The 72,089-nt window shown below is 34.8% G+C and overlaps 1 protein-coding gene across 2 annotated transcripts; it reads right to left on the reverse strand.

The window, feature by feature from the left end:
* Positions 1–13,622: 13,622 nt before the first annotated feature.
* LOC141504152 (ankyrin repeat domain-containing protein 26-like) lies at positions 13,623–40,783 on the reverse strand. 2 transcript variants are annotated; one of them, XM_074208974.1, is made up of 9 exons: positions 40,666–40,783; positions 40,249–40,282; positions 39,568–39,695; positions 31,572–31,764; positions 31,025–31,089; positions 29,235–29,385; positions 27,223–27,357; positions 17,635–17,946; positions 13,623–13,800 (listed from the first exon to the last, which is right to left on the reverse strand). In XM_074208974.1, exons 5-8 carry the CDS (start codon positions 31,036–31,038, stop codon positions 17,779–17,781), a joined length of 468 nt encoding a protein of 155 aa, XP_074065075.1. In that variant the 5' UTR covers positions 31,039–31,089; positions 31,572–31,764; positions 39,568–39,695; positions 40,249–40,282; positions 40,666–40,783; the 3' UTR covers positions 13,623–13,800; positions 17,635–17,778. The 2 variants fall into 2 exon arrangements, 1 of the variants encoding a protein (XP_074065075.1); XR_012473228.1 differs by lacking the exons at positions 13,623–13,800; positions 17,635–17,946; positions 31,025–31,089 and having other exon boundaries at positions 27,094–27,357; positions 40,666–40,779.
* Positions 40,784–72,089: the final 31,306 nt, after the last annotated feature.

A 72,089-nucleotide genomic window follows, 5' to 3' on the forward strand; every position in this document is an offset into this window, starting at 1 on the left:
ATCAAGCAGTCAATTGGTCAGTCTTTGAGAATGATACTTCTATAAGGACAGATTAAAGGAGTATATATTGTTTTTTATTTCTTTTAGGTTTTTGCAAGGCAAATGGGGTTAAGTTGCTTGCCCAAGGCCACGCAGCTAGGTAATTATTAAGTGTCTGAGACCCAATTTGAGCCCAGGTACTCCTGACTCCAGGGCCGGTGCTTTATCCACTGTGCCACCTAGCCTCCCCTAAAGGAGTATATTTTGACAAAGGTATTATAGATACAACACAGAGTTAAAACAATGAAGATTAGAAATACCTTATTAGGAGAAGGAAGGGAATTAGGTGATAAATTACACCAGGTGAAGAGGCCCAAAGATCTATTATAGTAGAGGGAAAGAAGAGAGGGTGGGAACACTGAGTAAATCCTACTCTCAACATATTTGGTCTGGAGAGAGAAAAACAAAAAATTCCCAATAAATTTAAAAATCGAACCTACCCTACAGGGAAATACGGGGAAAGAAAGGGGAAGAAGGGATTTATAAAAGGGAAGGCAAAGGTAAAATTAAAAGTAAAGTAAGAGTTAAAATTTAAAAGAAAAGTTATAAGGTAAGAAGGAATAAGTGAAAAGGAAAGAGAAAAGTATAAATGGGCAAAGATATTTTGGAGGGGAAATACAGAAGTAGTCATATTAAATGTGAATGGGATGAATTCTCCATAAAACAGAGGTGGATCACAGAATAAAAAACCAGAATCCTACAATATGTTGTTTACAAGAAACACATTTAAACAGAGAGAAACACACATTTGTTAAAGGTAAAAGGCTGGAGCAAAATACATTATGTTTCATGGGTAACAATTCTGATCTCAGACAAAGCCAAAGCAAAAATAGATCATACTAAAAGAAACCATAGGCAATAAAGATATTATTATTATTATTATTGTTATTATTATTATTATTATTATTATTATTATTATTATTATTAAACAAATATGCACCAAGTTGTATAGTATCAAAATTCTTAGAGGAGCTGAATGAATTACAAAGAGATACAATAGCAAAAATCTAATAGTGTGGAATCATCCTATCTCTCTTAGAATTAGATAAATCTAAACACAATATAAACAAGAAGATAAGAAGTTTAAAATCTTAGAAAATTTAGATAAATCTCTGGAGAAAACTGAATGGAGATAGAATAGATTATATATTTTTCTCTGCATGGCACCATGGCACCAAACCAAAATTGATTATGTAATAGGGTATACAAACCTTAGAATCAAATGCAGAAAGGCATAAATAATAAATGCATGCTTTTCAGAAAAAAAGATACAATAGAAATTACATAGAATATAAGGTCAATGAAAGAGAAATCAAAAATTAATTGGAAACCAAATAACCTAATTTTAAAGAATGAGTAGATCAAACAACAAATCATAGAAATAATTTACTGTTCCATCTAAGAAAATGAAAACAGTGAGACAGCAGACCAATTTATGGGATATAGGCAAAGGAATTTTAGGGGAAAATTTATAGCTTTCTAAATTCACATATAAATAGAATAGAGAGAGAAGAGATCACTGAATTGAACATGCAACTACAAAAGCTAGAAAAAGAAGAAATTAATGATCCCTAATTGAGTACCAAATTAGAAATTTTGAAAAGCAAAGAAGAAAGTAATAAAATTGACTGTAAGAACAACACTAACCTAATAAATAAATAAATATATAGGTAGATGAATAGATAAATAAATAAATAAAATAAAACCAGGAGTTTTTTAGGAAAAAAAATAGAATTTTTTTTTGGTTAACCTGATTAAAAAAAGAATACAACCAAATTATCGGTTTCAAAAATGAAAAGAGTAAACTCATAAATGATGAGGAGGAAATTAGAGTTGTTAGAACTATTTTTCCCAACTGTATGCCAATAAATGATGGATGATTATTTACCAAAATATAAACTACCCATTCACATTTAAAATTAGGATTACTAAGCCTGTATTTACCTCTATGCTATCTTTTCCCCTCTATACTTTTCTCTTTCCTTTTCTCTTATTTCCCCTCACCATATTATACCAAAAGTTTCTGTGAAACAAAGGAAATGTAGTGAAGGTGAACTGATTCTCAAAGAGAACAAGTAAACACAAAGCTTGTATCTATTCAGGTAAAACAAAATGGTCAACTCAGAGTCAATAAAGAGACTTTTACATGGAATACTTTCCTCAAAATTGCAAAACAATGCTTTTAAAATGAACAATTTAATTAAATGCTTCATAGGAAAACATTTATCAACTAACATTCATATCATATCAATATCATATGTGTAGCACTCAGATGCTTACATGATATAGACCCATAAAGGGTAATTCTTTCATCTTTATTGTCTGATTGATTCCTTCATATGTATTATAAGGGCATTTTGGTATTGTCAAAAAACTACACATTTGCTGAACTTAATGTTGTCTACATTACAATTGTGTCAGGCTATGATATTCTTATAAAAGATGTCAGAGTTATATAGTACCTCTTAAGTCTATATACCAAGTCTAAGAATTCTTTATGCATTATAAACAAATAAACTAAGTTAGGAAATAATTGTTCAAATGACATGAGATTACTTTGCAAAAGTTATCTTGGATACTCTAAAAAAGGAGTGTGTGTTTATATGTGTGTTGATTTTTTTTGTGTATTATTTTAAGCTATATGTGTGTTTTGTTGAAGAAATTCTGAAAAAGAAACAGAAAGAAAAATCTTTTAAGTGTTAAGATGGCATTAGCAAGGGAAAATAAATCTGAGGAAAGAAAGCTTCTAAGTATAGGTTGATGAGAATATAGTATTCACTTTAAAGAATCCTTATATGGATGTCACTTTGTTAAGGTTATAGAAATTGTGTAAAATCTGGTATGTTTATATCTGAGAAGTTAACAGGCTGGTACATATAAGTCATGGATCTAAGAAACATTTTTAAAAATTTAAAAATTTAACTAACATTTTTAATAATTATTAGGTAAAAGAGGACCATCTTCATTTTTAGACCACAAAAATCAGATGCGTTCAAAAATTCATAAGCAGAAAATTAACTTCACATGAATATTATACATTATATATTTAACATGAAGGAAGAAAAAACATTCTAAATGATTTACCTTTAAAAATAACCCTCCATTCAGCTTTTTGAAGACGCTGTCTTTTCAGTAGAATATCCTAAATTTTCTCTCAGAAAATGACTCCTATTGAAAGTTACCTCACAATTAAGATTCTCAACATGAAATGGCTCTCGAATCAGATATGTAGTAAAACCAGTTGAAGTATGTATTTTTTCATTCTTTGGTATTTCATAGTGGAGTGTGGCATTCTCTGAAGCTAGTCATTCAATAGTTCTGTGACTATTTCAAAGCACATAAATGGTGAGTATTTTTCTTAAATTGTTGGTATTTAAAATTAAAGTTAATTAAATTATTTATGCTATAATAATTTTGACTTTTCCCTGAGAAGGTATTTAGTTCTGTAAACACATATCATAGGTAAATTTATTAAAGTTTTCCCACGTTAGCTACTTTTATTAAGACCTTTTCCAAATAAATGATATAAAAATATTGAGTGAAGGGTATTTGGAATGTCCTGGGAAAATTTAAAATAAAACAAACCACAAAAGATACTTGTGTAGTTCCTTACCAGTCTAATCTTTAAGGAAGTCATTAAAAGTACTTGTGTTCTACAAATTTATATCAGAAATTGCTAGAGATGTTTTAAGGATATCAAATTTGGGTGATAATCCCAGGCAGTGCTTTAACTTTCTTTCCCTTAGGACCTAGGAAATACCCAAATGACTCAGGGATGCAGTAGATGATTCAATTTTTGATCTAAAAAATTCCTGAGGCTCTTAAATGTATAACTTGTTTATTATACCTACTTACCATTGTCACCAACATACACATTCTTTTTTCATTAACAATAGCACCTTTTGGCTATCCAAGACTCTAACTCAACCCTTATGTAATATTTCCTTTCCTTTTTTCCCCCCAATAGTTTCCTCAAGGAGCTTTCACCTGTATAGAAAACTGAAGGGCTGGGATTTGAGGGGCATAATTTGAATAACTAGGTAATGGTAATTACTGTAGGATGGCTCTGAGGCCTACAGTCCCATTGTCACCTTTAGAAGATTATTTAAAATGTGTCATATATTGCTATAATCATGTTACCATTTACTTCTTAAGGACATGTAGACATTTTTGCATTGTCATTTGGTGAAATGATAATGTTATTCTAATTTTCCTTTTTAAATTTAAATATTTCATTCATTTGTTTTTCCAACTACATACAATAGTAGTTTTTAACCAACCATTTTTGCAAGGCTTAGTAGTTTACATTTTTCTCTTTCACACCCTTCCCTACTCTGCTTGACAGAAAACAATATGATATAGACTCTAGATTTATAACCAGCTTAAAAACAAAGATCCATATTGAACATGTTGTGAAAGAAAAATCAAATCCAAACAGAAGGGAAAAAAATAGGATATAGGCTAAGTTTTACAAATTGAAGATAGTAAACTTTGGTCTTTATTTAAACTCCACTCTTCTTTCTCTGGATGTGGATAGTACTTTTCATCACAAGTCTTTTAGAATTGTCTTTGATTATTGGACTGCTGAAATGAAAAACTTCATCAAAGCAGATCATCACTGCATGTTGCTGTTGGTGTGTTTATAAAGTTCTTCTGATTTTGCTCTCTCACTCAGTATCAATTCATACCAGTCTTTCCAGGTTTCTCCAAAGTTGCCTCCTGCATGATTTCTTATAGAACAGTAATGTTTCACCACATTCATATACCACAATTTTTTCATTCTCCAATCGATGGCCCCCTCAGTTTCTAAGTTTTTGCTACTACAGAGTTGCTATGAATGTTTTTAGATATGTAGAATGTTTACCTTTTGCATGATCTCTTCAGGAAACAGACCCAATAGGGGTTTTGCTGGATCAAAGGGTATACAGAGTTTTAATGCATTTTGGTCATAATTCAAAATTGCTCTCTAGAAAGGTTGGATGAGTTTACAACTCTACCAACAAGGCATTAGGGGCCCTGTTTTCCCACAGCCCTTGCAATATTGATCATTTTCCTTTTCAGAAATATTGGCCAATTTTAATTTGCATTTCTCTAATCAATAATGATTTAGAGTAATATTTCATGTGACTGTGGGTACGCAGGCTATTCTAACAGCCATGACACAAATCATCTCCAAGTAAACCGCCACCTGGACAAACTCAGGAGCTGGCAAGCTGCCCTTAGAGATAAAGGTGTGCTGGAGTCTTTGGGAGCTGAAGTCCTTGGGAGATGGACATTCCGCCCCACTGACCAAGGGCACTAGACAGAGCTGTGCCTTATCGCCTCCTCCCTAACGTACCCCCTATCCTGTAATGCAAAAGGAAGCTTTTACACCCTTCTTGCACCCTCCAATTACCTCATTATTCTTTGTTCTACCCCAGAAGACCTAACAGTATATATGTAATAGCTAAGCAGTAATAAAATTGAGCTGGAGGCATAAGGCAGTAGTGGCTTGACTCCTTATTCTCAGCTCGCCTCTGGGAGGGAGGTCGCCACTGTGGGCCCCAAGGAAGCAAGCCGCAACATATGACTATAGATAACTTTTTTCCTTCAGTGAGAATTGCCTTTAGATACCCTTTTAAAATTTATCAATTGGGGAATGAAGTGTTTTCGTATAAATTTGACTCAGTTCTCTATGTTTCAGAAATGAGTCCTTTGTCAGAAGCATTAGTTGTATTGTTTCCCAACCTACTGCATTCCTTTTAATCTTGGTTGCAATGGTTTAATTTGTGTAAACTCTTCTGAATTTAATGCAATCAAACTTATCCAGTTTGTCTTTTATAATGTTCTCTATCTCTTCCTTGGTCATAAACTGCTACACTTTCCAAAGATCTGGCACATAAACTATTCCTTGTTCTCCCCAATGGCTTATCATCTGTCACCTTTTATGTCTAAATCTTGTACTCATTTCAAGCTTTTCTCGGTATAGGGTGTGAGATGTTGGTCTCTGACTAGTTTCTGTCATACTGTCTTTCAGTTTTCCTAGCAGTTTCTATCAGAGTGAGTTTTTATCCCAGAAGCTGGAATCTTTTGGTTTATCACACAGTTGATTACTATAATCACTTACCATTATTTCATCTGCACCTAGTCTACTGCACTAACCCACCACTTAATTTCTTAGTCAGGACCAAAAAGTTTTGATGACTGATGTTTTGTAGTCTAATATTAGATCCAGTATGGATAGCCCAAATTCCTTTGCATTTTTCTTCATTAATTACCTTGATATAGTTTTGATCTTTTGAGCCACAAAAGGAATTAAATTACTAGGTTTTCTAGCTCACTAAAATAGGTTTTTGGACGTTTGATTGGAATGATATTGAGTAAGTAAATTAATCTGGGCAGAATTGTCATTTTCATTATATTAGCTCAGTCAACCCAAGAGTAATTGCACAGTTATTTAGATCTGATTTTATTTGTGTGAAAAATGTTGGTTTCATATGGTTTCCTGAGTCAGGTAGACTTCCAAGTGTTACTTTAAATGGGATTTCTCTTTCTATCTCTTGCTGTCTTGTTAGTAATATACAGAAATAGTGAAGGTTTATTTGAGTTTATTTTATACTCTGCAACTCTTTTAAAGTTTCTAATGGTTTCAAGTAATTTTTAGATGATTTTCCAAGCTACTCCAAATATATCATCATATCATTTGCAAAGAGTAAGAGTGTTGGAATTCTGGGGCAGAGTCAAGATGGTGGTGTGAAACTAGCATGCTCCCTCTCCCTGACCTTTTCCCTACACAGAGTTAAATGAAGCCTCTGCACAGACATTAAAGTTACAGATCCCACCAAAAGAGACAAGATTCAAAGAAATTTTCAACTGGAGACTACATGGAGAATCTTCAGTGAAAGTTTTGTTTATTTGGAGGAAAAGGGGAAGTAAAGCCCATCTAGTCTGATGGGAGATTTTTAGTCACAGTGCAGGATAGGTTGCGACAGCTTGACAACAACCTAGGTCCTGATAGCTAGGTAGCAAGCCAATAGGGAGGGTCCCAACCCCAAATAAAGTCTGAACCCTGGGAACCTTGGGCAAAAGACAACACCGGAGTGAGAAAAAACCACTGCATAGGTAGAACACAGTCATAAAGGAGAAAACAAATATTTACAAAGTTAAGGCCTGAACTATGTGGGCAACATCTTGGCCAACAGTAAGGCAGGGGTCAGATCCTAGCCTCAGCATAAAATAGCTTGGGTTTATACTCCCTATAAGCCAGGATTTCAGTTCAGAAAGTCAATATGAGCAAAATAGCCAAAAGAGTGCTCAATTTAGAAAGCTATTATGCAAATAAAGATGATAACAATGCCACCTTCAAAGAAGACAGAAAAATTACCTGTGGGGAAAGTCTCAAAAAAATCTATGAATTAAAGTCATTCCTAAAAGCTCACAGAAGAGTTTAAAATAGTATTTAAAGAACAAAGAAGAGAGGTAGAAGAAAATGGGGGGAAATAAAGAAATGTGAGTCATATGAGAAAATTCTGAAAAAGTAACCAAAGAAATCAATTCCCCTAAAAGTAAAAATAACCAAATGGAAAAACAATGAATTCTTCAAAAATGGAATACAACTCATCAAAAACTCAAATCAAACAATTGAAAAGGAATGCAGTTCAGTAAAGAGTAAATAAACCAAATGGAAAAAAGGGAGACAGAAAAGCTAATTGTAGGAAATTAGAGCGCTAAAAATTAGAATTGGAGAAATAGAAACCAATTAATCTAGGATACTACAAGATTCCATCAAACAAAGTAAAAAGGCTGAAAAAACTGAAGAACATGTAAAGTACCATTTAGGAAAAACAAACGACCTGAAAAATAGAACCAGGAAAGGTAATTCATCATTTTTTGGACTACTACAAAGCCTAGTTGAAAAAGAGAAACAGAAAAATATCTTACAGGAAATTATCAGGGAAAATTTTCCAAACTGCTAGAGCAAGAAGATGAAATAGCCATTGAAAGAATACATAGAACTCCTACTGAAAGAGACATCCCCCCCACACCCTCCACCAAGATAAAAACTCCAAGGGCTATCAGAGTCAAATTATAGAATTCTCAAATAAAGGGGAAAATACTGCAAGCAGTTCAAAAGAAGCAATTTAAAGACAAAGGAAGCACAATCAGACTTACACAATATTTATGAGCCTCAACACTGAAGGAATGGAGGACCCAGAATATTATATTTCAGGGGGCAAAGACACATGGATTACAGACAATTTACTACCCTGCAAAATTCAGCATATTCTGTCAGGGAAAAGATGGATTTTCAACAATATAGAGGATTGCCAAAATTTCCTGATAAAAAAAGCCAAAACTGAACATAGAATACAAAACTCAAGAGATGCATAAAAGGGTAAACCTTTAGAGTTATGATAATTAAAGGGGTGAATATAATTGAAGAAATTGAGTTTAGAGGATATGGATATAGTTGGTTCTTGTCTTTCCAATGCTGTCACTAAGTTTGAGACAAATAGATGCTGAGATTTGTTCCCTTTGATGTATTTTAGAGCTTAGCACTTTCTCTGATGAGGGCATCTTATGCTAGGTTGTCCTAAGCCCTCTCCTGTACCTTACAATCAATTGTAAAGTTCTCTTAGACCTTGATTTGGCTTTGCATGATGGTTTGGTACATGAGGCTTGTGTGTCCATGGAGGCCCTCTGAAATGGGGCCAAAATATAAAGTGATTATAATCTGATGTGATTCATGACTAGAGAAATGTATTTCTAAAGAGGCAGAAGATGGGAGGACTATGTGGCAATATAAGTGACTGTGAGGCAATGTCCATTATCAATCTATCAAACAATCAATCAACCAACCTGCGATTGTACTTTGATAGTACTTTGAGCTCATCAAGCAATTAATCAATATTTGATTGAAGGTACCTTGTTGATAGTACTTGACTCATAATACTTCTATCAATAAATAACACCAAATGAAGAGGTACAAAGATCTACTATAGTAGAGAGAAAGAAGTGAGAATATGAACAGTGAGTAAAACCTGTTCAATAGATTTGGCCCAGAGAGGGAATAAGATATGCTCCCACTTGGGTTGAAAATTTTATCCTACTCTAAAAGGAATAGGGAGGAGAGGGCAAAGGAAAAGAAAAGGTATAAATGAAAATAAACTGAAAGTGAATCTCCCAAGTGGCAGAGTGGCTCACATCCCACCCCAGATACCCAGTCATGTGGCTCCAAGTAGCCCCCCCAACCCCCCCCACCCTACACGCCCATCCTGAAAGAAGTAAAAAACAAAACCTGCATTGTATTTGACTACCCTCTCCCACAATCTAGGCCCTCCTCTATCTTCCACCTTCCCCCTCCTTCCCCAGCCCCTTTTACCCATTCCTTTCTTTATGCTATTAAGTGTGTATGTTGTTTCCCCTCTGAGCCATTTCTGATGTGAATGAAGGTAGACTCAAATTTTCCCTCACAACCTCCCTTTCAATCTATTTCAAAAATTTTCCCTAACTCTTTTCCATAAATTATCTTAGCCCATTCTAACTCTCCTTTCCCTTTCTCCCAGTAAATTTCCTTTTTGCCCTTTGATTCCATCTTTTACAATATATTATACCTTCATATTCAGCTCCCTCCTGTGCCTTTTCTAAATAAGCTCCTTCTAATTGCTCTATTAAATGGGGAAGAGTATTATCAGTATCATCTCCCCATGTAGGAGTATACACAGTTTGACATCATTAAATATCTCATAATTTGCCCTTCCCATCCACACTCTCTGCTTAAATCCAAGCCCTGTACTTGAACATCAAACTATCTGATCAGCTCTGAACTTTTTAATAGGAAGGTTTGAAAGTCCCCCTCTTTGATGAATGTCCATCTCTTTCCCTGAAAAAGGATATTCAGTTTTGCTGAGTAGCTGTGTCTCTGTAACATTCCACATTCTTTTGTTTTCCAGAATATTATATTTAAACCCTACAAGCCCTTAATGTGAATGCTGCTAAATACTCTTTAATCCTGATTGTAATACCATGATATTTGAATTGTTTATTTCTGGCTGCAACTAATATTTTCTCTTTGACTTGGGAGTTCTGGAATTTGGCTATAATACTCTTGGGAGCTATTCTTTTGCATCTCTTCAGGAGGAAATTGATGTATTCTCACAATTATCCTGTAGAAATTCTTTTTTTAAGGTTTTGGCAAGGCAAATGGGGTTAAGTAGCTTGCCCAAGGCCACATAGCTAGGTAATTATTAAGTGTCTGAGGCTGGATTTGAACTCAGGTACTCCTGACTCCGGGGCCAGTACTCTATCCACTGTGCCATCTAACTGCCCCTAGAAATTCTTTAAAAATGAAGTCAAGGCTCTTTTCCTGATCATGACTCTCAGGTAGCCCAATAAATTTCAGATTGTCTCTCCTGGACCTGTTCTCCAGGTCAGTTGTTCTTTCAGTGAGGTATTTCTTCTAGTTTTTCATTCTTTTGTTATTGTTGTATTGTTTCTTGATTCCTAACAAAGTAATCAGCTTGTTTTTAAAACCATTCTACATTTGAAGGAGTTGTTTTCTTCAGATCTCCTTTTCCATGTGGCTGATTCTGCTATTTAAAGTATTTTTCTCACTAACTTTTTGGATTGCTTTTGATATTTGACCTAAACTGGTTTTTAACATGTTGTTTTCTTTGACTTTTTTCCTATCTCTCCTTGACTAAGCTGCTGTCTTGGTTTTTATGGTTTTCCTGCATTTCTCTCATTTCTTTTTCCAGTTTTTCCTCTACCTCCCTTATGTGATTTTTCAAAATCTTTTTTGAACTTTGCCATAGCCTGAGCACAATTCCTACTTTTCTTGAAGGTTTTGGATACAGAAGTTGGACTTTTTCATCTTCTTAGTGTGTGTGTTTTGATTTTTTCTGTTTACTCATTTCCCCAACCTTTTGAGGTTCTTCCCAAGCTTCTGAATTGCTATTGGGACACTCCTGCAAGGACCTCAGTTCCTTCAATGTCTTATCAGAGACTCTGACTGTTCTCCTGGCCTGTGATCTAATCTGTCGATAACCACAAGCACACCCCTTCCCTCTGCCTTCAAGCTGTGCAGAGGACCCCTGCTGTATGGCAATGGGGCAGCCCAATCTGCAACCAGGTTCTGAATATGGTCGAGGTACAAGAGTCTTATTCTGGGTACAGAGGAGAGACCTTGAGAGCTTTCCCCCCAAACCCTTATCTGCCATAGTCTGAGCACTCTGGGAGCAACTGCCAGGGGGCTTCCTGCTGGGTGGCTCCGTGGGCTTGCTTCCATTTCCTGGGATCTGAGTTGCACTGAGGGCCATGGTTTTGCTGAGGCCTGGGCTCCATGCTCCTGCTGGCAGTGGTTTTTCTTCTGATCTTCCAAGTCATTCTTTGTGTTCCCTGGGATGGGATGTCTAGAAACTGCTTCTGCTTCCACGAGCTGCTCTGCCAACTCCCTGAGGACCCAGGCAACCCACAGATAAGCCAGGAAGGCTGGAACTCATTTGTTCCACCATCTTTGTGTGGTGATCATGGCTGCACTGCTGTCCCCTCCAACCCTAGGGAACAGAGCCTTCCTAGATCCTTCCAGGTTAAGTTGGACTGCAGAATTGCCTCTCTAGGTTTTTTGTGGTTCCTGTCTCTCGAAAATTTAGTCAAGAGTCAAAATTTTAAGGTTTTTTGGAATATTTTGGAAGCTCTTGGGAATTCCTCTCCTCATGCCACCATCTTGGCTCTACCTCATTCCTAATATTTTATTTAAAATTTTTGCATCTGTGCTCTTTAGGTTAAACTGGACTATATTTCTTTCTCTGTTTTGACTCTTCCTGGACTAGGTATCAATACCATATTGTTGTCATAGAAGGAATTTGGCACCATTCCTTATTCACCTACTAAAAAATAGTTTTTATAGAATTGGAATTAATTGTTCCTTGAATGTTTGATGGAATTCACTTATGAATCCATCTAGCCCTGGAAATTTTTTCTTAGGGGGTTCATTGATGGCTTTTTCAATTTCTTTTTCAGAGATAGGGTTACTTAAGTAACTTTCTCTTTTTTTAACTTGGACAGTTTTTTTGTAAATATTCATCACTTAAAATGTCAATTTTTTGGCATAAATTGGGCAAATTAGATTTAATTTACCTTATATTATACTTATTTTCAAAATATCTAACTGAATTTTTTAAGGACTGACCTGTAGCAGCTAGGAAAAAGAAAATATATAACATATATATATATATGTATGTATATACACACACACGCATATATATATATATGCGTGTGTGTGTATGTTTGGGTGTGTGTGTGTGTGTGTACATGACACATTTAAAAATAAATAATCTTCATAGGTTCATCAATTGATAACAGAAAAGGATCTCAGAAATCTCCTAATTAGACATCTTCATTTTAAAGGTAAGGAATTGGATATCCATTAGGTTAAGAGATTTGCCCAAGGTTATACAGTAGTGCCATCAGAGGAGAAACTTGAAAACAGGTCCTCTTAGTCTACAAATCAGAGTATCACCTTTCCACTCTACCATACTGCAATTCTTTTGTACATAGCTAACATTTTAAAAAACATTTGGTTTATCAATGTTTGTGAAGCTATAATCTTAACACAATCTCCATTTCATAATGAAGTCCTAGATTTGTCTATATGAATTTGTGAAATTCAAAATGGAATATGTAAAAGCAATCTGATAAATTTAAGCATTATTTTCTCAGTGCCTCTATTTGGGCTTACCTGTTCAATTTATCTGATATGTGAAACTCTCTGAGTCTCTCTGTTGCGTCCTGAGGTTCCTGAAGTGAGTTTTTCATATTGGATAGTTTCAGTTTCAGATCTCTAAATTGAAACTCCTGGTTTATCATAAAAGCACTGTGATTTTCTCTTAATTGGTCTAAGTTCTCTTGGTATGTTGCTTGCCTCTAAATCATATGGAAAACAAAGAACGAAGTTAACAAAAAAAATGCTCAACATCAAATTATAAGATGTTTATAAAGAAATTTTGTTAGCTTTCATTTTAATTTCAGTCAGTGATTTAGAGAAAAATTCTGAATTTCTAAGAATAGATTCTTATTTTGAAAAAACTCATTGAAATTAAAAATTATTTTGATTTGATTTTACTTCATTGGTTCTTATCCTACTGCTCAAATTAGATCATTAAAAAATAATATGTATAATAATACAACAATTTTAACTCCAGAATCTTACAGAATGTTTTATTACAATTAAAATATTTTGCAATAAAAACTCAGTCTTAAATTTTTTGGATTATGCCAATTTAAAAGCTCAGTTGTATATGTGGTTATTTTAACTTATTTCAAAATCTATTAATTTTTATTATGATATCAAGCTTATGTAGAACCTTAGAAAAGAACACAGAGTTAGAAAAAAAATTTTTTAAATGTATTTTGGACTTCTATCAGGGAAAAATATCCTAAAACATCATTTTCATAGAAATACAATAAAAGCATAGTAGTGATAAATAATAGAACCTGTAAGAATAGGTTGATTGGTTATAGATTTTCTAAAATCTTCTTCCGACTTGTTTGTTCTTTAAGCTCACGTTTATATTCTTCGAGTTGACTGGCTATTACCTTATACATTTCTATTTGTTGCTTCAGATTAATTACTTCTTTCAATTCTCTTCTTCTCTTTTTCAATTTGTCATTTTTCTCTTGTGCATTTTTATTGGAAATCAGCACTTCTTGATGATTTTGACTTTTTTTTGATTCTAACTGTTTACATTTTGAAACTACTACTTTCAAAGGTAGATATTTAATCTGTATAAAATATAAGATTAGCAAATTACACAAATAGAACAAAGGTTTTTCAACTCCAATATTAACTTAAAATTACTAAGATATGTGAGAACACAGGCTAATCCAGCAGCCATGACACAAATCATTTCCAAGTAAACTGCCACCTGGACAGTCTCAGAAGCTGGCACGCCGCCCCGAAAGATAAGGTACACCGAAGTCCTTGGGAGCTGCACATTCCACCCCACAGACCAAGGGCACTAGACATAGCTGTGTTTCACCACCTCCTCCCTAATGTGCCCCCTCATCCTGTAACACAAGATGCTGCAAGTACCCTGCTTGTGTATCCCTCCATTTACCTCATTATTCTTTGTTCTACCCTGGAAGACCTAACAGTATATATGTAATAGCTAAGCAGTAATAAAATTGAGGTGGAGGCATAAGGCAGTGGTGGCTTGGTCCTTATTCTCAGCCCCACACCGGGAGGTAGGTCATTGCTGTGGTCCCTAAGGTGAAGCAAGGCACAACAAATGGTTCCAAAATCTGGGATCCCCCATTCTGAAGGATGCTTCATGAATCACACTCATCTTTCCTGGCCAAGGTAAATGCCCCATATTGACCGGTCTCTGATGGTCCCCTCGCCCCAGAGACCCCACGGATTCTAGAGCCCCATGTAGTCCCTTAACATAATGGGGAATCTTCCACTCTTCTTCTCAAGATACCCAAGTATGGGTTGGTAAACAACTCCTAAGTTCCCATTGTCTGAAATGCTCTGAAAAAAATGTAAGATAACACTCCAGGTGGTTTTGGCTTTGCCCCCTGGATTGAAGCTGGTCACATCCTGGACCCTGATATTTGGGGGCATGTTTTGACCCTTGCCCACAGAGCTGAAGTCGGTGGTGACTTTTCTCCCCCGCTGCCCTTCTATCCTATTGTCACTGCAATACATGCCTGCCTTTCAGGGAGAGAGGAAAAAACCTCAAGATATTTTACAGGCAGCTTTAGATGCAGAAAAGGCCAGGGCAGATAGCCTGTGCCACTTCACTGAGGTCTGTGATGAGGGCACTCAAACTGATGAGAAATCCATTCACCCCCCTCCTCCTAAGCCCTCCCTGGATCCGCTGCCAGACAACCCCCCAAAGCCTCCTCGTCTTTACCCTGAGTTGCCTCAGGAAGATGACTGGATCCAGCCTCCCTGAAACATCAAGATGCTCCCCAGCCCCCTCAGTAGCAACTAATGAGTTCATGGATGCCTGTCAGATGAAAGATTTTTGCTGGATCTATTGATAACCATTACCCACCCTCCACTCTCCTCAAGGAGATTTCAGCACACCCTGTCAGCACGCCCCCCTTCTCCTTTCCTTACCCTCAACCCATTCCACAGGCTTATGTAGCCTTTACAGATGCAGACAGAAAGCACCTGGACTATGTAATCTACAGTAATGGATCTGTTTTATTCACTCACAGGAGCTCCTACACCCAGTCTGGAAGGCAAGGTGAGCCAGAGTCCTTGGGAGCTGGACATTCTGCCCCAAAGACCAAGGGCACTAGACACAGCTGTGTTTTACCACTTCCTCCCTAATGTACTCCCTTATCCTCTAATGCAAGATGCTGCACAATCCCCCCCCCCCAATAACCTCATTATTCTTTGTTCTACCCTGGACGACCTAACAATATATATGTAATAGCTAAGCAGTAATAAAATTGAGCTGGAAGCATAAGGCAGTGGTGGCTTGACTCCTTATTCTCAGCTCCCCTCTGGGAGGGAGGTTGCCGCTGTGAGCCCCAAGGAAGCAAGCCACAACAAAGATAGAATTCTTTTTAAAACTTCTAGTGAAATGTAGCATTATCCTTACTTCCTTACTTTAGTGCAACTACAAATTGCATTTCTTAAAATGTTTTTAGATAAATTTTTAAGTCTGAAAAACACCATGAAATTAAATCACTAGCTCACATAGTCTGTACAATCCACATTTATTACTTGATTTCATACTGTCTGCTATATTCTCTAATTTTTCAAGGTTTTTTCTACCCAATTTTTAGAACAGTGAATAGATATTATCAAAAAATACAGAGTAAATGGATATCAACAAATTCTTCTGATATCATACTAGGTTTAAAGCAATAGTAAAAGTTTCTTAAAAGGGCTATGGGGGAGGAGCCAAAATGCCTGCGTTGCAGGAATTCCAGAAACTCATTTCCCCCAAAAGTCCAAAAGCCATGAAATTATGAATCTAGCCAAAATCTAGAGGGGCAGAACCCACATAAAGACTGAGTGATACAATTTCCCAGTAAAATTTAGAAGATCTCTGGGACAGGTCTGTACCACAAGAACAGGGTGGTTGGAAAATGCAGCAGTGCAGCTGCAGCCGAGGCACAGCACAGCTTGGCTGCTGCCTGGATCCATGACAGAGGGGGTAGTTTAATCATTAGGGACAGCTGGAAGGGGTGGTGAGAGAACTCTGCCACACCAGAGTGTAGAGCGGAGCTCTGGCCTCAGGGCAGCCCCGTGGTGAGAACCTGCTGCAGGACTTGCCAGAGTCACCCAGCACATCCAGAGCTCTTAGCTGATAGATTGTAAGGGCTTCCAGGAAGCTGCAGAGATTTCTCTGCTCTTCCTGGGGCAGGATTGAGCAGTTTGCCCACACTCATATCCAGGTTGCAGTTTGGACTCCCACACTAACATAGCTGAGCAGGGACCATTCTCATAGCTCTAGGGCAGAGGCCGGGGCCTGAAGACAAGCAAGAAAGCAGTCAAAGTCTCTCATAAGACATTGCAGGAATTAAAGGTCACTGTGGGTTGTCTACGGAAGTGTGGTAAATCAGTTGTAGGCTGAGGAAATGAGCAAATAATGGAAAAAGAAAAAAAGAGCATAGAAAATTACTTTGATCCCAGGGAGGATCAAGGTGCATATTCAAATGATGAAAAAATCGAAGGTTCTGTATCCAAAACACCTCCAAGAGGAGGTTTCTTACTTATTAGATTAGATAAGGTATATTGCAAAAATAAATTTAACTGATCTAGCAAACTTTTTTAAAGTAACATAAAGTAAGAGAAGTCAGAGTAAAACTGTTAAAGGAAAAAGCTGGAATAATTAATTTAACTAGTACAAATAAACTACATTTCAGTATGAAATGTCAATTCAAACACATGACTGTATATACTAAGAATAAAATCAAAAATTTTTTCTGTCAATGTGTTATCCAGTACAATATGTGGTAGTTTTACCATCTACAGTGTATATGAGAAAATCACTGTCTGTGGAAAGTATCTATCTTCAACAAAGGAAAACATTTGGAAATTAAATATTAGTTAAACAATGACAAAATATAGTGATAAATAATAACTATGTAGTGGAACATTTTTTATATGATTCTATTATCAGGCCAAAAATTAATTCTTGACCTAAATTTTAAAGGAAAGTAGTTGGTAATCTTTGGAATTTCATTAAAACTAAATCTAGTGTTTGATATTTTGAAATTAATTCAAAGCAGTTTGAATTAAAACTAGTCAGATTGAAAAACATGTTGAGTTAAAAAGAGAGTAATATAATACCCCACCGTATCTCAATTCAAATGTCTGATTATAATTGTAACATTATTACTAGCATATTTTTTTTAAAATTTAAGCATTTCAAATGGTTCATTTCATAGCAATATTAAATATAATCTTCTGCCTTTTAAAATGTCAAGAGCTGATTATCAGGATGTTTTTATCATATTATTATTTCCTCACTGTTATAACATCCGCTTGCCAAAAATTCAAATTTCTAATTTAGCTGCATCAAATTTCTTTAAATGTCACTTCAAAAAGTTAAATACTAATCAAATTCATTTAAATTTAATTTAAAGGCTTACCTCTCTTTTTCCTGTTTCATGTCCATCTTTACACGTTAACTCCTCCGTAAAGGAGATAAGTTCATTAAATAACTTCTGATAACTCTTTTGTAACTTAAGTTGTTTTTCACTACTTTCATTAAGTTGATTAATGAGATGATTAAACTACAGAATGAAATCACTTTGTAATACTTTGCCTTGGTTTTGGACATTTTCTCTTTGTTTCTCTTTAAATTTGTCTCCTTCTAGTTCTACTTGGATTGCAGCAACTTCTTCATTTAGACCACAAATGTCATCTAGTAAATAATTTTTGTTTTCACAACTCACAGCAACCTAAATACAGCAAATGGGAAAAAATGCAAGTGATAATAAAATTATGCAATCTGATTTTTAATTAAAAATTAAATATAAATCACAAGGTATCAAGAATAATATTTGAAGAAAAAGTAAATTGAAGAGTTTCATCTATTTCATATTTCTATAAGACTCATCTTCCCCTGGGCAACTAGATGGCACAGTGGATAGAGCACAGGCCCTGGATTAAGGAGGACCTGAGTTCAAATCTTATCTCAGACACTTAATAATTAAATAGCTGTGAGATCTTGAGCAAGTCACTTAACCACTGAGCCCTGAAAAATTATAAAAAAGACTCAATTTTCCTAACTTCTGGCCTTAAAATACTACATCAATAAGAAGAATACTTAGGATATTCAGTCTCTAAAACAGATGGACATTTCTGTCTATGATTTAAAGTATCTTTTACAGACCTTGTCTTTCTTTCAGTATATTTTTCTTCCTTTTCTATATCCATTCTATCCCACACCTGTTTTTCACAGGAATATAATAAAAACACCAATACCAAATATTTATAGTCTTTTTAAACTTTACTAGGTACTTTTCCTGCATTATTTTATTTAAGCCTTGAGGGTAATCTAGTCATGCTATTATCCTCACTTTACAGATGGGGACATAAGTCAGAAGTTGTTAAATAATGTGTCCATTATTAGAAGCAATATCTAATTTCAGGTCTCTTCAGACTTAGTCTTTTAAAATAACTCATTTCTTCTTAGGTGTTGAAGATGTGCAGTTACACTACATTTAGCTACACTGTCCTGGTAAAATTATCTTAGCTGCAGACTAATAAAGTTACAGTAGTCTTAAAACTTCTTAGTATACATGTAGAGATCAGTCTGGTCTCTGATAGATCTGAAGCATTGTCATATAGCATCAGTTATTTAGACCTTTTAGTTGTCAAGTCCCACTTCTTATTTTAGGGATGGGAAAGGTGAGGTCCAGAGTGCCAGTCAAGGAGATGGTAGCCTAACCCCAACCATCATTTTTGGTAGTCATTTTATTTTAAAAAATTCTTCATTATTTCATTTTATTTTCCCAATTACATTCAAAAATAGTTTTCAACATTCATTCCTTAGCTAGTGTTTCACATTTTCCTATCATCCTCTCTTCTCTCCTCAGACCCTAAGGCAGCAAACAAATCTGGTGGGATTTGTACTTGTACAATTGTTTTTAAAATATTTCCATATTAGTCATGTTGTGATGTGAGGGGGGTATCATGCGAAAGAAAGAAAAAAAAACAAAAAAATTAAAAACCTTAAAGACTAAGTCTGAAGAGACCAAATATGCTTTGCTCTGCATTCAGACTGCAAAGTTTTTCTCTGGATGTGGATGCCATTTTCCATAACAGGTGTCTAAGGATTCTCCTTGCTCAATCAACTACTGAGAAGAATTGCATCCAACATAGCTAATCATCTGATGTTGCTAATCTGTACAATGTTCTCTTGACTCTGCTCACTTGACTCAGCATCACTTTATTCAACTCTTATCATGCTTCTCAAAGTTTGGATGCTCATGATTTCTTAAAGAACAATAGGACTCCATAAGGTTAACACGTAATTTGTTCAACCTTTCCCCAACTGATGGGCATCCTCTCAATATCCAATTCTTTTCCACTACAAAAAGACATGCTTCAAATATTTTTGAACATGGGGGACACTTTTCATTTTTTGTGAACTCTGTGAATATGGAGGTAGTAGTGCTCTTATAGGGATCAAGGGTTTTTAGAGTTTTATTGTCCTATGGGCACAGTTCCAAATTGTTCTTCACAATGATTGGATCAGTTCACAACTCCACCAACAGTACATTGGTGTCATGTTTGTCAATCAATAGATGTGAGGTTATACCTCAGAGTTGTTTTAATTTGCTTTTCTCTAATCAATAATGATTTGGAGCATTTTTATATGACTATGCATAACTTTAATTTCTTCATCTGAAAACTGTCAGTTCATATCCTTTGATCATTTTTAAATTGGAGAAGAACTTGTAATATTAACTTGTAAATTTGATTCTAGTCTCTATATTTTAGAAATGGGTCTTTTATCCCAAACACTAGTTGTGAAAAACTCCCCCAGCTTTCTTCATTCCTTCCAATCTTGGCTGTATTGTTTTATTTGTGCAAAAGCTTTTCGGTTCAATTCAACGTCATCAAAATCATCCATTTTGCAATTTGTAATGTTCTCAATATCTTGTTTGGTAGTAAACTTCTTTCCTCCCCATAGATCAGAAAGATTATTTATTATTTTCTTGATAGCCATGATATCAGCCTTGTTGTCTAAATCTTGTATGCACTTCAGTCTTCTTTTGGTATATATCTTTGGTTCTCTGCCTAGATTTTCCCTTAATGTTTTCTAGCTTTCCCGGTAGTTTTTGTAAAATAGCAAATCTTCATCCCAGAAGCTAGTGTCTTTGGCTTTATCACAGAGAAAATTACTACAGGCATTTATTAGTAATTACATTGCCAGATTATCCTTCATTCCCACTCCTATAAATAAAATGAAAGCTATTATCTGTAACACATATTTGTGACTATTTATTAATAATACTTCTCAATAACTTGCTTCTGGAACATAATGGTTAGAATCAAGAAGACCTGAATTTGAAATCATCACTGGGCTCTTAGTTGGATGTATAAACCTGGATAAATCACATAACTCCCCGTAGCCTGTTTCTTCATTTGTAAAATAATATTCTGTGGTGCTTAGTCCACAAAATTGTTGTCAAGTTACCATCAGATAATGTATATAAAGTTTTGTGAAAACCTTAAAGCTTTACGTAAATGTTAGCCACTGTTACTCTATTTTTTAGTGTTAAATAAAATACCTCTGTATAAGCAAGAATATATTCCTGAAGTCATAATAGAGTAGAAGTGACTTTGGAGGTTCTGAGAGAGTAAGGCAATGGTTCTACTGCTGGGGAAGAGTCAAAATGATGGTGTGAAGTTGGAAATTCTGGGAGTTTTTCCTGATACTATTTTAAATGAAGCCTTTACACATAGAATAAAGCTTCAGATCCCCCCAAAAGTGAACCAGGTTCTCAACTCACAGTTTAACGGAGGAACCTTGGTAAAGGTCTGCCTGGGAGTATTGCCCAGAGTAGGTGAAAGATCTAGAAAACCAAAAGGAGACTCTTAGCCTCCTTAGTGGAGCTTAGGTCAAGTTTCAGCAAGTCAGCTTTACAGTAGGCCAGCAGTGAGCGTCCCAACACCAGCTCAGGACACAAAGTTGGGGCCCTAGGAATGCTGGTTCAACAGAAGGAACTGAGTTGGTCTACCCTAAACAAGAAACAAACTACTACATAGACAATGCCATAGGCAAGTGATAAACAAGGGATAAGATCCCAACCCAAGTGTAAATACACTCACTGTGCCCCAGGAAGAAAGCTCAACTATCAAAATGAGCAAAACCACCCCAAAAGGGCCCTAACAATAGAAAGCAATTACTCTGCTAGGGAACAATAAAAATGTTATTTCAGAACAGGACATCAGTGACCAAAATGTCTATATATGAAGACTCAAATGAGTTTATAAATTAGCCTCAACTCCACAAAGAACATTTGGAAGAAGTCTAAAAGGATTTTAAAGAACAAAAAAGAAAGGAAACAATGGAGAAAAGAAATGTGAGCTATGCAGAAGAAATTTTGAAAAAGTGACTTTAAAAGTAGAAATGTTTAACTGGACAAAAAGAAAAGGAAAACACAAAAGCTAACTGAATAAAATAAAATCCTAAAAAGTAGAATTGGACAAATGGAAACTAATGACTCTATGAGACACCAAGATTCCATCAAACAAAACCAGAAGCCAAAAAAATAGAATATTTAAAAAACAGGAAAAACAACTTAATTGGAAAAATAGATCCAGAAGAGATATGAATTATTGGTCTACCTGACAGCCCTGATCTAAAAAAAGCCTAGAAAATATCTTGTGGGAAATTATCATGGATAACTTCTGTAAAATCCTTGAATAAGAAGACAAAACAGTTCTTAAAAGAATCCACTGATGAACCCCAGAAAGACATCCCAGAATAAAAACTCTATGGAATATTTTAGCTAAAGTTCAGAATTCTCAGTTAAGAAAAAAAGTCCAAGACACCAAAAAGAATTATTTTAATTATCAGGTAGCTACAGTCAGAGTTTCACTGGACTTGGTAACTGCAACGTTAAAAGAATCAGAGGGACTGGAATATCATATATTGGAAGGCAAAGAAGCTTGCATTACCAGCAAGATACAACGATGCTAAAAAAGCCAATATTTTCTCTCTGGAATATCAGATTTCAAAATTCTAATAAAAATTCCAGAACTGAACAGATAATTTGATCTTGAAATACAAGATTCAAAAGATGCATAAAAATGTAAATGGAAAGGGGAAAACATGTTAATCAATAACATTATGCTATGATCATATATCCCTGATTGGGAAGAAAATACTTTTAATTGTTGAAAAATATTTTTCTCTTAAGATAGTTAATAGTATACTTACATGATATGGGTAAATATTGAACATGGAAATGATCCTTCAGCTGAAACTTTTGCTCAGTAGGATTGAATATAGTAGGAGAGAGCCTACTTAGAGGGTATGATATAAATGTATCATGAAGTGATTTTGCTTTGCAACAAGTTTTAGCTCATGAGGAATGCATTTCTATAGAGGGTACTTGGAAAAGGGTGTGGTATAAATAAATTAAAATTTGATGGTGCTTATGGTTCTTGAGAATTGTATTTCTAAGGGGATAGTTGAGAGGAGTATAATTGGATAGAGGTTGTGACTATGTAGTAATTATGAGCTAATGATGCTTATAAATCAATCAATCAATCATTCATTTAACCCTTGAGAACTGTACTTCTATCAGGTCAGATGAAAGGAGTATATCTTAAAGGAGGTTGAGCTTACAAGGTTTAAACCAATTAAGACATAACAAAGATTATACCAGGAGAAGGAGAAGCATTAGAGAATAAATAAGAACACATGAGGCTCAAGAAGAAAAAAGGTGAGAGTGAGCACAGAGCAACCAATTTGGCCCAAATGACTTAAAAAATTTATCCTACAAGGAAGGGGAAAGAAAGGGGAAGAAGGGACCCATAAAAGGGAAGTCAAAAGTAAATGTAAAGGTAAAATTATAAAGAAAAGGGGAAAAGGGTTATAGAAAGAAGGGTTAATCGAGAAGCAGCAATCTAAACCAAATCCCATTAGTGAGGAGGGATAAAGGGAAAGGAAGGAAATAGAAAGGGGAAGCTAGGATGGAGGGAAATACATTGTTAAATAACTGGGAAAGGGATGAACTCTCCCAGAAAATGGGCAGTGGACAGCAAAGTGGATTAAAAACCAGAATCTTACAATATAAGCCATTTACAACAAACACATTAGAAGCAGGGGAGATTGGCTGGTCCTTGTCTTTTTATCGTAGAAGATCAAATTGAGATCACTATGTTTGAGACAAATGACATGTGTTTGACTGGCTAATCAGACCAATACAAATTGGGAATGTTCCACCACAGGTTGGGCCCAAATAGTTCATGTGAATAATTGGAGTCCTTACTTTAAACTTAAGTCCTGTTTCATTTGAGCCGCTTCAAGTGTGCCTTCCTCAGACAGATCGGCACCCTCTCTGACGAGGACACACCATGCTGGGTGTTCCTGTGCCAGTGTCTCCCATGCTGTACAATCAATTCTAAATTTCTTAAGAGAGACCCTCAGTGTCTTAGTTTCCTCAGACCCCTTTGTTAGTGCTTGCCCAATGTGAGTTCTCCATAAAATAATCTTTGGCAAGCATATTTCTGTCTTTCTAACAGCGTGTTTGGCCCATTCCAGTTGCACACTCTGTAGAATTGTTGGAATGGTAGCTCAAGAAAGGACCCGGCGTCTGGTATCTTCTCCTGCTATGTTATCTTCAGAATCTTCCTAAGAAAATTTAAGTGGAAGCAATTAGTTTTACTGACATAGTACTGATAGACTGTCCAGGTTTCACAGGCATACAACAGTGAGGTCATCAGAACAGTTCTATAGATCTTCACTTTGATAGTTAGTCTAATACATCTTCTTTCCCCACACTTTCTTTTGGAACCACCCAAATCCTGAGCTAGCTCTGGAAATGCATGTCTCAACTTCATTGTCAATGAGGTACATCCCTGTAAACGACACTGCCAACATAAATGAACTTGTCCTCGGAACTCAGAACTTCTCCATTTGCTGTAATTGATGGCTCCATGCTGGCTGATGGAGCTCCTGTGTTTCTTTATTGTTAATTGTTATGCCAAAATTAGCACAATCAATCTATACTTTGTTGCTTCTCAACTTCAGAGGCTGCACTGAGTGCACAATCATCTGAAAACAGGATTATACACCAACACTCCCTCCACTTTGTTTTTGGATTGTAGCCTTTTCAAGTTGATGAATTTGCCATTATTGCATAGGTGATCTTGAGGCCATGTTCATCCTCAGTGTAGGCCTTTGATAATGTGGTTGAAAATATTTTACTAAAAGGAAAGGAAGCAAGGACACATCCTTGTTTTACTTCACTGGTGACCGGGAAAGAGTGAGAGCATCGGCCACTATCTAGAACCCAGGCATGCACACATGAAATTGACATATAATACTGATGAACTTCTCTGGGCAGCCAAATAAACCCTAATGTCTTGATGGAATCAAAAGCTTTGGTCAGATCTACAAATGTTGCTTACAGAAATATGTTATGCTCCTGGCATTTTTTCTTGGAGTTACTGGGCAGCAAAGACCCTATGGACCATTTGAATTGTTCCTCAACACGTTCTGAAGCCACACTGGTTCTCGGAGAGGTGACCATCTTCCAAGTGAATTATAAGCCTATTGAAAAGGACTGTACTAAGAGTCTTACCAGCAATGACTGAAAGAGAAATAACCTTATAGAGGGACAATGGCATCCTTGAATATTTGGGGAATAAACTTTTCATGCCATATAAGCTGGAAAATTTTAGTAAACTTTTGAATGAGCAGTGCCCCCCCCACCTTGTAGATCTCAGCTGGAATAGAATCAACAGCAGGTGCATTGCCATGTGAAAGCAATCTAAAGGCATCAAAACCTCTTCTTCAGTTGGACATAAGCTAGGAACTGATTTACTTCAACTTGAGATAAATAGTCAATGACTTCTGCAATGTTTGATAATGCTGTTAAGACTACTATGGAAATGTTCAGCCCATCTCTCTAGAATCATGTCCCCATCACTCCTCAATGTAGCTCAATCAGTACTGAGTATCTGAGAAGCACCACAGGTCTTTGGCCCATAAATAACCTTCAGGGCATCATAAAATCAATTTGGGTTATTACTATCTGCATAAACTCAATTTCATCTGACTTCTTGCTGAGCCAAGAGTCCTGCATCCCTCTAAGCTTTGCCTGTACTTTACTTTTTATGGAATTAAATGCTGCCTTCTTAGAAACAAACCCTGCTAGTAAACCCTGTGGAGTTCTTGTTTTTCATTTAGCAGCTTCTGTATTTCCCCATCACTTTCTTCAAACCGTTCTTGATGTTTGTGAATGTTCTGAACCAGATGAGTAAATGTAGTGCTATACATCAGATCTCTGAAAGCTACCTACACCTTTTCTGATCTGGTTGGCTCAGTTGTTCTCCATCTTACCAGCAAACTGTTCCTGGTCAGAGAGACACTCTAATTTCTCAACATTAATTCTTCTGGTAGTCACTGAAGCAGAGATAACCTCACAGGGAAAAAGGAAAAGGCTACAATAGAATATATTGTGATTCAAATGAAGTTTAAAAAAAAGCAAGGAGAGCAATCCTGATCACAGACAAAGCAAAAGCCAAGTCAGATCTCATTAAAAGGGATATGAAAGCAAATTATATCTTCTTAAAAGATGCTATAGGTAATGAAGTAGCAATATGTTTTTTTTTTTTGGCTTTTGCAAGGCAATGGGGTTAGTGACTGGCTGCAGGTCACACAGCTAGGTAATTATTAAGTGTCTGAGGATGGATTTGAACTCAGGTCGTTCTCACCCCAGGACTGGTGCTTTAAGATCAGTGTTTAACATATATACATCAAGTTGTATAACATCTAAATTCTTAGAGGTGAAACTAAACAAATTACTGAAAGGCAAATAGCAAAACTGCTAGTAGGGGAACCTAACCCTTCCTCTCTCAGAATTACATATATCTAGCCATAAAAAAACAAAAATAAAGTTAAGAAGGTGAATAGAATTTTACAAAATTTAGATTCAATAGATCTCTAGAGAAAACTGAGTGGGAGTTGCGATAGGAATATTTCTTTTTCTGTGCAGTTAATGGCATCTATAAAAAAACTGATTATATAATAATGTATTAGAAAGCTTTCCATCTAATGCAGAATGGCAGAAATAGTAAAAGCATCCTTTTTAGATCTATCCAACAAATTTTAAAAGAATAATAAAAGTATCATGCAGAACAAAGCATAAAAAGTTGATGTTGTACTCCCATTATAACAAAACAGGAACATGAGTATTTGGTTCCATTAAGGGCTGGAGGAGGAAACAAAAGCTTAATAGCCCTTCTAAAAACCAGGATGGTATGACCAATGAGCAGCAGAGTTAAAAGAATCTCTTCAGTCTCCAGACATCAAAAAATTATTAATGACTAACAATGTGCTGTTTTCTTTCAAAATCGTTTTTGAAAATAAAATGATAATTGAAATTTTGGCATTTGATGAACTTGTGATTTTTATCATATTGAGTAATGACAAATGTGAATGAATGAATCCTTGTAATGTATCGAGCCTTATTTTAGAAATCTAACTGAAATTATATATTTTTGTAAATGCCTTTATTACTTCTCTTCCATGAAATAGGAGTTAGACAACAAGGTGAAAGATCAAATTATTATCATATGTTTTTCAATCCTTAGTCTCTGCCCTGGAAAGAAAATCAGATGAAATCACTTAAGTAAGGAAGAAAAGTAGTTTGTATCTGAGATATTACCTACTACCTGATTGCACTGCTTTCTCCCCTTAGGGGTAGGTTGCTCCCTTGGTACAAAAAGGGCAGAGGCATTAATTAGAAACAGGGCTTTTGTTCAGTATGAGTATATGTGTTTCTCAAGAGGGATCATTTAATTTAAGGTAAAGAAGCCATAAAGTCAATCAAGCCACTTGCGTTGATTTTGGTCCACATTTGGATCACTGCTTATCTGTTGCAGTCAAATGGAAGTGTCTGAGGATGACAATTTGATCCAAAAATGAAGAACAAAAATCCTGATAATTTAAATATGCAATTAGTTTTGAAAATGACCAAAGTGAATACCATTAAATCCTGCATCATTTTAGAAGCAGCTGCTTCTTTTTCTTTCCTAACATTATGCAGATTTCTCTCTTGCAAAGCTCTGGTACGCTTCTCCTGAGAAAGTTGTCTCTGAGCATCATTTCTTTCTCCTTCAACCTTGAAAATAATTTCATAAAACTTTAATAATATTTTTCATCAAAAATCAACAAAAATATTTCATTATTAAGTGAAAGGCAGCATTTGAAAGAAAAGGTAAATATTTAAAAGAATCTAGGAAAAGTAGGCTATTGAAAATTAAAAACAACTAGGATAGAATTTCTAAATTGTAAAGGAACATTAAGAACTATTCAATTCAATACATATCCGCTTAGACTTTATTCACACTAAACTTGATGTCTTTCCTCTTGGGAAGGCTACTATCTCCATTTATGAATGGTAACACTAAAGATGTACATTTTTGAAATTTCTATCTGCTACCCTTTGTTGGAAGCAGAACAAACTTCATCTTTCTTCCACATGACTGTCCCCTTCAAAAACATGAAAAGAGTTATTGTGGCTCCCTCTCTTTTCTCAAGGATAAACATATTCTGATCCTTTAACTGATCCTCATATTTCATCGATTCAAGGCTCTTCTTCCTGTTTGACATCCTATTTACTAGCCACTATAATTCTGTGATTGATTGATTATTCTTTGTAATTAAAGATGACCATGTCAACAAGACAATAATGGTGTGACAAGCAAATTACATTGATTAAAGGTGGTGCACTGTTGTGCAGGATAGTGTGTGTGGAGTAGTTCTTTCTCAGTGCCCCTTCTGGATCCATCCTAATCCAGTGACCTGCTAGATTAGGAAACAGGACTTCAGGTGATGTCTGGACATATTGGGAGAACTTAGTCTGTTAGATATTGGTATTTCCCATGAAAACAAAGGGCCATGGCATTACAGCAATGCCAGGCATTTCATCAGTATGCTGTTTTTATGAGTACAAATTTAGGAAAGTGTGGTAATCCTAATCTGTTTCTCAATGGTGTAATCATCAGTAGGGTGATTCTGTGGTAACTACAAATGAGCAAAACAGTACAGGTGATAAATACAGGTGAGGTCTGTTAAGGTCAGAGTAGAGAGTTATTTTTACTTCCTCCATTTTGGAAGCTATGTTTTTCTTAAAGTAATCCAAAATTAAAGGCCTGACTCAATTTAAGTTTAGGCTCACTAGAACTCCTAAATCAGTTCAGATAAAATATTATCAAATCATATTTCTTCCAACTATTACTTGTGAAATTAATTTTTATATAATTAAAAAACTTTACATTCATTCTTATTAAAATTCACCTTATAATTAGATCAGATTTAGTAAGATTTTTCCTTTTAACCATTAAAAATGGGCTTTAAATAATTTTAATTTTGTAAGAGCTAAAGATGTTAGAGAATAATAAACTTTTCTGAAAACCTGAAGGACGTGTGGTAAAGTGGAATATAAAAAAACAGAGAAAGGCAATTTCATTGGCCTAAAGAAATCTCAAGTTAGGAAACTACCTCTCCTAATGTAACCTGACACCTTTTCTGGAACTTATACTCATGGAGAGTTGTTTAGAGCAGTGATGTCAAATGGATCCCCCAGTACTGAGTTTTGTGGGCAGTCTTTGGAGAATTAAGACACCTCTTGCCTGGAGTCAGGTGAAATGATTTGCCCAGGAGCCCACAGTCAAGATGTGTCAGTGGAAACACTTGAATTCAAGTCTTCTTGGATCTGAAGCCAGTTCTAGCCACTATACAAGCTTTATGCACTGGTTTTCTTCTGTGAGATTATATACTTTTTAAAATACCAGCTCTGTCTACCTTTTTAGATGTCTATTTAGCCTGCAATTTCACATTTAAATGCATTATAATTTATGAATACATGTTTATAAATGAATCCACTTACTAAACCTATATATAAATACTGTATCCCTTCTTTAGGATTCAAAAACAACCGTTACAATATTCACCTCCCAAATCTCAGGGAAAGACTGATTTTAAATTCCTATTTACCTGTTTCAAATAGCTTTTCATTTTTGTTAATTCTAGCTGTTTTAGCTCCTCTTCTTTATATTGTTCTTTGGTTGTTCTTAATTGTTTCTTTATTTCTTTAAATTGTATTTCTCTCCTCAATAGACTTTCTTCCTCTTCTCTTACTGTAAACCTAGATTAAATTTCTCATTTTAAAATCATAACTCAATAGAAACAAGGACTTTAATGATACACTCTGGAGGAGAAAGTCAGGCTGGGTGATTTAGCACAGTATCCCTCACTCAAATTCAATCCATGTGCTTGTTATGGTATTACCCTGATGTCATGATCTTTTTTGAGAATGTGAAGGACAAACATCAAGCTCTAAATCATTATTAGAGAAATTATGAGGCACTACTCAAACCTATTAGCATTGGCTAAAATGACAAAAAAGAAAATTATCCATATTGGAAAGGATGTGAGAAAATTTGGACACTATGCACTATTAGTAGAGATTAGAACACCTCCAACCATTCTGCAGAGAAATTAAGAATGAGGTAAATGAAATTGTTCATAACATTTAATTCAGCAATATTGCTAGTGGTTTATATCCCAAAAAACATCATAAGTGGGGGGGGGAGCCTCGCATACACAAATTTTTCTAGCACTTGTTTTGGGAGTAGCAAAGAACTGAAAATTCAGGGGATGCCCGACAATTGGGTAGTGGCTGAGCAAACTGTGGTAAATAAAAGTGATGGAGTATTGTTGTTTTTTAAGAAATCATAAGAGGATAGACTTCAGAAAAGCCTGGAAAGACTAGCATGTGTTAATACTGAGTAAAGCGAGAAGAATCACGCCAACACTGTATAAATCAACAGAACCAATGAGTGATAAATGGCTCCTCTCAGCAATTCAGTGATCAAGGACAATTCTAACATACTTGTATGGAATGGAAGTAATGGAAGATACCATCCATATCTAAGGGGGAAAACTATGGAATCTGAATACAGAAGAAAGTTTACTATTTTCACTTTTCAAAACTTGTTACGTTCTTTTCTTTCTCATATTTTCCCCCTTTAGCTCTTATTCTTCTTTCACAACATGACTAAAATGTTATTAAGTTAGCTATAACTGTACCTGTATAACCTATATCAGCTTACTTGCTGGAATGTGATGGGAGAAGGGAAAGGAGTGTGGTAGGAAAAAGAGTATTGAAAACTATCTTTGTTCACTGGGTGTTTTAGATTTTTGTGTTCAGTGGACAAAAATTCCATAAATTTGATGCTTATATCCACTTCCCTCCTTCCATGCTTGCCTTCTGGGTTTTACATTCTTTGCTGAACAACTGAATAATTCAGTTCTGAACAAGAAAGAGAATTAGAGGAAATGACTTTTAAAAATTCTTGACCTCTACTACATCTGAATGATGCTGGAAAAATGTACAGAAGGGGGGGTGTTGCTAAAATTCAGGATGAAAATTAGGTGTGGGAAATTTCAACATTTTCCCTTTATTCTTGCTTATTGAATTGGTGCGTTACTTCATTTTTGGGGGAAAAACAACTACTTCAAGAAATTGTGATAATTTTGAAAATTCACTAAAATTGTAAAATATTCAAGAGGAAATGGTGCAGTAAGCTTGGTGAGATTGAGATTGAAAATTTAATTTTCAAGATACTTTTTTTTTACCTTTTAAGTTACCTAGCAGTTCCTAGTCCAACACTAGTCTAAGTGTCTGCCCATAGGGCAGCCCTGAGATCAGAGGGAACTGAGTTCAAATGTGGCCTCAGACATTTACTACCTGTGTGACCTTGCGAAAGTTGTTTAACACTTACTGCCTTGCATCCATGACTGTCTCCAGTCATCCTGATTCATAGCTGGTCACTGAACCCAGATGACTCTGGAGAAGAAAGTGAGGCTGGTAACTTGGCAGAGCAACCCTTCACTCAAATTCAATTCCCCTGCTTGGCATGGCATCCCCCCCCCCCCCCCCCCGATGTCAAGATCTTCTTTGAAAATAAAGGACAAAAAAATTTCCTACATGGAGGTGCCTGAGGAGTCAGGGGATCCTGTCCATACTATTAAGATTCAAGACAGCTCTCTGGAGAGGCAATCACAATTTGAAGTGACTGACAGCAAAAACATGGGCCTTTTGTTAGAGACTTTGTTTGGTTTATTATTTTCAGTACTTCATTAATAGTGGGCATGCACTGGAAATAATTCCCAACAGGAAGATGATCAAGCTCCATGGAGAGAAAAGGATTACATAGGATTTTTACATATCATTTTTTTTTTGCCTACATAACCTCAAATCTTCTATCACGATGCTTCAATGTAAGTGAAATGTTCTGGTCTTTTTATTCAAACTCTTGAATTCCATACCTGAGACTCCAGAGTTCTCTCTTCCATTCAACTTTTCATTTCTCGAGCTGGGAGTTCATTCCTTTGATTTCAAATAATTCTTCCCGCAGACTCATAGCCTTCTTTTCTAAACTCGTATATTGTCCTTTCTGAAGTTCTATTGACTGCTCATATTTATGAATTATATCCTGAATTTTCAAAAGGTTGATGGATTCTGTAAAGATACATATCCAAGGAAATTAAAATATTAGTATTTTAAAATCTGCAGAATACTAGCAATATTCTTAGAATTTAGAAACACTGGTATCGATAAAATAAGATCCACAAATACCTCCAAAAGTTATACACCAAAATATTTTTGTGCCAATAGATATTCATTAAATTTGAAAATAACCTATTTGCCTTTGGACGTTGTGGATACTTTAACAATCTCTCATATATAACTTTATTTTTTTTTTAAAAATCATTTTCTTTGTATTATTTTATATTATTTTTTCCAGTTATATACAAAGAATATTCAACATTCATCCTTTTGCAAACTTTTGGGTTTTGTATTTTTCTACCACCCTCCTTCCCTCCTGCTTTCCCATGACAACAAAAACTCCAATATAGAGTACATATGTACAATTATTTTTAATGTGTTAGTCTTGTTGTGAAAGGGTGGGGGGAAACCAAGAGAAAGATAGGAAAAACATAAAAGAAGAAATAAACAATTGACTAGAATATCTGATGTGCATTCAGAATCCATAGTGTTTTACTCTGGATGTGGATGGCATTTTCCATAAACAAGTCTCTTAAAATTGTCATTGAAATGAGGAGAGGAGCTACATCCATCATAGTTGATCATCTCACAATATTGTTGTTAGTATATATAGTGTTCTCTTCGTTCTTCTCACTTCATCCAACATATTTTCTTTCATACAAATCTTTTTAGGCTTTTCTGAAGTCAAGTCACTCATGACATTTATCATAATGGGTTCATTCATTACACAATCTATGGGTATCCCCTCAATTTCCAATTCTTTCCCACTACAAAAAATGGGTGCAATAAATATTTTTTGCACATGTGAATCTTTATCCCTTTTTTATGATTTCTTTGGGCTACAGAATGGTATTACTGGATCAAAGGGCATGCATAGTTTTATTGCTCTTTAGACTTAATTCTAAATTGCACTTGAGAGGAGTTGGATCAATTCACAGCTCCACCAACCACTGTGTCCCAAGTTTTATTTTCCACATGCTCTCCAACATTCATCATTTTCCTCTTTTTTCCATTTTGTCACACTTATAAGTGTCAGAGAGCACCTCCAAGATATTTTAATTTGCATTTCTCTAATCAATAATTATTTAATGCACTTTTCCAAATGACTATGGATAGTTTTAAGTTCTTCATCTCAAAATGCCTATTCATATTCTTTTAGCATTTATCAAGAGAATGACTTATATTCTTAAAAATTTGAATCCATGGGGTGGCTAGGTGGTGCAGTGGATAAAGCACCAGCCCTGGAGTCAGGAGTACCTGAATTCAAATCCAGCCTCAGACACTGAATAATTACCTAGCTGTGTGGCCTTGGGCAAGCCATTTAACCCCACCACCTTGGGAAAAAACCCTAAAAAAATTTTACTCCATTCTCTCTGAATTTTATCAGAAACACTCGTTTTGAAAATCATTTCCCAACTTTCTACAGTCATCCTAATCTTGGTAGCATTGCTTTTATTTGTGTAAAAGATTTTTAATGTAGTTAAAGATTTCCATTTCACAATTTATTATTATTATTATTATTATCTCTTCTTTTGGTCAGAAACATCATTTCGTAGATCTGAAATATGACTACTCTCCTAAGTGTTATGGTATCACCCTTTATTTCTAAGTCCTGTCCCCATTTCAAATTTATCTTGGTGTAAGATATGAGATGTTTGTCTCTGCCTAATTTGTACCATACTACTTTCCAGTTTTCCCAGAAGTTTTTGACAGACAGTCAAATTTGGGCAACGAGGTGGCACAGTTCATAGATCACTGGCCCAGAGTCAAGTTCAAATCTGGCCTCAGTCACTTAATTACTCAGCTGTGTGACACTGGGCAAGATGGTTAAACCCACTGCCTCACAAAAAAAAAAAAACAACAAACCAAAAAAACCCACAGTGGATTACATGATCGTCATTTACTGCCACTTTGTTTTTACCTATTTGGCTGCTCCACTTTTCTAATTTTTAGCTATTTTCAGAGAGTTTTTTATGACTATCATTTTATAATACAGTTTAACATCTGGTACATCTAGGTCACCTTCCTTTGCATTTTTTTTCATCAATTTCCTTAATGTTTCTGACCTTTTGTTGTTCCAGATGAATTTTGTTACCATTTTTTTCTAGCCCCATAAATACTTTTTTGGTAGTTTGGTATTGGCACTGAGTATTTAATTTGCCTAGAATTGTCATTTTTATATTAGCTCAGCCTAACCATGAGGAATAGACACTTGCCCTTAGTTCTGATTTTACTTGTGTGAAAACTGTTTTGTAATTATGTTCATAAAGTTTCTGGGTTTGTCTTGGGATGCAGATTTCCAAGTATATTATGTTACTTATGTAGTTACTTTAAATGGAATTTCTCTATCTCTTGTTGTTGGGCTTGCTTGGACATATATATAGAAATGCTGATTATTTATGTGGGTTTATTTTATATCCTTAAAAAAGCTGCTAATTGCTAAAAGTAGTATTTTTAGTTCTCTTTTCCCATTAGCTCTCTTGCACCCACACCCTCTATTATCAAGATATGTTCCTTTCCATGGTCCTGATAGAATTACAGTTCTCAAGGGTTATTAGCTTCATTACATCCTATCCCTCTTTCCAAGTACATGCCTGACAAAGATTTCAAGAAAAATCTAACTCTCAAACCCTAAAAGTTCAATAACATTACAGTCAGTTTAGTCCCACACCCTCTTTCCAATAAGTTGCCTCCAACTGTCCCAATAAAAAAGCAATTCTGAAGCATTAAAAGTTGATCACATCATAGTCGATTTATACTCACACCATGTAAGTAAGCTCCTGTGTGGGACAGCACTCCAAGGGAATCAAGAGTTTAGTGTCTGGGTCAGAGAGCATAAAAGGGTGGCCTTCTTTCTCATGAGGAAAAAGGCACAGTCTCCCTTTACTCAAGCAGCATCAGCCAGGGAGTGCCAAATACAGAAACTCACAGGATTTTTTTTTCCTTATCCTAATTCTATCTCCAAATTCTGTCTTATCCCACCATTGACTGGTAATACAAGTTCACAATTCCTTTATTAAAACTAATCAACAGGTGCAAATCAATTATTTTTGGCAAGGCAATGAGATTCAGTGACTTGCCCAAGGTTACACAGTTAGGTTAAGTATTAAACTTTCGAGGTCTCTTTGAACTCAGGTCCTCCAGAGTCTATGACCTATGCTCTAACCACTGTACCAGCCAGCTGCTTCAAAAAGAAATTTCAATCTTCATTACCTAAATGTTCATATCTAATCTCTATCTCATCAGAATGTTATAGCTTTGACTCCTTTATTACCATAAATATTCATAGCTAATCTGTACCATAATAAAAGTGATTTTTCAAAACCTCATTATATGTTTCCTCTGACCAAATTTGAGGCATCCAATCAGAAAGGAAGCTAGTCCAATTCTTTGTCAAATTACTTCATTTCTTTCTTTTTTTCTTTTTTTAGTTTTTTTTTTTTGTCAAGGCACTGTGGTTAAGTGACTTGCCCAAGATCACACAGCTAATTAATTATTAAATGTATGAGGCCGGATTTAAACTCATGTTCTCCTCACTCCAAGGCCAGTGCTCTATCCACTGCGCCACCTAGTTGCCCCAAATTACCTCACCTCTAAGAAATCTTGGGTTACTACGAAAACTGGACTGATTTTGCTTGCAAAGTGAAAAACAAAGATAAGAGTTTATATGAGTATATTCATGAGGAAACTACACTGAAGGTCATCTCTCACACTGCTTTCAACTGTCCTAAGAAAAATACATTTCTAAAGGGTTACAATCATTATCTTCCCATGTAGGAATGTAAACAAGGTCAGTTTTATTGACTAACGTTTTTTCTCCTTTCCATTTACCTTTTTATTCATCTTGCATTTGAAGATCAAATTTTCTTTATCAGGCAAGTTCAACAGTTCTCCAGTGTACTGAAAATTCATCTTTTCCTTTGAAAGAATATGCTGAACTTTGCAGGGCAATGGAATCTTGGTTGAAATCAAGTTACTTTCCCCTTCAGAATTTAATATTCCAGTCCCTTTCGATCTTTTAATGTTGAAGCTTATAAGTCCTGCATAATCCTGAATGTGATTCCCTGGAATTTAAATTGTCTCTTTTTGGTTTCTTGGCTACAGTACTTCTTGAATTTTTATTTTGGGATCTCTTCCTGGATTTTTTTCAAGGAATATTTTTCTAGTTAAAGATTTCAGAGCAGTTTTTCATGATAATACCATCCAAGATATTGTCTGGTTCTTATTCTGATTATGGCTTTTAGATAATTCATAAATTATCTCACCTGGATCTATATTCTAACTTAATTGTTTTTCCTCTGAGACACTTTACACTTTTTTCTACTTTTCCAGCCGTTTGGTTTTATTTGATGGGATCTTGGTATCTCATAGTCATTAGTTTCCTTGTGTGCAATTCTAATTATTTTTTTCAGTTAGCATTTGTGTCTCCTTTTCCAGTCAGCTAATTTTACTTTTAAATGACTTGCTTTACTTTGCTGGGTGGTCAGTTTTATTTGTAAAGGAATAATGTTCCTTTTTTAGTTGCTCAATTTCTCTTTTAAATGTATTTTTTTCCTTCTGTCAATTTTTTAAAAATTATTCCGCTGTCTGTTTGCTCTCATTTATTTTCTCCATTTTCCTTTCTTCCTCTCTTCTTTGGTTTTGAAAATCCTTTTTGACCTTTTCCAAGGGGTCTTTTTGTTTTGGAGATCAATTCATAAAAAGCCTTCTGAGGCTTCATTTTGCCTCTGCTTTCCTCTTCTAAGATGGTGCATCAGAGTTTCTCTGATTAGTGGTTTTTGTACATTTTGACAGTTGATGTTTGTTCCTGGGGTATAGGGTATATAGCCCCAAGCTTTTTGTGCTGAGGGGATGGAGGTCAGGTTCCTGGGTTCCCATTCTGGCATTTCCAGTGTTCACATTTTGCTCCCTGTGCTCCCCAGTGCCACACCAAAAGGGCATAAACCTTGCCCTCTGAATGGGCCTGCTGAGGCAGAACCTGAGGTGTATTGCAGCTTATTGGATGCCTAGCTCCCCTGCCTATGCTGAATTGCAATCCCCTTTTACTCACAGGCAGATCCTCCCTCTAGTTCCTCTAGGATATCTTGCAGAGAAAGTTATTTCACTATTCATTTTTTGAGATCTGTCAGTTTTGAGTCCATTTAGACTCTTTCAAAATTGTTTTGGGAAAAACTCCAGGAGCTTCCTAACTTCATGCCACCATCTTGGCTGCATCCCAGCAGGACATCCCACCTATTACTTTATTAAAAAACTATTTGTAATCCTCATATTATTCACAATCTTAGAAAAATATATGTTTAAAGTAATGATACTGATGTTTATTCTTATTGGAACAAATAATATTAATACAATGGATTTACTATCTTTCTACATACAAACATGCTCAATTTACATGCTCAATTATTTTACAAGTGTCAAAACTATGTTTTACCCAAAACAGTTATATGTAAATCCTGCTTCTTCTATAGAGATTTATTCTGTGAATCTGTACGTTACATTAATACAATAACCCCTATCCTCATTTATTCTTTGCCAAAACTTCTGGTAACTTTTAACTCAAATTTAGTTGAGATACCAGAAGAAAGGTAACAGAAATCTGAGCATTAATGAAAATAACTGCTGAAAATTCATACACTTTATAATGCAAAGAGATACATAGCTAAATTTAGAGAGTTAGAAAAATGTGTTATATCAAGTTATAGATTCAGCAGATTTGGTTATCTGGTTTCCCCCAACAACTTTCAAGTCTTCATATATTTCTGAGTACTGAAGAGATCATGAAAAAGGGTAAAAATCCCACATGTACAAAAATATTCATTGCAGTTCTGTTCGTAGGGGCAAAGAATTGGAAATTGAGGGAATTCCCATCAAGTGGGGAATGACTGAAGAAATGGCATTATATGTTTGTGATGGAGGGCTAGTGTTCTATAAGCATTCGTGAGGGACAGGATTTCAGAAAATCCTGGAAAGACTTGCAGGAACTAATGCTGAGAGCAGAACCAGAAGAACATTATACACCTCAACAACAACATGTGGTGATGATCAACAATAATGGACCTGCTCACTCCATGAGCATGATAATCAGGCATAATTTTAGGGGATTTATGATGAAGAATACTATCTATATCCAGAGAAGGAATCGTGGTGTTTGAACAAAGATCAAAGCTTATTATCTTAAATTTTAAAAACTGTCTTATTTATTATATTATTTTGAAATTCGAATGTATTCTTTTTCCCTTCTGGATCTGATTCTTTCACAATATAATCAATTTCATTCTATGCTTATAATGGATGCAAGTATAGGGAGGGAGGGAGAAAAAAATTGCAAAGCTCAAAACTTTGCAATAACATTGGTAGAAACTATCATTGTATGTAACTGGGAAACAAAAGAAATACATACATATGCATACATATATATGCACATATATATTTATGTGTATATACACACACACAAATATATATAGTCTTCAATAGTTCAGTGTTTAGTAGAATTGAAGTAGTAAGGATATGAGAGAGAATAGGAATTCTAGAGGATTATAGTAGGCAGTGAAGTTGACAATAAGGGAGATAATGATCATGATAATGATGATAATAATAATAATAACAATAAATTCAAATATTCAAAGCAAAAGAAAGAGATTTTGTTGAGTTTCACACATTTAGTAGGTATATAAATCAGAATTTGAACCAAGGTATTCATAGCATCATGTCTAGTAAACTAACCAATATGTCATGCTGACAGATATATTACATAAATTAGACAAAATATTTCTGAGATTGACATTTTCGTAAAATATTTTAATGCTTTAGTTATTCTCTCTATGAAAGGGAGCATTGTCAAATATCTTGATGCATCTCCTCCTGTAAATCTCTTCAATTGCTCTCTATTATCAGTCAATCAAAATTCATCCACTTCATCCTACCACTCAATTACATTTACTTTAGTAATATAGATCATATATATATGACTTAGAAAATAAGTTTCCCATAACAATCCTACTAGGTAAGACATTTGATATTTAAGAAGTGGAAGCTCCAAGTTTAACTGATTCATCTGTAGAAACAAAGCTAGGACCTTTAAAATTTGCATTACATTCCTTTCTCATATTTACTTCTTATTGCTAAAGATTATTCAGTAAAGTTGCATCTGTTATTCTCCTATGTCATTGTTCTGTTGCTGCCTCTTTGCTCACAATTTCCATGCTTGAAATGTTCACTCTCTTCCCCTATACTCCCCTGAGCTACATCTACTGAATTAATTCCCATCTTTTAAAAACTCAACTCAAATGCTACCTTCACAAACAGGTCATTGATTCTTAATGGTCTTTCCCACTATTTAGTTCACAGAACAGTATGACTATACTCTTCAAATATTTATGGACATTTTAATATTAGTTCTCTCAGTTGTCTATATCTCCCTAATGGATTACACATTCAAAGAAGACAAGGACTGTGACTTATCCAAACTTTTTGTATTTGGGGCACACTGGGTACTTATTAATTCCTTTTGAATTGAAGCACATCATAGGGTTATCTCTGAGAATTTCTGAGGCTGAAAAATTCACATCCTGCAGCCGATATAATCTTTTTTTCAGACTTGCAAGACCTGCCACAGATTATCCTCCAATGTCAGATCTTCCAAGAACCCAAAGTTACCTATACTCTATCATGAGTCAATGGAGTAGGATTTCAGTGGTATCTTCTTGTATATACACAGATCTTTGATTTCTGTTTAATACTATTATTTTTTCTTACCTTTACAATCAGTGCAAAGTTGTTCAATCAAAACCATAAATTGAGGGAATCCAATCATAATCCTTTATAGATATGTCAGTTGACTGAGTGAAGTCATCAAGATCATCTATAACCTTCGGTACTTTGTCCTAGAAAATATATAATAGTATTGTAAAATTAAAAACTTAAAAATAACCATGGCTAACCTATATCTAGCACTTTAAGGTTTCACAACACTTCATATACATTATTCGATGGCAACCTCACAACAATTTTGTGGAATAAGCACTACATGCAATTATTTTACAAATGAGGAAAGATACTAAGAGAAGTAATGTGATTTGCCCAGGATCGCATAGCTACTGGCTAAGAGCCCAAGGACAAATTCATACTCAGGTCTTCTTGACTCTATCCACTAAGTCTCCACACTACCTAGAAGTTGACTTACTTAGGAAACTTAAGAAAAATAACATAAAAATTCATAATATCTCTTAAGATGAAAAATAGTTTCCATTAATTTAAGGCAGGAGGGGAAATGGAAGGAAAATTGAAAGAAAACTAATATAATTAGTTTTTTAGCATTTGCAATGTGCACATTTAACTAGGAGAATATTTCTAAAAGTATCCATTTTCAGATTATAAAAAAAGGATCCTATCTGCTCACTGAAATATGTACCATTTTTGTAACCATTTTTACAGTACCTTATCCTTTTCATTCAATGTTTTCATTGCAGCCCTAAAAGACAAATAAATCTTTTTAGTTTGAAATATAGATAGATAAAATACACATAAAATTGGTTATCACTTCAACTGTTAGTTAACATATGTGTGTATGTGTGTATATCTATTTGAAAAGTATGCACTTTTCCATGTTTCAAGTCAATCACATAAAATACAGAATTATATTTAATCTCATAGCCATGGTTTATAATAAATATTCTTGTCTCTTGAAAAGTTTTTGAAAGAAACAAAAAGTTTCTTAAGTAACATCTGAATTTCTTCCTATATATAAATAACTTGAGGGATTACTTTTTTATTTTAATACACAGATTTATTGATTTTTAGAAAAATATGAATAGTTCAATGGATTTAATTAACTCATTTCCAGATTACACTTACCTAAAAGTCAGTTATATAGTCATCACTACATAGGTGTGACATTGGATAAGTCAATTATCCTCTCAAGAATGAAGTAGATAGCATCTGAGATCAGTTCCAGCTCTAAATTCTTCTGTGATCTCCAATTATACATTCCCATTAGAGAAAAGACCCAAGAAAACAATGAAAAAATGTCTCTTGACAACAAGAACAATAATTTTAAAAACGTCATTATTTCATATATTCAAGTTCTTAGGAAATCACCTCAGTCCTTTGGAAAATTTTGACTCATATAGTAACATTCCTAGATTTACAGCCTTTTTGCATATTAAAAATGGAAAACTGAGAATTGAAAATTGATGATAAGATTCTAGAATACATATTAAAAAAGTAAAGTTAAAAAAAAGAAATATGGCAACCTAGGCTGACCTTTAAACTACTGAAGGAATTATTTTTTGGTTTTTGTAAGGCAATGGGGTTAAGTGACTTGCCCCAGGTCATACAGCTAAGCAACTATTAAGTGTCTGAGGTGGAAATTGAACTCAGGTCCTTCTGACTCCTGGGCCTTTGTTCTGCCCATTCCACCACCTAGCTTCCCCTAGCAAATCCATTATAAAGGAAATTCTACTTGTGATTTAAATTGGACTATTTATGTTTACTCTCTAAAATGGATGTGAAACTAAAGTTCCTAGCTTCTTCAAAGGGGACAAATAAAAGAAAAAGACAATCTCAATAAATGACTTTAAATTCTTCAGGAAAGGAAGCAAATCAGATAGAACTTCATGTCTAATTTTTTGAAACTAGGAAGTCTTTTGAAAATTCTAGGGTCTGGCTTTCATTTTTTTGCTCCCAATACAATTGAAGGATGAATGCTAAATCAAGAAAAGAAATTATCCCAAGAAACAAAAATCATTCAGCACAAATATAAAAAATCAAATTTTGTAATTGAGAGCTTGCCAAGAAAAATACAATAAGAAATAAATAATGAAATTAACAATAAATAATACTCTTCTGAGACTTATCAATGAAGGCCTGTAGTAAGGAACACCACTAACATGCTTCTTTTTTGTTTTGCTTAGTTTGTCTTCCGCTCATAGGATAAAACTGTAATGGACTGTGGTTTTTAAGAAATAATTATATTATCTTCATCTTTTGAAAATGCTTTCAGATTTTTCTCTGACTGAATCTACATGGCCCAGTAGATAGAATATTGAGTCTAACAGGTGAAAAAAAGTCCCAAATTCAAATTCAACCACAGATACTTCTTGTCTGTGTAACCCTGAGAAACTAATTTAATCTCTCTTTGCCTAATTTTCTTTATCCATAAAATATGGATAATAATAATAATAACTCCTACCTTCCAGAGTTATTATGAAGATAAAATGAAATATTATTCAGAAAACTCTTAGAATTGCCTGACATAAAGTTGACACCTGATAAATGCTTTTTTTGTTTATTCCTTCTCAACAAAACAATATGATTGGTAGAGCAAGTTTGTTTCTATTAATAATTGAATTAAAATTAACCTTATGTTCTACTAGATATCATGGATTTTCCTAGAATATCACATATAAAACAGTTATTATTATAGGAAAGTCAGTAAATGGGCTTTTTCTGAGGATAATGAAAAGGATATCAAACCATCATAATTTATGTACTCTAAAGGACATTAGCTTTTAACAATCTAACTGGCCATCTCAGGTTCAAAATAAAATTCCTTAGTTCATTCAAGAGTCAGATTTACTAATCCACAAGATCCTATGGCTATAGTAATGTTCCATGCATATGGAAGCTCACTATCTATTGTTTTTTCCATTAAAATTCTTTTTTTTTTGTTTTTTGTGGGAATTGGGGTTAAGTGATTGCCCAAGGGGACACAATTAGTAAATATTTGGGGCCAAATTTGAAATCAAGTCCTCTGACTCCAGGGCCAGTAATCTATCCATTGTACCATCTAGCTACCCCTATCTATTCTTCTTAAACAATTCTTGTTGCTTTTAAGGCATAAGAAAATTGCAGGGACAATAATAATCATCACTAATTAGCAAAAAGAATTCTAAAGTAAAATTCTAGACATTCAAATTAAAGAGCTTATCGCCACGAGTTACATTTTCCTTTAGCAAATGGAAATACGTACCATACTCCCAGCAGAATATATTCTTTTAAACACTTATAGAAGGCTAATTAATGTCTTTTGGTCAGGCTGTATATACACATTTTGCATCCATGAGTCATCCTCACTCTATGACTGAAATACGCAAGTTTTGGAAATGCAGTGGCAACAAAGGCCTTTTTCGCTTGGAACTGCAGACGTGAACTCAACTCCTCTAATCCTTCTTGTTTTATTAAATGGAGACTGCTTTATAAAGGAGCCTTCCAGGATAGCTGCCAGACACTGTGCTAAGCACAGAAGATACAAAGAAGTGTAAAAGATGGTTTCTCTTCTCAAATGAACATACAACCAAATGGGAGAGAACATACAAATGATGTACAAAAATGATATATTTACAAGGATAATAGAGGGATAATTTCAAAAGGGAATATATTAAGGAGATTTCTGGCCAAGACGTCTGAGAAAAGCCAGGCACATTGACAATAAAACTCTACTAATGGGACATCTCAAACTCCCTCTCTTAGAATTAGAAAAATACAGTCATGAAATAAACTGGAAGGAGGTAAACAGAATGTTAGAAAATTTAGCTATGATAGACCTCTGTAGGAACCTGAATGAGGATAGAAAGGAATATACTTCTTTTTCTGCTGTAAATGTAAACTACACAAAAATTGACCATGTATATATAGGGCATTAAAATTTCATAATCAAATGCAGAAAGGCAGAAATATTGACTGCATCCTTTTCAAACCATTAAAAAAAATCGAAAACAGGGCATTAAGGTCCCTGTAGAGATATATCTAAAACTAATTGGAAATGAAATAAGCTAATTTTAAATTATGAATGACTCAAACAAGAAACCGTAGGAAGAATTGATGATTTCATCCAAGACGATGACAATAACAACAAAACATAAAAAGCAGTAATCAGAGGATATAGTTTTAAGTTTTGGAATACTTCTTTTCTGCATTACTAAATTAATTCCCTATGCTTCAATTCCAACATGTCTTAAGAATATTTTAATTAGATTCTGGGAGCTAATTTAGAGAGGTAAGCAAGAAGTCACTATAACCCTCCCATATTCAATCCTGATCTCAGAGTGAGTAAAAGCATAAATAACTCTAATTTTAAAAAATGAAGTAAACTACATTTTGCTAAAAGTTATATAGGCAGTAAAGCAAAAGAAATACTAACCATATCCATCAAGTGCTATAGCTTCAAAAAAATTCAAGGAAGTACTTAAGATACAGGAAGAAATAGACAACAAATCTGTCCTATACACGACTCCCCCTATCCCCAAGAACTCAAAACATCTAACTAAATAAAAACAGAATGAAGCTAAGCAGGTAACTTGAATATTAGAAATGTTCAATGTGACAGACCTTTATAAGAAAATGAATCTGAATAGAAAGGATTAATCCTTTTTTTCAGCAGGCCCATGGAGCTGCCTAGTAGGAACCTCACAGCAGCTGTTCCCTGAGTGCTCAAGCCATGGAAGCTAAGGGAGTGAAGGGAGGCTGTTGAGGTCTGTCCTCTGTCCCTGGAACAGGCTTCTGGGGCTTTGACCATATTCAGACCCTAGATGCAGTCTGGGGACCACACAGAGCAGGGACCTTCTCCACAGTCCCAGGGAAGAAGGATTTGCTTGTACGTCCCATAAGACCTTGAATGAACTGAGAGCCTTGAGGGGGTGTCCCAATAATACTGAAATGTTCAAAAGCACCCCAAAACTAGGCAGAGGCTGGGGAAATGAGTAAACAGAAAAAAAAGAACCTGACCATAGACAATTTCCTTGGTCCCAAGGAGGACCAAAACTCACACTTTGAAGATGAGAAAGTCCATGCTTCTGTATCGAAGGACTCCAGGAAATATAGAAGTTGGACTCAGGCTATGACAGAGCTCAAAAGAGATTTTGAAAATCAAGTAAGGGAGGTAGAAGAAAAAATTGAAAGAGAAATGGGAGAGATGCAGGAAAACATGAAAACCAAGTTAGCAGCTTAGTCAAGGAGATCCAAAAGAAGGCTGAAGAAAATAACATTATAAATCAGTTTAAGTCAAATGGATAAAACAGTTCAAAAAAGTTAATGAGGAGAAGAATGCTTTAAAAAGCAGAATTGGCCATATGGAAAAGGAGATAAGAATGCTCTCTGAGGAAAACAAATCCTTCAAATGTAGAATAGAGATAAAGGAAACTGATGACTTTGTGAGAAATCAAGATGCAATAATTCAACACCAAAAGAATGAAAAACTAGAGGAAAATGTGAACTGTCTCTTGGAAAAATGTACTGATCTGAAACAAAAAAAAAAACAGATCCAGGAGACAGAATTTAAAAGATATTGGGCTACCTGAAAATTATGATCAGGAAAAGAGCCTTGACCTCATTTTTACAGAATTTCTACAGGAAACCTGCTCTGATTATCCTACAAGCAGAGGCTAAAATAGAATGAGAGAATCAACTACTCTCCTCCAGAATGAGAGCCAAAGACAAACCCCAGGAATATTATAGCCAAGTTCCCGACTCCCAAGTCAAAGAGAAAATATTACAAGCAGTCAGGACAGAATTCAATTATTGTGGATCTACAGTCAAGGCTTAGCAGCAACTACACTGAGGGCTCGTCGAGCCTGGAACATAATATTCCAGAAGGAAAAAGAGCTTGGAATGCAACCAAGAATCAACTACCCAGCAAAATTGAACATCCCCTTCCAAGGGAAAAGATGAACTTTCAATGAAACAGGAGAATTTCAAATGTACTTATTGAAATGATCAGAGCTGAACAAATTTGATCTTCAAGTACAGGACTCAGGAGAAGCATAATAAAGGTGGCCAAGAAGGGTCAATTATGAAGGACTTGATGATAAGCTGCATGTATTTCTGCATGGAAAGATGATACTGACAATACTCATATGAACCTTCTCTTTTAATAGAGCAGGTTGAAGAAACCTTTATAGATGAGGCACAGGAGTGAGCCGAATTTGAAGGTATGATATCTTGCAAAAAGTGGAGTCAATGGGTGAAAGGGAAATGTACTGGGTGTAAGAGAAAGGATAGGTAGAATAGGCTAAGATATTTATGTTAAAGGCTCAAGTAATAGCTTTTGCAATGGTTTGGAAAGGGGGGAAGGTGAGGAAGAATGAGGGACCTTTCTTTTTCAACAGAAATAACTTAGAGAGGAAACAGTATACACACTCAATAGAGTACAGAAATCCAGAGGAAAAGATGAGAAGGGAGGGGGGATGTGGTGGCTAGAGAGAGGTAGATCATAGTCACATTTTTATAGTTACATTTCATAGTAACACATTTTCTTTTTTACGTTTTGCAACATGATGGAATTGGGTGGCCTGTCTGGGACCACAGGGCCAGGTGGTTGCTGGGTCTCTGGGGTGGGATATAGGCTTGGGGCCATGTGACCCCCAGGGCCAGTGCTCTCTCTGTTGTACCAGTCAGCTGCTCCACAGCACATTTTAGAAGAGGGACAGAGTAAAAGGAAAGAGAAAACATAATAGATGGTGGTGGGGAGGAATGGATGGAGAGATTACAATCTGCAACAGCAACTGTGGAGAAATATAGAAATAACTTAAAGAATGTGATCCACCTGAGACAGAGCAAGCAAGCAAATGAATAAATAAACCGTAATCTCAACAAGTAGAAAAATATCAATTGCTTATGGGTAGGCAGTGACAGAATAATTAAAATGACAATTTTGCCTAAATCAATTTACTTATTCAAACCCAATTCAGCACCAATCAAATTACCAACAATTAATAACAAAAATAATAACAGAATTCTTTTAGAATAAATAAATATCAAGAATAGCAGGAAAAATTAATGAACAAAGTCATTTTAAAAGGTCAAATAACATTATATTATAAAACAATCATCATCTGAACTACCTGGTACAGACTATCATCCTAGTATCTTTACCAAGAAAAGACCCAATGAAGTCAAAAAGAATTGTACAGGACTGAAAAATGACAATAAAACCAGGGTAATCTGGGCTGAGTCTAAATAGACCAGTCCTCTGGTGGTTTAGGTTTGATACTGGAATAGGAGTGGATCAATGGAATATATTAAATACAAGATGCAATAATCAAACAACATAGCTACTAAGTAATTGATAAACTGACTGCATTTCAGTTAAAAATTCACTATTTGACCAAAACTACTGGGAAACTTGGGGGAAGAAAAGGACACAAGCAAGTTCTTTACCAACATCTCATATATGTAATAAGATAAAGTCACAATGGGTGCATGAATTATATATAAAGTGTATCATCATTAAACAAATTAGAAAGGCAAAGAACAATTTACTTAACAGCTCTGTAGAGAAGAATTCATGACCAAATAGAAGACAGAGATGAAAAATAGCTAATTTTGGTTATACTATTTTTTTAAAAAAGCTTTTATACACACAAAAGCATGGCAATCGAGATATTAAGGAAAGCAAAAAGTTGGAGAACTATCTTTACAGCAAATCCCTCTGATAAAGGTCTCTTAGCCAAATTAATAAGACTACAAGTCAACCCCTAATTGATAAATGATCAAAGAAAATGAACGGGTGGTTTTCAGGTGAAGAAATCAAAGCTATTTCTAAATATTTAAGTCGTTTTATTTGATTAGAGAAATATAAATTAAAAATTTTGGGAAACCACCTATAATACTGACTAATATGTCAAAAATGCAAAATAATAAATACTAGAGAAGATGTGGGAATATTGAGATATTAATGCATTGCTGTAGAGTTAGAAAGTTATCCAACTGTTCTTTAGAGCATTCTGGAGGGCTCCCAAATTGGTCCCAAAACACCACCACTAGGTCTGTATTCCAAGGTGATGGGATAAGACAGGGCAAGGACCTATACATACAAACATATTTAAAGCTACCCTTTGTCATGGCAAAAGTTTGAGTTTTGTGAGAGGATATCCATTAATTGGAGGATGCCTAAATAGGTGATGGGATATGAATGTAATGGAATAATTGTGCAATAATGAATGAACAGGCAGATTTCAGAAAAACCTGGAAAGACTTGTACAAATTGATGAAAAGTCAAATGAGCAGAACCAGGAAATCCATGACTACAGTATGATCAATATTGTGTCATGATAGGCTATGAATAACATAACTCTTCTAAGCAACGAAAAGGTCCAAAAGAAGTATGAAAATCTCACAAAGGAAAATGCTATCCATCTCCAGATGAAGACCTAAATGACTCTGAACATAAACTGAAGTGTATTTTTGCCACTTACTTTATTCTTTCTCATGATTATTTTCCCTTTTTAGTTGTTTCTTTTTCCATAAAACTGAGACTAATATTGGAAATACGATTTACAAGATAACACAGGTATAAACAACATCAAAATTCCTATCGTGATCAGAAGAGGGGAGGGTAGTCAGTGAGGAAAATTTATTAGAACTCAAAATCTTGTACAAATGAATGCTAGAATTCTCATGATATCAAATTGGGAAAAATACTATTAAAATTGTTCATTATACTAAATTATAAAAATTGTTTTACTATACATCATTCCACAAAATTATCAATAAATTGAAAGGTATTTTAAAATAGGAACTTCCAAAACACCAACTATCACACTGACTTGACCTCTTTACCTTCATACACATCTATAAAATAAACATTACAGTTACCATATTTCCCTATGTATTAGACATACTATTTTTCAAAAAGGTTGGAGCCTAAAAACTGGGAGTGCCTTATAAAATAGCTGTAGATATTTTTATCTACATTTCCTCCTTTTTCACACTTGTTGTCTTTGGACTCATTGTTTCCCATTTGCTACTGGTATATTAGCTTCTGTTTTGCCACATTTTGAGCAGAAATGCCTCAGAAAAGATTGAATTCAAATGCTGAATTTGAATTCAAATTCAAAGAGATCCAATTTGCAAAAGTGAATGGAAATCTTGTGGCTGAAGGTGAGCTTGGTCTTCCTCCAACCAAGAAAACTATCCAAGACTGTATACAGCAAGAAGAAACTTGCCTGAAAACCCCAGGGCTTAAGAAGGCCAGGAGAGGCAATTCAGTCAAATGGCCTGATTTAAAGAGGAAATTGAAGAGATGGATAGAAAACAAAAGGTGATTGGAATTGCTGTGTTCACAAAGCAGAAGGCAAGTTTTAGCAGAAGGCAAGAAGAACTGCTGGTGAAAAAGAAGTTCCTGATTTCAAAGGAAGTGTTTCAGGTTCATGAAATGGAATGGACTAAGTATGCCTCCATGCCCAAAAGACACCCAAAAGACACCTTAAAGCTCTGAGCAAAGCCTTGAATTTCATGATGACTATAACTAGAGTTCAATAACTTAATGTAATACATGTTTTTCAGATTTCAAATCCCCAAATTAAGGTGTGTCTTATACATAGAGAAATATGGTACCTTCTATGTAAATGTTTTTACCCACTCAACTAGACTAAGAAGACACTGATTATCCCCCTTCTGGACAAACAGAGGACAAACAAAGTGCCCCATATTTTTCTAACCTTAGTTTTCTTTTTCTTCACTAATGCTGGCGCAATTTTCTGATTAGGGAAGAAAACATTTCAATGGCAATTCCCAGCTAGAATACATGTGTTTAATTTACAGGAGAGAGAAGCCTATGCTCCTATAGGTGAACAATATTTGTCCTTATGTGTCTATTTTGTGTGGGCATCAATGAAAGTCTGGCTATGATAAGGTGAGGATGTTTTTTGTCTCAGAAATTAATGAATTAGACTATAAAACTTACACAGGGAAGGGAGAATCAATTGGTCCATTCTATATGAGCTTCCAATGCTTCCAGGCCCATGACCCCAAAGGTCCTTGGTATAAGTGAACATTTATATAATTCTTGTTGTTGCTACTTTACATTTGTTCTATGTCTCTTTTGATGGAAAATTCAGAAAGGACAACTGTTGTATCTAAGTTTAGTAACTGTAGGCTGGGTTACAATGTTATACATGAAACAATGGATGCTCCATAATATCAGCTGATAATGTATATCTTTAAAAGAAATTAACAAAACAATACATTGGCAAATAATGGGCAAGAATACAAGTGAAGTCCAGATAATGTCAGGGGGTTTACACCTGAAAGTTTCTGATGGATGAAAGGGCCTGAATTGATACATGAATATAGTATCATTAGGCTAGATAATATACAGTTTCACTGAAAAAGAAAGTGAGAAGGATCGATGAAAATGAAGGTTGGAAAGATAAGTAAGAATCCTACTGTCAAGAGTCTTAGAAATCAGTATTCCTTCATTCCTTATATGTCTACTGTCAAGTGGTTTCTCCCCCCAAGATATTGGAAATTTTTTGAAGTTTGTATTTTATCCTATGGTTACATCATTTTAATATCCTTAGGATAAACAACTGGATGCCTGTCTGAAGGAAAATCGGCCAAAACTTGCCACGAATAGAGAGAAAAAAATTCATCCTCTATTCTTGAATAAATGAATTTTCAGAGAGGAGATGTATTATATGTAAAAGTATTATATGCTGATAATTGATTAGTCAACTCAGTTGCCAACTTCTCTAGAGGTTTCCACTACTTGGAAACCTAGCTATTTATGAAATCAAAGGACTCTTGTGGCTTTTCTTCTTGGTTTCAGTGCAGCTACTTTGTTTCTGACTTCCTGTGGCAAACTCATTTTTCTTCTGTCACCATCTGCTGTCTTGTGCTTACAAGATCTCTTTTCCCAAGTATTAGGTGTCTGAATATTAACAGAATAATCTTGCTAAAGGGAGTTATCTCACACCAATGAATTCGCAGGCCTAGTCTCTATAATCAAAAAGAATTGTGACATGAGCTTGTATCATAAGGAAGACAGCTGAATAACCAACTAATTAAATTGAAAAAGGAGATCATTCTGTTTTCTAAATCTAACCACAACACAAAGGCTGGTCAGGTATGAACAGAGAATTACCAGAGCCAATCTGTCACTCCAAATCATACATCATTATTTCTTCTCTCTCCAACACTTATTCATCCTTATTTTCCTTAAATGATATTCCCTTTTTCATCTCTTTTTCTGTTGTTGCTCAAGCAAGACTTCTTACAGGACTACTGCTTAATCCTGTTGAATGTCTTAAGACTTTGCACCTTCTTATATTCTACATATCTGATAACAGACTGTTTGCCTTCCCCAATCCCAATGCCAGAGTCCTAGATAATATTTTTTTCTTTTTTTTTAATAAATCCTATATAGTGTAATCCTACCTTCAAGTTGTCCCATTGAAATACTGTCACTTTTTGTTTCAGCTGTGACTGAAGATATACATCTAGATTATTTGAGGAAACTTTCAGAGGAACACTTAGCAAATGAAAGGATCAACACCATAGTTAGCAAGTCTACTGAGAAAGCACACTTCAATGCCTTCCACTGGTTTCTACGCTTCTGCTTACAGAGAAATGGAAAATGAAATATTTCATTCTTACACTTTTCAAGATTACTCTTCTGTCTTTGGTCTTTAAATAAGATAACCCTGTCAAATATCATGTAGAGGCGGTGTAGTTTGCAGTACACATTTACGTTCAGAAATGGTTTACTTGTGAACAATGATCCAATTTGAAATTAGGCTAGTTTTGCTAGAACAGTTATAATATTTGTAGTACATTTAAACTTCTATTTACCACACATATGTAAGGAGAAATTAATATTTGGGATCAAACATGCAGCATATAATTCCTTAGAAAATGAGGCAAAGTTGATAGGGCTCATGCATGGGAGTCAGAAAGATTCATCTTCATAAATTCAAATCCTGGCTCAGACACTTACGAGCTGTGTGACCCTGGGCAAATAACTAAAACTTGCTTGCCACAGTTTCCCTAGTTAGAAAATGAACTAGTGAAGGATATGGCAAATGGATCCAGTACCTTTGCCACCCCCCCCCCCCACATGGCGTCATGAAGTAACAGACATGACAGAAAATCCTGAAGAGCAAAATATTTCTGTGTGAGCTGATCTATGTTTATCATTCACATGTTTGTATATATATTTGGTTTATGTATACTTATATTCAAATACATAAATGTGTAAATTCTAGAAAAAAAGAGAGGGACTTGAAATTTTGTAAAATCCCAAATGATGCCCACATCTATTGTACTGAACAAATCATTGTATATTCAGAATATACAGAGATCTCCAACATTTGCTTTATATCTTTTCCTCTTCACTGAACTTCTTGGCTTCATGCTTGATGTCTTTAATACATATGATGGCCTCACCAACTTTTGGTGAGCATGATTTTTTAATCTATCTGGTATTGGGTATTAACAATCCCCATTTTACCTTTTGCATACACCAATAATCACAATCAAACTCATTGTCCTTTTCTTTTCATCACGTCATGCCTCTGCCTTTGGTTATTTTCAACGTAAAATTGTGAGCTAATTCCTTCACTTTCTGTATCTCAGTTACAAGAGATATTCTCACACAACCCAGATTTCTGATCCTACTTTTATCAAAAAACATAGAAAACCATCTGCTCTTTTACTGTAAAGTTATGGCATTCTACAAGATAGTTTTCAGAGACCAAGCAAATCAAGCTACCATATTAAAAAGTAACCTTAGTTACTTTTTATTACTTCATATTAAAACCCAACCATTTGAAATTTAATAATTTCAATTAGTGCTAGCTATATGTTTCCCAAACATTAGTCTTTGCTTGCTGCAGTCATAATTCTTAAGTAAAAATCTTTCTCTAAAATAAACAAGAGGGGAGGCTAGGTGGCACAGTGGATAGAACACTGGCCCTGGAGTCAGGAGTACATGAGTTCAAATCCTGCCTCAGACACTTAATAATTACCTAGCTGTGTGGCCTTGGGCAAGCCAATTAACCCCATTGCCTTGCAAAAAATAAAAAGTAGTTACTGAATGAGGTAAAAGAATACAATAAAGGCTGCAATATATTGTTGTCCAGTGGCTCATTTACATACAGGGATAGGAAAGTTACTTCTGAGAAACTATGAATCAGAGAATAAAATAAACAAGATATAATTTATTCTTTCCAATTTCCACAATCATGATTTCATCACCTTAGACCAGGTAATCTGCAAAAGCTAACATTAGAAGTCTCAATTACCACTATCCTATTTATAGAAAATAATGGATATTTCCTATTGTAGGCCCTCTTAAAAGCTAAACCTCACACCTTAAACTTCTTGTAAGGAGTTCCCTACACTTCCTTCTGTCGATTCCCTCATCAGGGAGTTTTTTCTCCCTCCTCTTTGCCAATCAAAATTTCAAACCGTCATTAAACTCTCTAATGAAGACTATTCTGTCATTTCTTTCAGCAGTTGTATAAAAACAGTGTAGAAATTTTCTAAAAATTGGTCATAAAATCATCTTAGCCCTGCCTATGCTCTATCCATCACTTGAAGTTAAGCTTCTAAGTCTAAATTCTTGTACTTTACTAGAGTATAACTTAATACCTAAAAGAGTGTGTGGTCTACTGGAATTCACTGAAAGATTGATTGGCTAAATGAATGAATGACATATTAAAATTGTTAAAGTATTAAGGGGTAGAGTGGAAATGAATGGCTTGAGAGTGAGGACCTCTGGATTCTATTCTATTCTGTCCCAAAAAATGCAGGGCTCCAGAATGAGGACCTATTCTGTGACAAACTAGTTGCGAGATCAGGGAAAAGCTTCCTTATTTCTCTGGGGTTCAGCAACCTCAAGTGTTAAATGAATACTTGAACTACATTATTTTTAGAGCTCTTTCAGCTCTGAAATTCTCATTGAATTCTACCTTGGCAATAGCAATAATTAATAAGTAAATCTTAAATGTAATTTTAAAATCAGCGATCAGTATTGAAGTTTCAAAATAATAGAAAATACCTCTGTATTCCAAAGTGATTCTGAAACATCTCCCTCTTCCAATCCAAATGTTGACATTATAGAAATAAAATAGAGGCAAAAGAACACATTATTAATTGAAAATACCTTACTGAGACCAAGATAACTCTTCATATAGGCAGTTCATAATTGCTTCAACATAAAGTAATTGAAAATTGCGACAGAAAATTTTCTAGGAGACAAGAACAGATAAAAAGAGCAACATTTGTATTTAGGAAGTATGGTCAAAGAAGGGCCCATTAAAACAAACTACAGAGGTTAACTGATAATTTTATAGAAATCTATTAAGCAATTTTTTTTCTAAAATCAAACTTCATGTTATAGGTATAAAGGAGAAACAAAAACTCAATTTTACATACTTCATAGGCTAAACACATTAAATTGACAGGTTTACATTGATGTTTTGCAAAAAGGAAAGTTCTTTAAACATGTTCTTCAACTTGAGGGATATCAAATCATCATAGCTATGGAGTACGTATGGGAATTTGCAAGCACTGTTTTCTGAAATATTTTCTGTGTGACCTTTTCAAGACCCAGAACATAAATACCCAGGCCATTGGACAGCACTAGAAAGGCTAAATTAAAACAGTTGGAAATCTGCATTGGTTCAAATTTCCACATTCAGAATTATCTACAGTGATGAAAGCATAAGTACTGGCAGAACAATAACTTACTTTGTCTTGCAACATAATTCTCTGATGGTCTGAGACTATCAGGTTCCTCCATTGGTTCTTCCTATAATAAACGGGAATGAAAAGCACAAAATGCTCCCTAAATTTTTATTATTCTACTGTTAACAAAAGTAATCCAAAAAGTATGTAACATACTTTAACTGTCAGATGTTAATACTCCTAAAATTCAAATCTTACAGATCTTTAGAATTTTTCAATCCTTTATTTTAGACTTTGGATTCAGAGGAAAATATTCTTTATAAGTAAAAATAACAATTTTCATCATCATCTATGCTAATAAAAGATTTAATCCTTATTTCATCAAATTCAAACCCAAGGAAAGGAGAAAAATGATAGAATAAAGATTAATCCTCAAAGAATACTAGCATATATCTTATTACCTAAAAAGCATATGGTCTTTTGATGTTTGATTAATGACTGAATGACTAAATGAATAAACGACATGCCTAAATTGGTAAAACATAAGAGGTAGAGCAGAAATGAATGGCTTGATTCTATTCTACTCTGTTCCAAAAACATGCAGGGCTCCAGAATGAGGACCTTTAGAAGCTGTTCTACTCTGTGACAAACTAGTTCTGATATCAGGGAGAAGCTCCCTGACTTCTCTGGGGTTCAACTTCCTCAAGTGTGGTGGACTAGATTATTTTTAGAGCTCTTTCAGCTCTGAAATTTTCATTAAAATTTTACCTTGGCAAATAGAAACGATTAATAAATAAGTAAATTTGAAATGTAATTTTAATATCAGCCATCTGTATTGAAGTTTCAAATAGCAAGAGAAAATACCTCTGAATCCCAAATTGATTCTGAATCTTCTCCATCATCCAATGCTAATGCTGACATCATAGAAATACAATATGGGCAAAACACATTATAATTTGGACATGTGCTACTGAGATCAAGAAAACTGTTCAAAAAGGCAGATTCATAAGAGTTTCAACCTAAAGGAAAATTACAACAGAAAAATTCTAGGAGCCAAAAACAGAATTAGAGAGCAACATTAAAATTTAAGACATATGGGCAAAGAAGGGTCCTTTAAAGCTAACTACAGAGCTTAATTGTTAATTTTGTACGTACATATTTAACAATTTTATTTTCTAAAAATACACTTCATTTTGTGGGTATAAAGGAGAAAAAAACTGAATTACACATACTTCATAGGCTAAACACACTACATCGACAGGTTTACACTGACATTTTGAAAAAAGAAAGATCTTTAAGCATGTTCTTCAACTTGAAGAACAGCAAATCATCACAGCTATGGGGCAACGTCTGGAAATAGCAAGCACCATTTTCTGATATATTTGCTTAATTATCCAGGCCACTGGACAATGCTAGAAAGGCTAAATCAATTGGCAATCTGCATTAGTTCAAATTTCCACATTCAGCATTATCTACAATGATGACATCATAGGTACTGTCAGAAAAATAACTTTCATTGTCTTGTAGCACAATTCCCTGATGGACTGTGAGTCTGAGGTTCCTCCTATAAAAAGGTTCTGAGGTTCTTCCTATAAAAATGGAAATTAAATGGACAAGCTCCTCCCTAAATTTTTATTATTCTACTGTTAACAAAAGTAATGAAAAAGTATGTAACATACTTTAACTGTCAGATGATGATACTCCTAAAATTCAAATTTTACAGGTTTTTAGATTTTTCCAATCACTTATTTTAGATATTGGATTCAGAGGAAAGTTTTCTTCTTAAGTAAATATAATTTTCTGCATCATATAAGATGATAAAAGTTTTATAAAAATGTCTTATCCTCAAAGAATACTCTAGTAGGGAAGGTAAGATACACTTCTGATTGCAGGAGAGTGGCCTGAAGTTCAAAACCTTCATTTAACAAGGGAGATCAGCCCTGGCATCTGCTCATTTTTCATCTGGATGAACTGCTTTGGGACTTCTCTTATTTCTGTTCCATGACCTAGGAATACCTTTCATCAGCCTTGACACTACACTTTTCACCACTGCAGTTTTTCACCACCCCTGGTCCCCTGGTTGGAGGAAGGTAAATGAGTTTACACTGACTCTGCACAGAAACCTCATTTCTCAGCTAGCTTCACTATTTGTTACTTCTCTGGCTTCCTGTCTCAGACAGGTATCAGCTGTGTGTCCCTGGCCAAGTCACTAAAACTTATGTGAACAGTTACCTGCAACAAAATGAGCTAGAGAAGGCTATGGCAAATCACTCCTTTGTCAAAAAGGAGCCATGAAGTAACAGACATGACTCAAATTGATGAACAACAAAACATACTGTGTAAGCTGATCTCTGTTTACCACAGATATGTTTCTATGTGTATTTATACATGTCTAGGTATATTCCTACACAAAAAATGAGAAAATACTGGGAAGAGAGGACTTTATCTTCTTAAAATCCTGAATGATGCCTGAATCTATTGCTCTGAACAAATCATTGCTGAAATTTCAGTATTCAATATAATTACCACCTGCACTCAAGGTTTTCAACAATTGGATTATATCCTTTTTTTAAGGATTTTGCAAGGCAAACGGGGTTAAGTGGCTTGTCCAAGGCCACACAGCTAGGTAATTATTAAGTGTCTGAGACTGGATTTGAACCCAGGTACTCCTGACTTCAGGGCCAGTGCTTTATCCACTACGCAAACTAGTTGCCCCAATTGGATTATCACTTTTCCGTTCATTTAATTTCCTGTCTTCTTTCTGGATCTTTTGAATACCTAAGAAAGTCTTTGAGCCTTTAGTGGAACATAAGTTTTAATCTATCTGGTATCAGCTAATAACAATTACTATTCTACATTGTGCATACACTAATAACTATAATCATACTCATTACCCTTTTCATTTCTTCCCACTTCATATCTCCATCTTTGGATGGACATTTATTAACACCATAAAGGTGTGCATTAATTCCATCATTCTGCCGATCTCAATTTCAAAAGACATTCTTATGGGACCCAGATTCCTTACCCAACTTTTGCCAAAATGAAATGGAAAACCAGCTGACAATACTCTAAATTGGTAACAATCTGTGAGAAAACTAAATCTAAAGACTTCTTGAAAATGCCCATAATAAAACATGACCTTGTCATCATATAAGCCTCAACTCTTTCTAACTTTCTAATTTCTCTTTGTGATACCTTCATTCTTTCTAAATCCTAAACCTTAAAAACTCATAAAGTTATCCAAATCTCCTTTGCTCTCTGCAGCCAAGCTATCCCTGCATACTCCTTAATCTTTCTCTAAAATAAGGAAGCTATTATTAAATTCTTCTCTTTCCACAATCATCATTTCCTGACCTTAGACCTCCTCCAGCTAAGTTTCTACACTGATCACTCAAAGTTTCATAAAACATAAAATTTTCAAATATTATCTGTAGGCTATGACTAAGCAAATCTTAATGCAAATCAAATCCCAAATCCTAACACTATCCTTCAAAGTCTCAACACACTCTATTTTGTTTATAAAAAATAAATGTCATTTCCTAACATAGCCTTTTGTTAAAAGATAAAATTAGCCCCTTATATTCCTAGGGAATGCTGTATTTCCCCATGTATGAGATACACTCTTTTTTTTAAACTTTGGGGGTCTAAATATTGGGAGTCTTATACAGTGGTTGTAGGATTTTTTGTCTTCCATTTCTGGCTTTTTCTAGTGTGTTGCCTTTGTGCACATTGTTTCCCGGTTTTTACAGGTATATTAGGTCATTTTTGCCACATTCTGCCCATAAATGCCTCATTGAATATTTTCATACAGTGTTGAATTCAAATTCAAAGTATTGCGTTTGCAAAAGTGAATGGAAATCGTGCTGATGAACCTCAGTTTGATCTACCTGTTACTAAGAACACAATAGGAGACTGCCTAGGTGAAGAAGAAAACCTACTGAAAAAGCCAGGGCAGAAGAAGGCCAGGAGAGGCAAGTCAGACAAATGGCCTGAGTTAGAGAGGGGATTGAAGAGCTGGCTTCAAGAGCAGAGAAGGATTGGAATTCCTTTGTCCACAAAGAAGGTTCAGCAGGAAGTAAGAAGAATTGCTAATGAAAAAGGAGTGACTAATTTCAAAAGAGGCCACAATTGGTGTTTCAGGTTCATGAAAAGGAATGGAGGAAGCATGCAACCAGGCACCAGACTTGCCCAAAACAGGCCTGAAAGATATGAGCGGAAAGTCTTTGAATTTCATGAAGAATAAAACTGGAGTTCAATTCCTTTCTGTAATACATTTTTTTTTCAATTTCTAATTTCCAAAATCCAGGTGTGAATTATACATGGAATACCCAATCCATGATACCTTTACTTCTTCCTACTTATCCTCTCTCCAGGAAGGGTTTCTCCTCCTCTTTGCCAATCAAAATGTCAAATCATCATTAAGCTCTCTAATAAAGTCTGTTCTTATTTACTAGAGCTTTCGCTGTCATTTCCTTTTGTATTGCTCTTAGCAGTAAATATCATGTAGACATTTGCAAGCAATTGGCCCTAAAATCATGTTATCCCTGACTATGTCCATGCGCATGACTTAAAGTTAGCTACTCCTGCAGTAAGGAAGCAGGCACTAGACTAAGTCTTTGTCTAAAGTCTTTCACTATATTGGCATGTATCTTACTACCTAGAAGAGCATATGGTCTTTTGATGTTCAATGAATGATTTATTGACTAAATGAATAAATGATATGTCTAAATTGATACAAAGGGTAGAGTAGAACCGAATGGCTTGAAGGTGAGAACCCCTGGATTCTATTTTATTCTGTGGGAAAAAATGCATGGCTCCAGAGTGAGGTCCTTTGGAGGCTGTTCTATTCTGTGTCAAACTAGTTGTGAGTTCAGGGACAAGCTGCTTGACTTCTCTGGAGTTCAGCTTCATGTGACCCAGATTTCTGACCCTACTTTTTCCAAAAGACACAGAAAAACAATCTGATTTTTTATTGGAATGTTGTGGCAATTTATGAGATAGTTTTCAGAACATTTAAATCAAGGTATCATATTAAAAAAAGTAACGTTAGTCTATCATCATAAAAATCCCCCAATTTGCACCTTCCTTATTTCTATTAATGATAATTACATTTTTCCCAATCCTTAGCTTTTGTGTGCTGCAGTTAAGCTGTCCTTAGGTACTGCTTAATCTCTCTATAAAATAAGAAAGTTACAATTCATCCTTTTCTATTTCCACAGTCAGCATTTCATCACCATAGACCTACTCCACTTAATCTTCTAAAGCTAACATTCAAAGTCTCAACTCCCACTATCTTATTTATAGAAAATAATGGATGTTTCCTATTGCTGGACCTCTTGAAAGCTAAACCTCACTCTTTACATATCTTGTGAGAAGTACCCTAACTACCTTCTGTCTATCCTCTCTCCTCTTTGTCAATAAAAATTTCAACCCATCATTACGCTTTTTACTGTAGTCTTTTCTGATTTACCAGAGCTTCCTCAGTCATTTCTCTCAGCAGTTGTGTAAACATATGAAAATTTCTTAACAATTGGCCATAACATCATCTTATTTGTGTCTATGTCCTATCCCATCACTTAAATGCAGTAAGGAAGCAGTTGTATACTGAGTTGTATACTAAGCAATTGTATAATAAGTCTAAAGTCTTTTACTTTGCTGGAGTATATTTTAATAGCTACAAATGCATGTGGTCTATTGGTATTCATTAAATCATTGATTGGTTAAATGAGTGAATGACTTTTTAAAATTGGTAAAGTATTAAGGAGTAGAGTAGAATGTGTATGGCTTGACAGCAAGGATCTTTGGATTCTCTTCTATTCTATCACAAACCAGTTAAATGAGTAGTTGTATTAGATTATTTTTTAGGACACTTACCACTTTAAAATTCTCATTCTAATTCTACCTTGGCTTTGCAATGATTAGTATATAAGGAAATCTGAAATGTAATTTTAAAAGCAGCAGTCAATACTGAAATTTCAAAAAAACAATGAAAAATACCTCTGCAACCCAAGCTGCTTTTGAATGTTCTCCTTCTTCCAATCCAAATGCTGCCATCATAGAAACTGAATACAGAAAAAAGATCATGTTACTAAAGATGAGAAGATGAAAACTGTACAACTATGTTGACACATAATAGCTTCAAGTAAGAATTGCAACCATAAAAATTCCAAGAGACAAGGACAGATTAATAGAGCACCATTTGAATTTAGGAATTATAGGCAAAGAAGGGTCCTTTTATGAAAGTGAGGGCCTAAGTGGTAATTTTATATAAGACTATATAAGAACTGATTTTCTCTGAAACACACTTAATATTATGGGGAAAAGGAAAAACAAAAATTGTTTATATTTAGCGTACTTCATAGGAAAACACACTGAATGTATAGATTCAATGTAAAAAGTAAATGTGTAGGTTACAATATTCACCTGACTGTTCACTGTTGAGAGGAGATGGAATGGGAAGGAAGGATAGAAGGAAATTATGCAACTTACAAATATTCATAGGCATGTGAAAAGTCTTGAAAAACTTTTATAACATGTAATTGGAAAATGAAAAGAAAATATCAATTGAAATATAGAAAAATAAATAAAAAATGATTGGGTTATAGTGGCTTTTTACAACAAGAAAATTCTCTCAGCATACTCTAACAAGAAAATTCTCTCAACATACTCTTCAACCTAAGGAATAGCATAATATAGATATGAGGTCAGTTTAGGAATTAGCAAGTAACATTCCCAATATATTTGCCAGGCTACTTGGTAAGACTAGAAAACTGTAAAAAATAGTCGCCAATCTGCATTGATAGGAATTATCTCATAGGGAATTACCTACAATATGGATTTCATGGGTCCTGGTAGAACAATAACTTACACTGTCCAGTTGCACAATTCTCTGATCTACTATGAGTCAGAAGTACAGGGGAAAAACTTGGAGTTTCTTCACTTTGTATAACTTCTCTATCACAAATTTCAATTAATTCATTTTCTTTCTTTTTGACTATTGGTTCTTCCTATAATTAATTGGAATGAAATGTACAAGGTCCTCCAAAAGTTTTGATTAATCTCTTACTAGTACAAATAATGTAAAAGTATTTAACATACTTAAATTGTCCCCCTCCTCTGATCAGAGAGGATAATCATCAAGTTGTTTCCCAAAGTTTCCTTAAGTATAAAATAATATATATTAAGAAAGATGTGACAAACCTCTCCAGCAGCTTTACCAAGAAAACCACATTGTTATAAAGTTGTTATAAATGAAATTGCTGAACAAGAAAACATTGCAGTGTAAGTTGATCTATGCTTATTATTTAAACACACACATATAAATCTGTGTATTTATTGAATATGTACACACATACACACACACACACACACACATATATATATATATATATATATATATTCATAAACAGAAATGTGTAAATTCTAGGGAAAAAAGAGTAGGACTTCTCTTCTGTAAAATTCCCAATGATGCCCACATCTGTTTTACAGAAATAATCACTGCTGATAGTTAATACAAATACAACCTTCTCCAGATGTCTCCAACATTTGGATTATATCTGGTCTGGTCCTCTTCATTTAATTTCATGTCCTCATTCTTGAGGTCTTGAATTCATGTGATGGCCTCCAAACCTCTACTGTATAATGATTATTAATCTATCTGCTACCTGGTAACAAACTCCATGGTGTCTCTAATTATTCTAAATTTTGCATACACTTAACCATAATCATGCTCATTGCCTTCTAGTTTACTTCACACTTCATGCCTCTGCCTTTGGTTATTTTCAACATAAAGCTATGAATTAATTGCTTTACTCTGCCTATCTCAATTACAAGAAATATTCCCATGTGACCCAGATTTCTGACCATACTTTTGTCAAAAGAAATGGAAAAATCATTTGATTTTACCTTAAACGTGTGGCAAGCTATGTGATAGACTCATTTAAACATTTTCAGAAAACTACCACATATAAAAGTGACCTTAGTCTATAAACATATAAGCTCCAGCCCTTCCTCATTTCTAATAGTTATAGCAACAGTTTTTCAAATGGCCTTAAAAACTCATAAAGTAAGGATGTCATCTCTACAATACTGCTTAATCTTTCTCTAAAATAAGTAAGTTATAACTTAAACTTTCCTTGTACACACAATTATTATTTTATCACCTAAGACTGATTCCAGTTAATCTTCTACACTGATCACTAAAAGCTTTCCTAAAACACAGTATTTCAAAAGATTATTTTACATATAAGAAATGACAGTGGCTCCTTGATACAAATCAAATGCCAGATCCTAAATCTATCAATAAAAATCTCAACTCACACTACCTAATTTCCAGAAAATAACTGATGTTTCCTATTATAGGCCCTCTACAAAAAGCTAGCCCTCACTCTTTACATTCATTGGGAGTATCCCTACTTCCTTCTACCTACCCTGTCTCTCCTGGAATATTGTTTTCAGTCTTCTTTGCCTATCAAAATTTCAACCTATCATTAAGCTCTTTAATGGAGTCTGTTCTGATTTACTAGAACTTTCTCTTAAGTTAAGGTACAAATGCAGCAAGAAAGCAGACTATATACTAAGTCTTTGTCTAAAGTCTTTCATTTAACTGGAATATGTCTTACACCAAGAAGAGCATATGATCTTTTGATATTTACTGAATGATTGATTGACTAAATGATGTGTAGAAACTGGTAAAATATAAGGATTGAATGGAAATGCAAGGCTCCAGAATGAGGACCTTTGGATTTTATTCTTTTCCATCACAAACTAGTGAGATCAGAGACAAGCTGCCTGACTTCTCTGGGAAACTTCTGTTTCCTCATGTGTACTTGGACTAGACTAATTTTAGGGCCCTGCCAGCTGTGAAAGTCTCGTTCTAATGCTACCTTGGCAATTGCAATGATGAAAAAGAAGTGACTGATTTCAAAGGAGGCCACAATTGGTGCTTCAGGTTCATGAAACAGAATGGACTAATAAGCATGTGTCCATGCAAAGAGACCTGAAAGCTATGAACAGGTCCTTAATTTCATGATGAATAAAACTTGAGTTCAATAATTTTCTGTAATACAATTTTTTTCAAATGTCAGGGCCCAAAATTAAGATGTGTCTTATACATGGGCAAATATGGTACCCTTACCTCCTCCTACTTACCCTCTCCACAGGAAAGTTTTTCTCCCTTCTCTCAGACAAAATTTCTACCTATCATTAATCTCTTCAATGGAGTCTTTGCTGATTTGCCAGAGCTTTTCCTGTCATTTCCCTTTAATTGCCCTTAGCAGATGAGTAAACATCATGCAGAAAATTGCAGCAATTGGCCCTAAAATCACCTAATCTCTGGCTGTGTCCTATCCCATCACTTAGAGTTAAGCTATTCATACAGTAAGGAAATAAGCTCTATACTTACTCTTTGTCTAAAATCTTTCACTTTACTGGAATATATCTTATGACCTAGAAGAGCATATGGTCTTTTGATATTTAATGAATGATTGATTGACTAAATGAATAAATGACATGTAGAAATTGGTACAATAATAAGGGGAAGAGTAGAAATGCATGGCTTGAGAGTGAGGATCACTGGATTCCATTCTATTTGGTCAGAAAGGAGTTGTGAGATCAGGGATAATCTGCCTGACTTCTCTTATGCTCAGCTTCCTCATGCATTAAATGAGTGCTTGGAAAAAATTTATTTTTAGGGCCCTTCCAGCTCTGATATTCTCATTCTAATTCTACCTTGGCAACTGCAATGATTAATAAATAAGAAAATTTAAAATGCCATTTTAAAATCAGCAATAAATATTGAAATTTCAAAATAGCAATAAAAATTGCCTCTACATCCCAAGATGATTCTGAATCTTTTCCCTCTTCCAATCCTAAAGCTGACATCATAGAAATAAAATATAGGCAAAAGACAACATTAATAACTGAACATGGGCTACTGAGCACAAGAAAACTATTAATATGCATCGATTCATAGTTGCTTCACCATAAAGGAAGAGAAAATTACAACAGAAAAGATTCCAAGAGACAAGAACTAATAAAGAAAGCAACATTTGAATTTAGGAAGTATGGGAAAAGAAGAGTCCTTGAAGACAAGCTAAGGGCTGATTGTTAAGTTTGAGCAAATCTATTTAACAATTTTTCCCCAAAATCACGTTATGGATAAAAAGGAGAAACAAAAAAAAATCAACTTAACATACTTCATAGGGCAAACAGATTAAATGTATAAGTTTACAACGGCATTTTGCAAAAAAAAAAAAGTTCCCTAAGAATGTCCTTCAACTTGGGGGACAGCAAATCATCATAGATCTGGAGCAAGTTTTGGAATTACCAAGTACCATTTCCTGATATATTTGCTATATGACCACGGCTAGAGACAATATTTAATTACCCAGGCTATAGGGAAGAATTAGAAAGGGAAACAGTTGGCAAACTGCAGATACAAAATTCCTCATTGGGAATTATCTACAATGATAAAATCCTGAGTTCTGGAGCAACAATAACTTACATTTTCCAGAGGCACAAATCTTTGATGTGCTGTGAACATCAATTTTAATGTGAATATTTGGAATTTCATCAGTTGTTTGCTCCCCAACACTATTAACAATTAATGCTGTATATTTTTTCTCTTCTGTTGAATCTGCCTATAATTAATGGGAATGAAATGCACAATGTACTCCAAAATTTTTCCTTAAATCTATTGCTAGCATAAGTATTGCAAAGATATCTAACATACTTTAATTGACAGTCTTAAGAGCCTAAAAATCAAATCATGCAAACCTTTAGATTTTTCCAATCACTTATTTTAGACATTTAATTTATGGGAAAACTTTTCTCCAGCAATAAAAATATTTGTAGCATTATATATGCTGATAAGTGTTTCAATTTTCACTTCAACAAATTCAAATACTAGAAAATAAGAAAAATAGATAAAATAAACAATTCTTATTCTCAATGACAATCTAGTAGGGAAGGCAAGATACCCTGACTGGAAGAGAGTGGCGTGAATTCAAAAACCTCCAGTAAAGGAGGGAGACCAGCACAGAGGTTTCCTCATTTCTCTCCTGGCTACACTACTTTGGGACTTCTCTGACTTCTTCTCTGTGACTTAGGTATTGATTCAGTCAGCTTTGGTGCTCCACCTAATCACCACCCATTGCCCCAGTGGCTGGTGAAAGAACTATGGATTTACAATATAATGGCCCTGCACAGGCATCTCCTGTCTCATGCTGCTTGCACCATTTGTTACTTCTCTGATGTCTCCACCAAGAACCAGCACCAGGTACCTTCCGCTAATCCCCAAAGTCACACGTGCTTTTTGACTTGTATGTTTTCTTCCACGGTTAGAATGTAAAGTTCTTGAGAGCAGGGATTGTCTGTCTTTACTATACTTATTTCCCTGGCATATAGTACCTTGTCTGGAACATAGTAGAAACCTAATCATGTTCACTAAGATCTAGGGAGGCAGGAAAGAAAAACTGGTGAAATGTATTAGAAAACTACCAAGCACTATCAGAGTTTACAAGGTTACCACTGAAGTTGCTGCACAGGTGTCATCTTCTGATTCAGGTCCTCTGAAAGCTAGAATCTCAGAAGGCAAAAAAGAAGGCAAAGAAAGATATTCCCAGCACAGGGAACAGTATTAGAAAAGATACTGAGGGAGGAAGGGCAAGACAATTTCAAGAAATGATGGGCCATCCAGTTTGGCAGAAGCAGATACATTAAAATTTTCATTTTAGTTTATTTTTTCAAATACTTCAAGTAGATTGATTAATCATATTGTTAGCTTTGAAATGAACTTTTTCAATAATGCTAAGAAAATAAGTTATTTGTGGATGTCTTAGAACCACAATTAAATTACGAGGGAAGTACACAATGGCAAAGACTGAACCTTTGTCTCTGTATACAATAAAATATTGAACTTTATAATTAAAACGTGGAATTATTATGTTTGTTATTTAAAATATAATGGAGAAATTGCAAATGAAATTTTGGAATTTGAGACTATTTTTTTCCATTCTTTTATATTGAGGTAACAATGTGAAGGGAGCTAATATATACTGTATAAAACGGAAATTAAAATTTTAGAAACTACATCTCTTTTTAAAAAGATTCAATGATCTAGGATTACAATAAAATTATTTAATTTCTAATTTAAATTTCTCTGCTACAGATTAATTATTACTTTTTAAGAATCAAGCATTGTATTTAAAGAGAGGCAAGCTTAAAATTAGACAAAGAAATTACATTTCAAGATTTGATAACTCTTAAGGCTAAAATTACAAAGCTCTGAAGAATAATCAGGAATCACTCCTTCTAAGTGTTTTAAAAGTAAAATGTATAATCTTTGAAACTTTCAAAGTTTCTTCTCTTTTTATAATTCTTTTATTAGTAAAAATATCTTTTTTTAGCTTAAGAGCAACTAAAATTGCATTTTTTAATTTTACACACTCAAATAAAATATGTGGTAGATACTAAGTTTTTGAATAAAGGAAAATAAAGGTATTATGGTCTTCGACATATTCCACATTATTTTTCTTGTTTTAATTTACCTATAAGAACATAACACTTAAGATGTTTTGGAACTGTAAAATTAAAGAGTTCAATGGAACAAGTAAGCTCTATGGTATATCTTACCTTTAAATCTTGCACATCAGAGAAAAGTTCAGTTTGTTAGCCAACGAAATGGTCTGATATTTTTACATCAAGTGGCATGTAAGTGTGCTCTTGGGTTGCCGGAAATATCAGTTATAATAGATACAGGAAATTAAGTAGGAATTTCATTACTTACATTTCTTTCTTTATATTTAACTTTATTTCTGTCAGTATAACTCAAATTATGAAGAGAAATACTGTTCCATATTCAAACCCTCTTTTTCCATCTTTTTTTTCAAAAATGTCTTCATTGTGACTTTCTTCTTCATCCTCATTATCAATATATTCTGATTCTTCCACTCCATCTATTGCATTCCTGACCATCTTGACTGAATTTTTTCTTTCCTTTCCTAATCTTCTTCAATTTCATCTTCATAATCTTTTAACTGTCATTCCTCTTGACTGCTTTCTAATCCTTCTTTGTGATAGTTCACAATAAATTATGTAGACTCATTCATGTTTTACCTTCAAAATGTAAATTGTTCTGAGTTTTCTTTTCATTTGACTACTGAGGACTTCCACTTAAAAAATCCTTGCCGTCTTCATGAAGTAATTATGAATGTGGATGGAAAGCGTAGAGGGTAAATACAGAAAGAAGCATAAGAAATACAGCAAAAATCATTACTTTATTAATCTCCAGAAGAGCAGTTTTTATCTGCACAATATTTGAAAGGAACTAAGGGGAGGGCTGGGAAGATTGAGGGGAGTCCTGGTCTTTGGATGAAGCCTCAGGAAGTGACTCTTCTTCACTGTCTGTTTCATTTTTCAAAGATAAAGGTCTGACTTCTGTGAAGACAATGCAGCCTTTTTCATCTACTGTATTAAAAAAGATTACATGAATAAATCAATTATCTAAAGACAATAAATAATTATAAAAGAGTAGACATTTCTCAAATAGCTTACTGTTTTTCTCTATTTTCAGAGAAGAATTTATTTTGTTTGTTATTGACTTGGGGAGTTTCTGTCAAAAAAAGTGATAAGTATAATGAGTTTAAAGTCTAATAAAATACTAACATTTAAGAATCCACAGTTTTGTGATGTTTACTGTTGCAATTTATTTAATCTGAAAATTGCATGGAAAATAATGTTTTTGGACTATAGTATAGAAGTATAATTTTACTCTTCAGTACTTTGTACTACCAATGAAAAGTGCTGGGTTTTATAAATTAATCTTCTCTATGAGTCAAGAAGTGGCACAAAACTAGGAAGTTCCTAGTTTTTCTCAAAAAAAACCTAAATGAAATCTTTTAAAAAGATCCTGAAGCTAATAGACCTAACAAAACAAAACAAAAAAAAAGAAAACAAAACAAAAAAATCAAAAACAGTGAAACCATTTTTCAGCAAGATGTTCTGACTGAACTTCAGGAACAGGTTTTGTCTCCTGGATAAAAAGGGACTCAGTGAAAAGAGAACAGCTGAGAAATGAGGGAGAGTTATTTAGCCACAACCCAGTTCAAGTCCAGGCTCCTCAGGCCAGTGGAGTAATCCAGAACCTAGCTCAGAGAGCAAGGTTCTAACTTTGAAATGTTTGTGTGGCAATGGGCTGCATCTGCATTTAGGTTGCCAGAAATATCAGTTATAATAGACACAGGAAATTCTGTAGGAATGTTCATTATGTATCTTTATTTATTTTATATTTAACTTCATTTCATGAACCAGATGGCCATCACCAAAAATGCTGGAGCAGAAATCCATGGGTCAGACTCCCTGACCTGTGGCACAAAAAAACTTGGGACTATACACCCAATACCACTGGAGCAGAATTCAACTATAAAAATGAGCAAAAAAACAACAAATGCAAAAAGTGCTAACCTTTGACAGCTACTATTTTGAAAAAAAGTCATTTCAGAATAAAAAAAGCACTGACAAAATGCCTTCACGTAAAGTCTTAGAGGGGTTGATGAATTGGATCTCACATTCAAAAAAATCACTAAAAACCGAGAAAAAGGGGCAGCTAGGTGGCACAGTGGATAGAGTACCAGCCCTGAAGTAACGAGGACCTGAATTCAAATCTGGCCTCAGATACTTAATAATTGCTAGTTATGTGCCTCCCCACTGCCTTTAAAACAAACAAAAAAAAAAAAAAAAACAGAAAAAAAGAAATGGAGAAAAGAAATGAGATTCATATGCAGTAAAATTATAAAAAATTGACTTAAGAAAACAATACTTTTAAAAGTAACATTATCAGCTAGAAAATAAAATTCATCAAAGGGAAAAGAAAAAAAATTAAAATGAAAATTAACCAAATGGAAAAGGAAACAAACAAAACAAAAACAAAATATATAAAATAGAGTATATATGTATATATAAACTAGAATTAGACAAACAGAAATGAATGACTCTATGAAACATCAAGATTCTATCAATCAAAACCAAAAAGCTTTACATTAGAAGAAAAGTAAAAGTACCTCTGGGGAAAAGAACCAACCTGGAAAATGGGTCCAGGAGAGAAAAGATAAAAAAAAGAGTCTAGATAAAAACACATAGGAAATTATCATGGAATGTTGTGGCTTGCTTCACCTTGGGGTCCACAGTGGTGACCTCCCTCCCAGAGTGTGTATATATAATATAATACAATATAATACAATATAATATAATATAATATAATATAATATAATATAATATAATATAATATAATATAATATAATATAATACAATATAATATAATATAATATAATATAATATTATATATATATATATATATATATATATATATATATATATATAAATATACAGCTGTTAGGTCTTCTGGGGTAGAACAAAGAATAATGAGGGAATGGGGGTGTGCAGAAGCGGGGTATGTACAGCATCTTTTGTTGCAGGATAAGGGGGTATGTTAGGGAGGAGGTGATAAAACACAGCTGTGTCTAGTGCCCTTGGTCTGGTGGGTGGAATGTCCAGCTCCCAAGGATTCTGGTGTACCTTGTCTCTAAGGGCAGTAAGCCAGCTCCTGAGACTGTCCAGGTGGCGCTTTACTTGGAAATGATTTATGTCATGGCTGATAGAATAGCCTGTGTTCCCACAATGGAAAACTGTTCTAATAATCTAGAAGGGGGGAGCAGAGCCAAGATGGCAACAAGAGAGGACTACCTCTTAGGTGCTCTTGTTCAAAATTTATAGACTAAGGACTCTAACTACATTTTCCAGAGACATAATACACAGAGGGATCCAGCGAGGCAGTTCTCCAACCCAAGATAACCTGGAAAAAAGCATAAAAGCTCCACTCCATGGGGTCAGAGCGTTGGCCCGCCAGAGTGAAGGAACTTCAGCCTCCCAGAGGCAGCCCCAGGGAAATGGGAGCTGCAGCTCACAAAAGTAAGGGCAGCTTCTTGATCTCCACCCTGGGGAGCACCAGGCACAACTTGAGGGAACAGCAGGGGACCTCCACCAGAGTGAGCAGGTGAAGCCCAGCCCTCAGGGCACACAGCCAGTAGTATGGTCACAGCAGCCCAGATCCAGGAACCAGAAACAGAAGCTGGTAAGCAAGAGCCCCCAGGGCATGAGTGCTCAGCCTAGGAAGGGGAGTGAACAGAAGTCTGGCCTCCTTGCCTGGAACAGGACTCTGGGGTTCTGAACACATTCAGTTCTTGATTGCAGTCTAGGTCCCCGATAGAACAGCAGGGGGCCCCCACCTCAGCCCCATGGTAGAGGGCAGCACTTGTCGTCATTCACAGATCAGGAGGGAAAACAGGGCCTCACACACTCAAAAGTTCAGGAAGAACCCCCCAAACCAGGCACAGGCTAGAGAAATGAGTAAGCAGAGAAAAAAGAGGAACACCATTGAGAAATTCTTTTCCTGTGATGCCAAGAAGGATCAAAACACTCAATCTGAAGATGAGGAAGTACAAGCTTCTGTTTCAAAAGACTCCAAGAAAAACAGAAATTGGGCTCAAGCTATGATAGAGCTCAAAAAAGACTTTGAAAATCAAGTGAGGGAGATAGAAGAAAAATTGGGAAAAGAAATGAGATGCAGGAAAAACATGAGAAAGAATTCAGCAGCTTAGTCAAGGAGATCCAAAAAAATGCTGAAGATTAAAATAGCATGTTAAAAAGCAGCATGGGTCAAATGGATAAAACATTTAAAAAAGTTACGGAGGAGAAGAATGTTTAAAAAGCAGAATTGGCCAGATGGAAAAAGAGATAAGAAAGCTCTCTGAGGAAAACAAATCCTTCAAACAAAGAATGGAACTTAGGGAGGTTGCTGATTTTATGAGAAATTGAGACACAATACTTCAAAACCAAAAGAATGAAAAATTAGAAGAAAATGTGAAACATCTTATTGAAAAAACTGATATGGGAAACAGATTTAGGAAAGATAATTTAAAAATTATTGAAATACCTGAAAGTCATGATCAGGAAAAGAACCTTGACATCATTTTCAAAGAATTACTACAGGAAAATTGCCCTGATATCATAGAAGCAGAGGGCAAAAGAGAAATTAAGAGAATCTACCAATCTCCCTGAGAAAGAGATCCAAAAAAAAAAAAGAACGAGCCCCAGGAATATTGTAGACAAGTTCAAGAGGTACCAAGTTAAAGAGAAAATATTACAAGCAGCCAGAAGGACACAATTCAAATATCGTGGAGCTGCAGTCAGGATCACATAGGACTTAGCAGCAACTACACAAAAAACTCATAGGGTTTGGAATATAATATTCTGGAAGCCAAAAGAGCTTAGAATGCAACCAAGAATCAACTATCCAGCAAAACTGAATGTCCTCTTCCAGGGAAAAAGATGGACTTTCAATTAACCAGGGGAATTTCAAATGTTCCTTTTGGAATGGCCAGATCTGAACAGAAGGTTTGATCTTCAAATACAGGATTCAGGTAAAGCTTAGAGAGTGGAGGAGAAGGGTAAAATATGAGGGACTTAATGATGACGAACTGCATGAATTCCTGTATAGAAAAATGATACTCATCATACTCATATGAACCTTCTCATTTAATAGTGCAGGTAGATAGAGTTTTTACAGTTGAAGCACAGGAGAAAGCCAAATTTGAAGATATATTGTGGTATAAAAATGGAGTCAATAGATAAAATGGAAATGTAATGGGAGAAAGAAAAAGGAAAGGGGAAATAGGCTAAGATATTTCATATAATAAGATTTTTCTTTATTAAAATGAGCTTATTGCAATGATATGGAAGGGGGATGGCAAGGGGGAATGAGGGAATCTTCACTCTCATCAGAGGTGGGGATGAAAGGAAACAGCATATATACT

The sequence above is a fragment of the Macrotis lagotis genome, unplaced genomic scaffold, assembly GCF_037893015.1.
Source record: "Macrotis lagotis isolate mMagLag1 unplaced genomic scaffold, bilby.v1.9.chrom.fasta BILBYCTG419, whole genome shotgun sequence".
NCBI lineage: Eukaryota > Metazoa > Chordata > Mammalia > Peramelemorphia > Peramelidae > Macrotis > Macrotis lagotis.

Excerpts from the sequence above, each read along its gene's own strand:
- LOC141504152 (XM_074208974.1), bottom strand. Across the intron at positions 27,358-29,234 it reads TGAAAAGCTATTTGAAACAG|GTTGAAGGAGAAAGAAATGA; the intron begins GTAAATAGGAAT and ends ATTATTTTCAAG. Across the intron at positions 17,947-27,222 it reads AAATGATGCAGGATTTAATG|GTTGCTGTGAGTTGTGAAAA; the intron begins GTATTCACTTTG and ends TGCTGTATTTAG.